Source organism: Chenopodium quinoa, unplaced genomic scaffold (genome assembly GCF_001683475.1).
Source record: "Chenopodium quinoa cultivar QQ74 unplaced genomic scaffold, ASM168347v1, whole genome shotgun sequence".
NCBI lineage: Eukaryota > Viridiplantae > Streptophyta > Magnoliopsida > Caryophyllales > Amaranthaceae > Chenopodium > Chenopodium quinoa.
In genome coordinates this window covers 2,534,722-2,606,810 of record NW_018743510.1, presented here as the reverse complement: position 1 = coordinate 2,606,810, position 72,089 = coordinate 2,534,722, and the positions used below count along the sequence as shown (strand labels likewise).

The 72,089-nt window shown below is 37.1% G+C and overlaps 3 protein-coding genes and 1 long non-coding RNA gene across 5 annotated transcripts; 2 read left to right on the top strand and 2 right to left on the bottom strand.

The window, feature by feature from the left end:
• The first annotated feature begins 24,119 nt into the window (after nucleotides 1-24,119).
• LOC110739601 lies at nucleotides 24,120-25,295 on the top strand. Its single transcript, XR_002514856.1, has 2 exons — nucleotides 24,120-24,673; nucleotides 25,073-25,295. It is a non-coding gene; the product is annotated as an uncharacterized LOC110739601 (long non-coding RNA).
• Nucleotides 25,296-40,449: 15,154 nt separating this feature from the next.
• On the top strand, nucleotides 40,450-59,726 carry LOC110739719 (TITAN-like protein). 2 transcript variants are annotated; one of them, XM_021920189.1, is made up of 8 exons: nucleotides 40,450-40,913; nucleotides 41,067-41,193; nucleotides 42,390-42,696; nucleotides 42,822-42,892; nucleotides 53,475-53,520; nucleotides 53,660-54,081; nucleotides 57,559-57,631; nucleotides 58,786-59,726. In XM_021920189.1, exons 1-7 carry the CDS (start codon nucleotides 40,618-40,620, stop codon nucleotides 57,613-57,615), a joined length of 1,326 nt encoding a protein of 441 aa, XP_021775881.1. In that variant the 5' UTR covers nucleotides 40,450-40,617; the 3' UTR covers nucleotides 57,616-57,631; nucleotides 58,786-59,726. The 2 variants fall into 2 exon arrangements, with proteins under 2 accessions (XP_021775881.1, XP_021775880.1); XM_021920188.1 differs by having other exon boundaries at nucleotides 40,451-40,913; nucleotides 58,773-59,726.
• LOC110739804 (glucuronoxylan 4-O-methyltransferase 1-like) lies at nucleotides 58,312-59,250 on the bottom strand. The gene has a single exon (XM_021920285.1). The coding sequence runs from the start codon at nucleotides 59,248-59,250 to the stop codon at nucleotides 58,312-58,314; it is 939 nt and encodes a 312-aa protein (XP_021775977.1).
• Nucleotides 59,727-60,129: 403 nt separating the features above from the next.
• LOC110739718 (acetolactate synthase 1, chloroplastic-like) lies at nucleotides 60,130-62,589 on the bottom strand. Its single transcript, XM_021920187.1, has one exon. It carries the CDS (start codon nucleotides 62,404-62,406, stop codon nucleotides 60,394-60,396), a length of 2,013 nt encoding a protein of 670 aa, XP_021775879.1. The 5' UTR covers nucleotides 62,407-62,589; the 3' UTR covers nucleotides 60,130-60,393.
• Nucleotides 62,590-72,089: the final 9,500 nt, after the last annotated feature.

The window sequence follows — 72,089 nt, the reverse complement described above, 5'->3', positions numbered from 1 at the left end:
ATTTTAATTAAGCAAAGTCATTTTAGTCTATGGGTTAGTATGTATAGACATATATACAAGAAACAAGTCAAAGCAAGGGGTTAGTTTAATCACAAACAAGGTATGCACAAGTAGTCAAGTAGTCACAACATGATGCAATGAGTTTGCAACCTAACCATAGCTTTAGTTCTCTAAAGTTAAAAATTTTAATGTCCAAGAGGATCCATGGTTAAGAGTCCGGATGCATCGCACTAAAGCCTTACCTTAGAAGGGTTGGTGCAATGGACGGGACCCCGCGAGTTAAACTCAACTTCATAGTTTAGTGAATTCAAGAAACTCGGATGAACCCTTTTTGCACGGAGTGTTTATTAGGATCGACGGAGTGTGAATTCCAAAGGGATAAAACCACATGTAAAACACATATGGGTTCAAAAAGGTCGGAAAAACTTAATCAGGAAGTAAAATCGTCGAGACAGTAATAGAATCAGGCAAAACGTGATGACAGAGGACTGGCGCAAAATCGCCAAATCTTGTCGCTAGACGGAAATGTTCATTGTCCGGCGAAAACCTTGTCGCGACGCTACAGGGCTATCGTCCGGCGTTGACCGCCGTCGCCTTGCGACAGTTTTGGCGCTCTACGACAGACTCAATCTTCGATATTTTTTCCGATTTTTACAGCGTTTTCCTGTTAGTTGTGAAAAATATTTTCGGCCTTTCCTGCGTATATTCCAATGCTTAGACGCATTACGAATGGTCTTTCCAATGCATACCTTTTTATGTTTATGCCATAATGTTAATTAAAGTTACACGCATGAACATCAAGAATATTTCAAGTCTCATCCACTCATTCTAATTAATTGCTAAACAAATTAGGAATTAATTAGAAATCCTCCCCAATGGAGTCACCAAAAACTGTAGGGAATTTCACCTCGCCTTACTGTGGGTCATGTGAAATGAATGGTGTCCTTCCAACAAGTGTATTATTCCGATAGAGGGTTCGGAATTCTTAGAAAGCTAATTAATCGGTGAGGTCAAGTGATCGGAATGCCTTGGTGGACACCGCTTCCGATCAGTAATATTAATGTATAATTAATATTACAGCTTAATCTTGACTAAACCCTTCGGGTCGTACCCCAATCGAATAACCGATCCGAGACGATGAATCAATCCGAAGGATTAGATGAGTCATTAGAGTATTACGAACAAAGACATTGGATATTGAGCTTAGAGCGGCGAAACCGAGCGTCGTAAGTCGAGTCAAATTCGGAATTCGACGAGACGTGAAATTAAGCAAGCGACAAGTGCAAGCTAAGTCGTAGCATCGCATTGGCATACCCATGCGAGTGTTAGGTTAGCATGGGCCACCAACTGCAACGCATGGCTATGCCGCAAGCCAAGCATGCATGTGCGTGCTAGGCTCGTTGGCCGAGCATGCTTACGAGGTTGGTGTGCCTAGTCACACGCATGATAGCGTGCCAATGTGCTGGCCCTCGCATAGGCGCAACTAGGCTGAGCATAGCACGAGCATCGCAAGCAACGTGCTATGCGTGCGTGTGTTGTGGATGTGCGTGCTAGCATAGCAGCACTAGCCACACGCAGCATCGCACAGCACAACTCGCAACATCGCAAGCAGCGTGCTATGCGTGCGTGTGTTGTGGATGTGTGTGCTAGCATAGCAGCACTAGCCACACGCAGCATCGCACAGCACAACTCGCAACATCGCAAGCAGCGTGCTATGCGTGCGTGTGCTGTGGTTGTGCGTGCTTGCTAGCATAGCAGCACCAGCCACAAGCAGCAGTTGGGCCTCGCTAGGACACGCAATGCAGCAGTAGTAACCCGCATTGCATGGCTTGCTTGCTGCGCTCTTGCGTATGCGGGCTAGCCTTCTAGCCCAGCCAAGGTGCCGGGCACCAGCTAGGAGCCTTGGCAGCCAAGGCAAGCTGGAAACCAGCTATGCGTGGGCAGCTCACGGGCTTTGGAGGGGACCGGTTTATGGGGGATTTCTTGGGGAGAAAGGGGATTTTGTTCCCCCCCCCCCCCCCCCGCGTAGTGTTCCTCACCTACCCTTGCTCACCATATGCCACTTAGCGCTTGTTGATTGATTTGCATTTTAATTTGTTTTTGAATTAAAATAAATTAAGCAAAATGCAGTTCTTCCACATTGAAGGGAGATGGGAAATCAAGACTCCCTTCCCTATAAATACCCATGTTTTGGGTTTGGGAAAAAGCACTTGAGTTGAACTCAATAAGGCATCTCCTTATAAGTGAGAAAACCTTTAAGTTCGTAATACTCTAGTATTTTGTTGGTCTAGCTTCGACTAACCTTTAAGGTAGAGACCGCTCGGGTCGGGTCGAGGGTGTGAGCCGTTGGAGGCTTACGCACTTGCGAACCTAGAGCTTTAAAGTTAGAGCTCATAAGCGAGCGAAGCACACGCGTCGAGGGTCAGATCGTCTTTTCTCTTTCTCTCCCTTTTGTTGTTTAATTATGTGATTGCATGTTTAGTTACATTAATTAGTGTGCGGGTCTTGGGCGGGTTTCATTCCGCGTAGTGTCGGACACTACGAAACCCAACAGCGGTATCGGAGCCGTGCTCATTTTAATTATTGTAACTAATAATTAATTGAGGTGATTTAAAATGGAGTTAAATTTATGGTTTTGCTTTCTAATTAGATTAGAAGCTCGTTTTAATTAGTTTTAATTTCGTATTTATACTAATTTTGGCTCCTGAACCAAGATTTCGACCCAAAAATGGTGAATTTTGGGTGTAATCGATGTTTTAAATCGTCTTTGACCCTTTTCAGAGTTGTCAAGAAGCCAAAATCCAACCCGAAACATGTTTTTCGAGGGGTTTTTCATTTTTGACGAAAAACTTTAAATCTTTAAACCTTGATTAATTATGGCATGTTTATGAAGTCATATTTGGTGATTAATTTGGTGAGCTTATTTTTCACATAAACTTGAAATTTCACATTTTTGCAAATCAATTGCTTCAAGTGTGAATGTTTATGGTGAATTTGTGATTTTGAAGTCCCTTAAAAAAATTAAAGATCCAATCTTTAATTGTTTATTTGGTTGGAACTTTACTTTCTAAATTCCATATTGAACTAATTTTTGGATTTAATCATTTTTTAGTTGATTAAAGTCCTAAAAGTTCAAAACTTGTAATTGAAACTTAATTAATCTTCATATTGGAAGAGGTAATTTTTCAAATTTACACAAGTTATTGTTGGAAATTTTTCATTGGATGAATATGTTCATTTTTCCAACCCATTTGATTTTTTTTTTCAAATCTCATTATTAATTTATGTTCGATTAAATTAATTATGAGTATAAGCCCTTCAATTTTGAAGCATTAAGATGAACCAAAAAATTATTTAAAGAACGATTCTTGAATTAATTTTGGTTTGTGCACTAAAATTGAATTTATTTAAGTTAGACTTCTTTTATTTTCATTTTTGCTCAATGTTAGTCCTAAAATTAATTTAGAATCAATTTTATGTCACACATATATCGGGATTAAATCCTGAGATAAAAGCACGCAAATTGAGGCAAAGATCGCCCAAGCACCACCTAAGGCTAACCAGGCTGCTCACACAGCCCACATGTGGCTGCCGAGGTGCTCATGCCTCGAAGTGTTGCTGCTATGTGGCATGTTGGGCTAGGTGCACGCTTGTTGCCTACACGCATAAGTGCAGTGTGTGCGTGCTTGGTGCATCTAGGATGCGCAGCTAGTGCACGCATGGTGCTACGATAAAAGGTGCGTTGGTGTTGCGATGTGTTTCTAGGCAACATAAGCTCGCATGATTTAGGACCTTTGAGGCCATGTCTTATGTGTGTGCAAGTGCGCTGATATGGTCGGTGTAACGCGAAAGTGACATTGTAAGTCACTCCCACGTGCTTGGGCCACAAGCGGTTGTGCGGGTGCGGCCACGCAAGGCACCTCAAGCCTTGGCGCTAAGCACTTGGGCGTCTTAAAGCATCGTTGGGCTATAAGTTTTGCAATTTTGCCGTTTTAATCATTTTATTATTTTAACGAGGCTAGGCCTCGGTTTTGCCGGCTCTTGCAAAATAATTTGGCAAAATTTGGGTTAACTGGCTTAATTAATTGGATTAATTAAGTTGGATGCAGAATGTAGTGGTAGCTTCGTTAATTACTTGAGCTAATTTTATTGCGTTTTAATCACATAATCAGTTAACAACTTTGACTAGTTTTAATTAGGCACGTTAATCGGATTAACCACCTAAGTTAGTTACTAGTTTGCGTGTGTTATGCATTGTTACTTGTTTTACGTTGTAAAATGCGTGGGCCATTCACAAATAGTGAATAGATGAATGGAATGAATATTGTTTTCACACGTTTTGTGAAAATGGCAACTAGTGGGGCCCGATTAGGATGGTAAATACGGACTGCGATCCGTTATGTATTTTTGTAAATCTAAATACGGTCTGCGTACCGTTGCGTAGTTTTGTACCTTAATATTTAGATTAGTCCTAAATTATAGCTAGTAGTTGCATATTTGGTGGAGATGTCTCATAGACAGCATTTCTAAGAAGACAAGCCAAGTGGATGCATCGAAAACCCTTGAAGACTCGAAGACTCAAGGGGTCATGCTAATTGCCAAATGCATCTTTTACTTATGTTTTATAAATATAATTATGTTTATATATGAATGAATGGTATGATAGATGCATGTTTAGGATTTCAAATGTTGCGATGATTAATTAAGTTCACTTAAATCAACCAACATAGAAACCCTAGGTCCCTATAAAATTGAGCCAAATTCGCCAGTCCAAGAACAACATTTACCGAACTAATGCGCGTAGTGATGGGCTATGCCAAAGAGAGGTATCACTACTTCCCTAGGAACGTAAGGTATACTAGGTATACAAGTTGATCTTGGTTAAGCTCAACGATATCAGTTAAGAGTCCTTAGATGTCGTGGCAATGGAGATAAAATGCCAAGGAAGCATTAGATGCGACGTTTTATCGAACCAAGAGTAGCTTAGAGCTATTAGCAATTGGATTGCTTACCCTAAAATATTAAGTGTTAAGACAAGCCAAAGCATGCTTAATCACTTTTTGATTTTTGGGATCTTGGAATCGTTTTATTCTCGCCTTAAAGGAACTATTATAAATGCGTGGATAAAACGCTCAATAAGATTGAAAATTTGCATGTATGCTTTGAATTTCAAACTTATTGGTTTTATGAATGGTTTTTCATTTCAAATTCTTTTAATTGTAGAAACATGTCTGCAAATAACTCAAACAACCAATTTTCATTACGCTCAATTCTCGACAAGGAGAAGTTGAGTGGGCAAAATTTTCTTGATTGGCAAAGGAACTTGGGTATTGTTCTCATGCAAGAGCAAAAGGAATACGTCCTTGATGAGGAAATGACCGACGCTCCCAATGAGGAGATCACTCAGGCTGCCCTTAGCCGATGGCAAACTGCCAATCGGGATGTCAAGTGCATCATGTTGGCCACTATGTCTCCGGACCTCCAAAAGACTTTCTTTAAAAAGGAGACGGCTTTTAAGATCATTTCTGAACTTCAGAACATGTTCCAAGAGCAGGCCTGAATTAAAAGGTTCGAAACCCACAGGCAGATCCTTGAGATCAAGCTCAAGAAAGGAGTGCCAGTCAGCCCATATGTACTTAAAATGATCGGGTTATTTAAGAACATGGAAAGGCTTGACGCTCGGTATTCAACCGAGATGACAATTGACATCATTCTTCATTCGCTTCACAAAGGCTATGATCAGTTCAAGATGAACTATAATATGCACAGCATGGAGAAAACCCTCACCGAGCTTCATGGGATGTTGAAGCACGCCGAGCAAACGCTCAAGGATGAGGAGAAGCATCACATGCTCATGATAAAAAAAAAAGGGGCAAGCCATTCAAGCGCTTGGGCAAGAAGAGAAGCTTTAAAGGGAAAAAAGAAGAAGAATATTCTGCCTAAGTCAAGCACTGCCAAGAGCGGCAAGGAAAAAAAGGTAGCCTCTTCTAAATCCGATTCCGAATGCTTCTACTGCAAGAAGAAAGGACATTGGAAGCGGGATTGCCTCAAATTCAAGGAAGATAAGAAGAACGGCATCGTTGCTTCTGTATCAGATATTTTTGTTATAGACTTAAACTTCGCTAGCAAAACATCATGGGTATTAGATACCGGATGTGGCTCACACCTTTGTTCCAATGCTCAGGGACTAACGATAAGTAAAAGGCTAGAGAAGAGAGAGGTCGAGCTTCGGGTCGACATTGGAGCCAGGATCTCAGCCGTATCCGTTGGAACTCTTTATTTGTCTTTGCCCTCTGGGCTTGTTTTAGAACTTGACAAAGTTATCATGTTCCAAGAGTTACCAAAAACATTATTTCAATTTCAGAGTTAGACGCCAAAGGATTTGAATTTCGGATAAAAGACAATAGTTGTTCGATTTATTTCGATAATGTTTTATATGGTAAGGCATATTCAGAAAATGGTCTTTATGTGCTTTCTCTAGACAAACAAGTTTATAATGTTAATGATACCACCAAAAGAACTAAGACCATTGAGTCGAATCAATCCTACTTGTGGCATTATCGTGTAGGCCACATTAACATCAAACGCATCAAGAAACTTCTTCATGAAGGCATTCTTGACTCATTCGACTTAGAATCGTTTCAAAATTGCAAAGGATGTCTATTAGGCAAGATGATAAAGCAACCATTCTCCAAGTTAGAAGAAAGGGCTAGTGACTTATTTGGTCTTGTACATACGGATGTATGTGGACCAATGAGTACACCCGCAAGGCAAGGTTATCGATATTTCATCACCTTCATCGACGACTATAGTAGATATGGTTATATCTACCTTATGTCGAACAAATCTGAATCTTTTGAGAAATTCAAAGAATTTTAGAGTGAAGGTGAAAATCAGCTTGGCAAGAAAATCAAAGCACTTCAATCGGATCGAGGTGGCGAGTATTTGAGCCACGAATTCGACAATCATATGAAAGAAAATGGCATTCTATCAGAATTAATACATCCCGGAACTCCAAAATGGAATGGAGTGTCCGAAAGGAGGAATCGAACCTTGTTAGACATGGTCCGATCAATGATGGGTCTTAGTGAACTTCCTATCTCTTTCTGGGGACACGCACTTCTAACCGCGGCACTAACACTTAACTGAGCTCCGTCAAAAGCTGTCAAAAAGACTCAATATGAATTATGGATGAAGAAACCTCCACGGTTGTCTTTTCTTAAGATTTGGGGTTGCGAAGCATATGTCAAGAGATTAATTTTTGACAAACTTCACCCAAAATCAGACAAGTGTTTCTTTGTGGGATACCCAAAAGAAATCGAAGGGTATTACTTTTACAACAAATCCGAGAACAAAGTGTTTGTTGCTCGTGATGGTATCTTTTTGGAAAAGGAACACCTTTCCAAAATGACAAGTGGGAGGAAAATCAAACTCGATGAAGTTCGAGAGGACGAGCAACAAAGTCAAACTGGAAAAACTGGCAATCAAATTGCTTTAGAAGCAGCTGTTGACATTGGTTAGAGTCAAACCTACAATGTGCAAAGTCAAACCGACAATGCAAATGCTCAACCTATTACCCTACGTAGGTCGCAACGGCCAAGATCTCAACTAGACAGATACCTCGGTGTTGCTTAACCAAAGATCAAGACATCCTAATAATGGATGGAGATGAGCCAGTGACATACAAACAAGCTATGACGAGCCCCGACTCTGCAAAATGGCAAGAGGCCATGAAATCCTAGATGGACTCCATGTTTGAAAATCAAGTATGGGACTTGGTTGATTTGCCCAAAGGTTACACACCTATTGGTTGCAAATTGATTTTCAAGTTGAAAACCGACAAAGATAGAAATGTATCTATATACAAAGCTAGATTGGTGGCGAAAGGTTACAGGCAAATTCACGGCGTTGATTATGATGAAACCTTTTCTCTAGTTGCCATGCTTAAGTCCGTCCGGATTATCCTAGCAATTGTCGCATATTATGATTATGAAATATAGCAAATGGATGTCAAAATTGCCTTCCTTAATGGGATTTTGGAAGAAACAGTGTATATGACACAGCCGGAAGGTTTTGTTGATCCAAGCAATGCCGGGAAGGTATGCAAGCTTAAGAAGTTCATTTATGGACTAAAGCAGGCAAGTAGAAGTTGGAATCTGCAATTCGATGAAGCCATTAGTAAGTTTGGTTTTATTAAGAATCCAGATGAGTCTTGTGTTTACAAGAAGGTCAGTGGGAGTGACATTGCATTCCTCGTCTTATATGTCGATGACATATTGCTCATAGGAAACAGCATTCCAATGTTGGAGTCTGTAAAGACTTGGCTTGGGAAGTGCTTTTCAATGAAGGACTTGGGAGAGGCTTAGTACATATTAGGCAACAAGATCTATCGGGATAGATCTAAATGGATGATTGGATTGAGCCAAAGTACTTATATTGATAAGGTACTGGCACGATTCAACATGGAAGGGGCCAAAAGAGGGCACCTACCCATGTCACATGGCATAACTCTCAGCAAGAAGCAATGACCGCAAACACCTGATGAGCGAGAAAGGATGAATCAGATTTCATATGCTTCGCTTATTGGATCGATCATGTATGCCATGATATGTACTAGGCCGGATGTATCGTATGCCTTGAGTGCTACGAGCCGATACCAATCAGACCAAGAGAGGCGCATTGGACTGCGGCCAAGAATATCCTAAAGTACCTGAAAAGGAACAAGGATAAATTTATGGTCTATGGTGGGAGTAATGTTTTGGTTGTTGAAGGTTATACCGACGCGAGCTTCCAAACTAATAGAGACGACTCTAAGTTGCAGTCAGGGTACATATTCTGCCTAAATGGAGGAGTGTTTAGTAGGAAGAGTGCTAAGCAAAGCACCACTACAGATTCTACAACTGAAGCCGAGTACTTGGCAGCTTCAGAAGCAGCTAAGGAGGCGGTTTGGATTCGTAAGTTCATTAGTGAACTTCATGTTGTACCCTCCATCAAGGGTCCGATAGACCTCTATTGTGATAATAATGAAGCTATTGCTCAGGCTAGGGAGCCAAGGGAACATCAGAAGGTCAAACATGTTAAGAGGCGATTTCAAATGATAAGGGAATGGAAGTTCGAGGGTGAAATCAGAATTTGTAAGATTGGAACGAACGACAATGTAGCCGATCCACTCACTAAACCTTTGCCTTAAGTGAAGCACAACAAGCACGTTGAGGCAATGGAAATCAGGCACGTTGGAGATTGGCTTTGATTTCCCTGTTATGTGATTTAATTAAATTTGAGATTTGAATGTAAAACGCTATGTTGAACCATTCGATTTTGGAGCAATTAAAATTTCTGCAAATTAATAATTACTCCATTTCTATTTAATTGTGGTTTAGAATTAAATAATGAGTCCATTCGATTTCTTAGAATATTCAAAGCAGGGTAGCAAGACCATGTCTTGGATAAAGAAACACCTGTTAAGTGAACATTGAATATTTTAATCAAAAATTATCCCTAATCAAGGTCATTTAAATGATGGTCGATTAATGACCACTTGAGATTAGTGTGTAGTATGATTTATAGCACCGTTTCTTGTGCTACGAGGACATGATTGTCGTAAATCATTTGCACAGGTATTGGTTTAGAACTATACCGAATCGACCTATGAGAGTACTTTAAGAGATTTAAAATCGTCATAAGTATATTTATCATTATAGCTACTAGAACATTTTTCCTCGACCATGAGTATTGTAAGTTCTCTTGTTTGAGTACTAGTCCGTTTTGATGTTGTCAAACGTCTGCCGTAAAAGGGGATTATAACGGAAACACTCGGGCGACTAGGTCCTCTTAGTAAGGGAAGCTAACAATACAAGACTGGGAATGTCCCCCTATTGACAATAGGGAACATGTCTTTGTTGTTTACAAGGCCTTTCGAAGAGCAAGACTGTGAAAATGCATGGTCGTGCTCAGATGGATTTTAGAAATCATCTGCTTATTGACAGTCGAACTCGGAAATCGAGAAACACTTATGGACATAATAAGGATGACGAAGAATCTTACCTTATAGTTCATGAAGAGATATTAAGTGACATAGGAAATGGGCTATACACTAACTGCACACTTGTCCGGAAGGACAAGTAGGAGATTGAAAGGAATAGTGTCCTTCCAACAAGTGTATTATTCCGATAGAGGGTTCGGAATTATTAGAAAACTAATTATTCAGTGAGGTCAAGTGATCGGAATGCCTAGGTAGAGGCCGCTTCCAATAAGTAATATTAATGTATAATTAATATTAAAGTTTAATCTTGATTGAACCCTTCGAGTCCCACCCCAATCGAATAACTGATCCGAGACGAAGAATCAATTCGAAGGATTAGATGATTCATTAGAGTATTACGAACAAATACGTCGAATATAGAGCTTAGAGCGTCAAAACCTAGCGTCGTATGTCGAGTCGAATTCGGAATTCTACGAGACGTGAAATCAAGCAAGAGACAAGTGCAAGATAAGTCGTAGCATCGCATTGGCATTACCCATACGAGTGCTGGGCTAGCATGGGCTACCAACCGCAACGCATGGCTATACCGCAAGCCAAGCATGCATATGCGTGCTAGGCTCGCTAGCCGAGCATGCTTGCGAGGTTGGTGTGCCTAGTCGCACGCATGCTAGCGTGCCAATGTGCTGGCCCTCGCATAGCCGCAGCTAGGTTGCGCATAGCACGAGCATCGCAAGCAGCATGCTATGCGTGTGTGTGTTGTTACTGGATATTCACAATCACAGAGATTGCTAACTCCATAGTGGTCTGGAACCATGACTGGATATTCAGGGATGATGGTACGAATTTGACTTTCAAAAGAGGTCAAATCCGCCCTAAAATAGGCCTCTACTTGATCCTTATTGATATTCATGTGTGCTTTTCGATCAACATACATACATCAAATTAATCCTAAACCTGCTTAATCTATATTGGTTGATTGTTAATGCACGATTAAATCTAATACTCACTTGAATTAAAATCATGTTAAGCGTAAATCCAATTATTATTTATCTTACTAGGCGTGATTTCAATTAAAAATTCTCTTAAACCTGCAAAAAGGGGCGTGATCAAGCAACGGCAACAAATCATTGATAATAAAGTAACATATAATTAACGTCATTATCATCATCATGAAAATATTGTTAGTAGTAAGATCCTAGGCATCATACTAAATAGATTAATAACAATCCTAGCATGTTACTAATAACAAAATCAACGTGTTATCCTAAACATGAATTCTACCAAAAAGTAATTAAATTACTTCCTTTGATGTCTCGACTTTCTTGCTACAAAATAATACACACGTTAATAAAGTTGAAGAAAGTAAAATCAATAAAGTAAATTAATGAATTAAATTAGGGGTAGAAATATGGATTTGGGTCCAAACCCTCAGAAATATCAACCTTCCACGTCGAGGTCGAAGACAAAATCGAGTATGGCTTGGAGTATTCGAATCACGCAAAGGAAAAAATATGGTGAATGATTAGGATGTATCTAGGATGTGTTTAGGCTAAGAGAATGAGTTTATAGGACTTTCGAGTTTATTCTATTCTCAATTAAATTCTTGTTGTGTGTCTGTGTCTATTCTGGAATCGAAGAAAACTACCTCTATTTATAGGGAAAAAAATAGAGTCACACGATTAGAAAAAAGATCAGAATAAAAGACTATGATAGAACTTTTATTGCGTCGCGACATGGTTGTCGCGTCACGATGGTTCATAAGATAGAAAAGGTTCGTACGGAGTTTGTTTCTGGTGGTTTAACTTTTCAAAATATATCCGAACGTCTTCTGAAAAATTATGGATCATCATAAAAGTTCTATTCAATCTCAAATTCTTGATCTTTATCTTTTCGGGAAGGATAAATTAGAAACTTCTAGAAGATTTTAGCTATTTTGGGTTAGGAATTGATCATATGAGGCCTAAATAAAGTATTTGGACTCCATATACAATAAGTCTTACCTGCACTCTGGTGCAGCTAGGATAGCTGCACCATGCCCTATAATATGAACATTTAGTAAAAAAATATGAATACGTAAAATAATGAACATTCAGTAATAAAAAAAATGAACACGTAAAAATAATGAACATTTAGTATTAAAAAGTGATCATGTTAAAAAAAATTGATTATTTAGTATATTAAAAGTGAACATGATTATCATATAATCATAAATTTGATGGACCTTGACCTTAAAAATGAACATTTGATAAAAAAAAAAAAAAAAAAAATAAAAAAAAAAAAAAAAAAAAATTGAACATGTAAAAATAAAATGATCACTTAGTAAAAAAATAAAAAAAAATAACACGTAAAAAATTAATATTTAGTAATAAAAAATGAACATGTCAAAAAAAAATATGAACTTTTAGTATAGAAGAAATGAACATTTATCATACAATCATAGAATAGCTAAACCATACCTAATAAAATGAACATTTCATAAAAATATTTGAATACATTATATAAAATGAACATTTAGTACAAAAATATAAACACATAAACAAATGAACACGTTTAAAAAAAATTATGAACGTTTAGTATATTAAAAATGAACATGATTTTCATATTTTCATATAGGTTCAACTTCATTGTATATAAATAATTAACAAAAAATAAAGATAAAATATATCGTTAAATTATGTTCATTTTTTATATACTAATGTTCATTTTTAGTGTACTAAATGTTCATTTTGTACAAAATTTTCAATTTTAAAGTACTGTATGTTCATATTTTTTTTATTTATAGAACACAAATTAAATTCTATTGTAATTATTTTAACTCAAAAAATTTGAATATCCACCTTAAATCTAATCTTGGTTCATCATAGAGGCAATAATAATCGATCTATAACATAATAGATTAGGAATCACAAATGCAAAATTGATAAAAATCAACAATTTTACAACATTCACATATTTATAATTTTAAAAAAAAAATCAAAATTACCTCAAGTTTCACCATCGTGACGAATATGATGATAATGATGATAGAAAATGCTACAATGGTGACGAATTGGACAATATCCGAATTGGACAAAGAAGTATAAAGACTGAAAGAAAGTAAGATAAGAAAGAAAATTAACTTATAAAAAAAGAGGAGAGAGAAAATTTCAGATTGAGAAGAAAACAGAGGAGAAAGAAAATTAATAGAGGTAAGAAAGAAGAAGAGAGATAGAGTTAAGATATAAAGAAGGGAAAAAAGAAACGTATGTTCATTTTTGAATTACTATATGTTCATATATGGGTGCAGTGGTGCAGCTAGGTTATATAAGCATTGGGTCGTACTAAAGGTGGGCCTAGGCTCGGTTTGGGCTCAGTTTAGTATTTTGGTCATATCTTATTCGTTTTAAGTCGGATTTGGGCTTATTATATATATTTAGAAAGCTCTTTTTAATCTCCATCCATCCAAACATTTATTGGACTGAGAAAATGGACCAAAATAATCTGGTTGGACGTTTTTATAGCCATAGGCACGAAAAGGATACTTTTTGGGCTAGAAGGCACAAAATGGATCTTTTTTGGTTTAAGGACACGAAATGGATCTTTTGGATGTAAATTCACTTTGATTAAGGTTATAAATGGTCAAGGCTTAGGGAAACTTTGTGCGACCCTTCGAGTCTTTGCCGAACTCGTCAATAAAAACGTGAAAGGCATTCATCACTGGGTTTGGTGTTTGGGGAGACATAATCAGGTGTCTACATATATGTTACATTAACGTTCAATCAATTGAGTAGAGGCCAATACAGGCCACTACTAGAAATAGGCCGTTTTCCGAGGGAATCGTTCCGACGGATCTTTCCTCCTTCTCCTTTCTTTCCTCCTTCTCCTGCGTCCCACTTTCCTCCTTCTCCTTTCTTTCCTCTTTCCTCCTTCTCCTTTCTTTCCTCTTTCCTCCTTCTCCTGCGTCCCCCTTTCCTCCTTCTCCTTCCCCTTCTTTCTCTCTCCTCCTTCTCCTCCTCCTTCCCCTTCGTTTTCCAAAGCCACAAACCACCGCATCTTGTTCCACGAACCACCGCCATTTGTAACCACGAACCACCGCCATTTGTAACCATGAACCACCGCCGCTACGCAACCACGAACCACAAACCAACAAAATACGGTTTTTCATGTCAAATTCGACCATGAAAACCCTAGATCTAGAGTTTTCATGGTCGAATTTGACCTTTAAAACCCAAATTCAAGCAAAATTAGGGGTTTTGATGGAATTCAAGGTAAGTTCTCTTATTCTCTTTCTCTTTTTTTCGGCATTTTTACCTTTTTTTTCTGATTTTTTCGTGTTTTAGTTTTGATTTTTCTTTATATTTGTGTTTTTGTTTTTTTTTTTTGCCATTTTTCGTTTTTTTATTCTGATTTTTCGTTTTCTTGAATTTTTTTGCGGCTTAATTCGTTTTTATTTTCTCTGTATTTTTTTTTTTTGATTTTTTTTATTTTGATTTTGAATTTTGAATTTGTTTATTTTTTGGAATGTGGTTGAGGTGGGTGGGCTGGTGTGGGTATTCGATGGTGGGTTGTGGGGCGTGGGGGTGGGCTGGTGGGTGGGGATCTGGGTTGTGGGGCGTGGGGGTAGGCTGGTGGTGGGGATCTGGGTTGTGGGGCGTGGGGTGGGCTGGTGCAGGGAGTGGGTGCAGGGGGTGGGCTGGTGGTGGGGGAGGTGGGGGCAGGGGGTGGGCTGGTGCAGGGGGTGGGAATCTGGGTTGTGGGGCGTGGGGGTGGGAGGTGGGTGGGGTTTTTTTTTTATTTTTTTCTTTTAAATTTTTCGACGGAATTTCCGTCGGAATTTTCCTGCGGATTTAAATTCCGTCGGAAATCTCCGACTGACTTTCCGGTACCGGAAAAACCTCTTCCGACGAAAAAATTTCGTCGGAATTCCGTCAAAATAGTGTTTTCCGACGGAATTTCCGATGAAAATGGCCGTTTTTCCGACTAAGTGATCTCCGACAACGTGTTCAGACGGAATTCCGTCGGAAATAGCCATTTCCGAAGGATTTACAGGGTGTACCAACGGAATTTTTCCGTCGTAAATCAGATGTTTTCTAGTAGTGGGCGAATGTGACTCCATGACTCACTTCGTACCATCATCCCCGATCCTCCTTTCGTGGTTCCAAACCATAAGGAGTTAGTAATCTCATGGATTTTAAATGGGGTGTAACCTTCACGGGTCAATCGTTGTTGCCTATCGTTGTCCCTTAATCGTGGTTGCCTTAAATGATCTGTGAATGGTTTACAAGTTCCTTAACAACTTGTCGGCGGCTCCCTACTTTGCTTTGTCCTTAATCGTATTATGTTAATTCCTACTTCCTATGATTGCCAAGCATATTCACACATGCTTAAGTAGGCGTGCTTCGAATGACGCCTATAATTTGCCGACTCCATTGGAGAGGATTCTTGATTATTTATCGATTTGATTGATTGGTATTTAATTGAGATGAATGGATGAAACTTGAAAGATTCTTGAATCGTAAACTTATGGTTAATTTGGCATTTTTGCATATGCATTGACGTTTTAACGTCGTATTTAGGTTTGTCTCATAGGAAAAATCGAATAACCTGATCGCGATCGAATAAATAGAGGCACTGCTCTGATCTAATTTTTTTATTACCGCGCAATGGCAGAATTGCCGCGGCACGGCACATAATACCGTGGTGCAGTATTTTGTACCATGGCATGGTAATTATTGCCGTGGCACGGCAGTCCAAATTACTCCAGTGGTTCTGCCTTTCTCTCGTTATTAACTTCCTTCGTGTTTTTTTTATGAAAAACCGTATGTGTTCTATATACGTTTTAGCCTCGGGGGATTTAAGCTCTATCGACCCAAAAACGTTCATGACAATAAGGGTTCATCCGAGTTTTTAAATCCACCCAAACCATGGAATCGAGTTCGATTTCATCACGAACTTGTGAAGCCGCCCGTTGGCATACACCCTTAAGGGAGGTTACCTTGCTAACACGTCCAAACTCTTAACCATGGTACCCTTTTGACACCCAAGTAAACTTGACCATAGTGGAACATAGAACTTGACCTTAGGTTGCGAATTTCATTGCATCATTATGACTACGTGCCCTACGTATGTCTTTGATTGTTTTTATCCTAACCTTAACGATCGTTCTTTGTCTATGATATTGGTTTACTTTGTTTGATTTATGACTAACGAATGTCAACGGACTATACTCACTTAGTAATTAGCGCAAACACTATAAGTGATGAAAAACTGGAAATAAACTCAAACAGACCTAGGAGCTAAGTACCATGCCACGACAGAAATGCCGCGTCACGACACTTAGTGTCGTGCCACGACAGTCTGTACCACACCACGATACGGATTGTTGTGCCATGACAGTTATTACCGTGCCACGGTACACAGGTTTTAGTAAGGGCAGTCCCGTTTTGGTCTTCCGTGCTATTTTGGTCCTCGAGTTAGTCGTTTTTTATACTGTTTACATGTCTAGCCATGCGATCATACCACGAGTCTTATACCATCACTTAATCACTCATTAGCCAAGTATAGCCCACACACTTTATTTTAGACTCGAGTCGTGCTCCATGTCGTTTATGATCGTATACTAGGTTCATGCATGCGTTCTCTTTTCCGTCACAATAAAAAAAAAGATTAAAAAAAAAAAAAAGTGGAGTTATTGCTCACCTATTTCCAAAATTCTGCCTTCCCCTTTTCTTTCCTATTTTAAGCAGTGAGTCAAACCATTAAGTGAATTTGTTTTATTTCACAGTACTTGGTCAAGGAACAAGGGCATATTAGTACAACTCGTTTCACAAGTACAACCACCTCTTAGACCTAAGAGGCATTCAAAGAAAACTCCACCATCTCTACATCAACTATCACCTTCGAATTACTTTCAATTTATTTCAATGGCCAGTAAAGAAGATATTGAGAACATTCAAAAGTCCATTGATGCACTCACAACCATGATGCAAGGCCTTTCCACGAAGGTTAAGGCCATGGAAGAAAACAATGTGTCTGTTGAATCAGTCCAGAAGCTGAGAGAGAAGGTGAGCAAGATAACGGAAGAATTCACCTACGTAGAACAAGCATCCACTACATTAACCGTGAAGGAGAAGCTTCCTAAAAAGTTCTCCACTTCTAACATACCAAAGTTCAAACTTACTGACAATTCAATGTTCCACTTGAAGGCTTTCTCTGCAACCATGGCTCTCAAAGGAATAGAGGTGGAACTCTTCCCTACAGTGTTTCCTCTCTCTTTGGAGCATGCTTGCCAACAATGGCTCTATTCTCTAGATGCCAAGTATACTGCAACTTGGGAGGATGTAACTGAAAGTTTCATGAATCGTTACAAATGCAATATTCAAACCAAGACTTCCAAACGTGAACTCTCTATCCTTAAGCAGAAAGAAAATGAATGGTTCACCGCCTATATAAGTAGGTAGAGATAAACAGCTGCGCAAATGGTTGAGCCACCAAAGGAAAAGGAGATGGTTCGTCTCTTTATCCAAAATTGACTCACAAGTACAAGCAACATCTCAAATTCCTGCCATTGAACACTTTCAAAGCTATATGCGATATTGACATTAATATTGAGGATGAGATAATAAAGACTGCTAGTAGTAGTAACAATAATAACACTTGGGAAAACAAGAAGAACGACCTTCCTCCTCCTTCGTCTTCTAAGCCCGAAAATACTACTAACAATATAAGGCAGTACGATTTCAATGAAGTGCTAGCTCTTGATGCTCCCTTGCCAAAGAAAAGGAGAACTTACACTCCTTTGGGAATGACTTATGATGCCGCCTTTGATCGCCTTTAAGGTCAAGGCTTGATTACACCTATTAGACCATTCCTAGAGTCGAAACCTGAAGAAAGGAGTGCCAAGTGGAATCCAATGCTCACTGTAAGTTCCATCAAGGAAGGGGTCATTCTACAAAACAGTGTTGAAATATGAAAGATGCTAGTCAAGATTTGGTTGATGCCAGCAAACTTCCTATCGCTCCAAGCGGCAAGAAGTAACGAAGACAAGGCGCACGACGAGTACTTCGTGCAAGATTTCATGATTTCTTTGAGTACTTCGTGCAAGATTTCATGATTTCTTTCTTTTTTTATTCATTTCCATTTCCCTTATCATGACTAGCATAGTTTCGTTTTTTTTTTCTTTCTTTCTAAGACCTTATGTGTTTTATCCACCTTTTCTTTCCATTAATAAAATGAGCATTTTTCCTTTTATATCTCGATCATGTCATTTCACATTCATTAAAAAAAATTGCCAAACCAATCACAAGGTATACTAATGATTTGAGGCACCTTTGCAACCCCTTTATCTCCCTCTGAATTATTCGAACACAAATTCCATTTCTTCATCAACCACTTTGAGCCTCGCCCAACGATTGGCCTTCATTTATTCAACCCACATTCACCAAACCTTGGGATGGGAAGATGCGTAACTCGTGTAATTTCAAAAGCAAGTTCAAAAGAAAAGAAAAAGTAAAAAAATAATAATAAAACGATGACTAAGGGCAAGTGTCCCAATGTCTTTGATATAAACACGTCTCGAATTGCGTCTCTCATCGAGTGCTCGGTACCGTGCCTCAAAAACATGAATGCCAAGTGAGTGATGGACAACATAATGTTGAGATTGCCCACATTGATTCAAAGGAATGAAAAGAGAATATATATATATATATATATATATATATATATATATATATATATATATATATTATATATATATATATATATATATATATATATATATGAAAAAATAAAAATTGCAAAGTTCAATTTTCAAATACACAATTGCGCATCTTGGGGGGCTTATCCGAGTCTTGAGCCTTTTACCCTTTCTTCTTCAACCATCAGCTTAACCACGTTACTACCCTTAAAAGACCTCTATGAGGTGTACATACACTTGTGCAAAGTTCGGTTAGAGCTACGTTTGGCCTGATTCCTAACGGATACGTAGGCAACCTCGCATTGAGGTGCAGCTACATTCACATCCATATTAGAGCTGTAAAAAACTGACCCGACCCAAGAACCTGGCCTGAACCGGCAATGATCTGTACCTAACCTGTACACGAACAATGGGGTGAAACTAGTGACTTGTAACCCGACCTGAACCCAACATGATGTTAACCGACACCCGATTTGATCCAATACTTTATGACCTGAACTCGAACTTACACCCGACCTGATAGTAACCGTCAACCGATTTAATCCAGCCCGACAACAATCCGAACCCGAACTAGTACCCAACCCAATTAGAACCTAAAACCGGTTATAACCCTGCACAACCTGTTATTAACCCGAGTCATGGGAGGTTTAATAAAAAATTTATATACCTTTTCTTCAGCTTATATATTGGTACAATTCAGTAAACCCTCAATCCTAACAACATATTGGTACAATTTGTTCACCTTATATACCATTTGTTCTCTATTACTTCGTACATAGGTTTAATAAAATCTTGATAATGTCTGATCAAATTATGGAAGGCGTAATTATTTAGGTTCAACTTGACCACATCGATATTTATTCGAATAGAACTTGAACCAAAACCAAAAAATGATCCAACTTTAAGATTATCCGGCCAAATAATTATCTGACTCAACCCTAACCCGAACCCGAATGTATCAGCTATTAACCCGCCCAAACTTGACTCAACACAACCCGAACTTGAAATTGAACCCGATCTGAATTTGACTCGATTCGAACCCGACCTACACTCGAAAGGGTGAACAACCTGGAATAACCTGAACCGAAATTGATTCGACCCAAATCTAAACCTGATTCTGAGGATAGATTGACCTGACATAACCTGATCTTGATTTGACCCGAGACCTAATTTCACCCTACCCAAACCCGACTTGAATACCCGAGTTGATAGCTCTAATCCACATCCATATTAATGCATGATCGTGTCAAATGATCTCCAATGCTCATCCCTATCCATTTAGAGCTAGCCTTGGGGGCTTAAACCCACATCATTAACCTACCTAGCCTAAAGAGTCACCATCTCAACTCTTCTTACATCTTTTTCCAACGATAGCCTTTGTAGCCTAACTTTAATATCACTGTCATACACTACATTCACATATACATGGCCATATCATCCTTCTCTTAGGAATCCCTTACCATGAAATCTTGTTTCATCAATGTGCATGCTTCATCATCTTGCAAGACAGTATTTAACGATCATCATTGTATATTTGCCTAGCTTCTTGACCTAAGCAACGTTCATACATTACATACTTGCTTAGCTTCTAGACCTAAGCAACGTTTATCAAGATTTTTGTATGATGCTTAGCTTCCTAATCTAAGCAACATACATTGACAGTTATGCTAAGCTTAGCCTCCTAGCCTAAGTACATTCATTAATTGATCGCGTCATATGATGTAACTGTCCTTATCCTCCTGGCCTAAGAACATTCATTATGCATACATTATTTTCAAGACGAGCGATTTAATTCGACAAGAAGAAAATCCATGCGATTCACCTCGCATCGCTCTATCATACTCAACGAGAAAGCTCAAAACTTTTTCCCATTTTTCATCATTTTTTTCTTTTGGGGAAGTTCAAAAAATTTTCTTCTTTTGGGAAAGTTCAAAAAACTTTTTCAAAATTTTATTGGGGGAAGTTCGAAAACTTCATTTTTCACGTCTTTCTTTTTCGGGAGAAAGTCGGTACCCACCACTCGTGACAAAAAAAATTTGCATGTGCCTGCAAGCACACACTCAATTTTTACACAAACACATACAATCACAAGTCATACACATGTCATGTCAAGTTAGTTTGTTCAGTCTTGAGTCAATCACTCTCTATACGAGTCCTTTGGCAAATTCCATTTTGCAGGTCTCAGGTACAACCTCTATTCGGGGACAATCAGACAATCATATCTTTAGCCTCTGTTTGGGGACAATCGAGCAATCATTTTATCAGCCTTTGTTTGGGGACAATCGAGCAAACAGCCTCTGTTTGAGGACAATCGAGCAACCATATTACCAGCCTCTATTTGGGGACAATCGAGCAAACAACCTCTGTTCGGGGACAATCGAACAACCATATTATCAGCCTCTGTTCGGGGACAATCGAGCAAATAACCTCTGTTCGGGACAATCGAACAATGTCGTACCCTCTTCTCCACCAATACCTATACAGTCAGATGCACATGGCTTGGAGGTATCGAGTAACACATATACAGTCAGATACACATGACTTGAAGGTGCAATCATCGACATTTCATCATCATCACCAACGCCCAAACAGTCAGATGCACATGACTTGAAGACGCTATTATCATCATCCACAGCTTCTGTTCGGAGATAATCGAACATCATTTCTCTTCGGAGCCAATCGAAGGCACATTTATCAACACTCAGTGATCATCCCGAGGCGCAGACGGTTACTATTCATACTCACATTACAAGCTTCTCGAGGCATAGAGGCTTGTAATCTTTCATCATCATACATGTTTTCCTGAGGCGTGGAAAATGGTCAATCGTTGCATACTTCTCGAGGTGCAGAAGTCTGTAATTGTGTCCCAAGGCGCGGAAACCCTTTTTTTTAGTGTAATTCCCAAGGCACGAAATTTCACTTGTGAGCTACTCGAGGCGTAGGAGTTCACGATAGGATTCCTGAGGCGCGAAATACTATCATTCATCATTCCTCCCGAGGCGCGGAAGATCATCATTTAGTTGACTACTCGAGGCACAAGAGTCTACGGCATGTTTCCCGAGGCGCAGAAGCTTGTCACCGTTTATTCAGTGAATCGCTTGAGGCGTAGTGGTTCATGATAGGATACCTGAGGCGCGGAAGCCTATCATTCGCAACCGGTAGATTTTTCGAGGCGCAGAAAACTACCAAACATATTTGGTACCGACGCAATTTGATCACTTTACTCTTTTATCTGTGGAACTAACACTTTTCTACAGGTATCGACATATATAGAGTGATTTAGGATCGCAGAATGTCTAAAATCATTCTCCGTCCCAATCGACTACTTTGACTATTGTTTTCGAAACTTACTTTTCTACAAACTCAATCAAAGTGGGGGCTTCTGTAGACATCTAAAAATGTCTCCCCAAAACCAAACCCGATGATGAACAACCTTTCACCGCCATTATTGGTCGGGTTGAGTATTTAATCTCGAGAGTGCTTAAAATCCTTTTTCAATCATACACAGTTTACAAATCAGTCCACATTTTCATTCCAAGTATTTAGTCAAGTGTTGACCAATTTTCATTTCAGCCCAAACCATTTTAATCCATTTCATTTATTTATTAATTGAGCCCAATTAAAAAATATTATAAAACCCTAAACCTAAAATGAGTCCGCAATAGCTGAAACAACGCCTAATTGTCATGTGCCTATAAAGAAAATAAGATAAAAATGAATTTAAAATAATTTTCCAGAAATACAATTTCCGCGCCACGACAGTTTTTTCGTGCCACGGCAATTACTTTGATCCGGTTTTATCTTTTTACGCGGTTTTGACTTTCAAAATGATAAGATTACTGCAGAGCTACGGCAGAAATGTCGTCACATGGCAGATTGTACCATGCCACGGCATAAATGTTGTGCCACGGTGATTTATTTTGTTGTCGCGCCTCATTTCTAGGGTTCCGAACGTCACCCCTCACATTTCTTCTATAGATACGAGGTTGATTTCACAGTTTCGGGGCACCAAATAATTCTCTCTTTCTCTCTTATTATCTAGCCTAAATACTTGTCTTCCCTATTCTCACAATTCATCCCTTAAGCACTACCCGAAGTCCGTACTTTTCCCGAAAATCTATTCTCTTAAACCAAGGCGTGAAAGGTAGAAATGTTTGAGGGTTTGGCCTCAAATCAACTTTACTTTCATTTGAATTAATTTCCATTGTATTATTTATTTTCCTTGAAGTTACTAACATGTTTATTATTTTATAGTTGCAAGCAAACACAATCAAAGTAAGGAATCATGTTCCTTCTGTTCCTGTTATATTTCTAACGATTTTTATTATGTTTGTCATATATTAATTGTTAGATTTATGGTTAAATTGCTTCCAATGTTTTTGTTATTCTATTGTTATCGATTGATCACCATATTGCATGTTAAAGGGAATATGTAATTTATTTTTAATAAGATAATTTGGACGACCGGTTTAGGTTCCTTTTTAATCTTGTTGTTAATTGAAGTGATCACGATATTTAGAATTATATGTTGAATTAACATTCAACCAATTTAGCCTAATATTAGTTTGGAGCAAATTGAACTTTTGTATTGTGTGCCTTTGAAATCACAGGAATACTTTTCACAATAAGAATCGAGTAGAGGCCAATACAGGTGAATGTGACTCCATGACTCACTTCGTACCATCATCCCCGATCCTTCTTTCGGGTTCCGAACCATACGGAGTACAGGTAGTAATCTCATGGATTATGAATGGGGTGTAACCTTCATGGGTTAATCGTTGTTGCCTATCGTTGTCCCTTAATCATGGTTGCCTTAAATAATTCGTGAACGGTTTACAAGTTCCTTAAAATCTTGTTGGCGGCTCCCTACTTTGCTTTGTCCTTAATCGTATTATGTCAATTCCCACTTCCTATGATTGCCAAGCATATTCACACATGCTTAAGTAGGCGTGCTTCGAGTGACGCCTACAAAGACGTTGTACTTTCCTTTTTTTATTATACGCAGGAATTCCGCCACCTTCGAGTGGTTCATTTTATACTAGTAGATTAGCTCCCGTGTTAATACCCCTTTAATGGGGCAGGTTTGGGGGAAACTCGTTCGATGCGTAATCAATTTAAATAAATTATTAGTTGTCTTGTGATTTGTGTTAATAGTTGTGTGTTGAACTCAGAGCTAAAGGTAAGTTATATGTTGCTAGGGTGAATGCATGTTAGTGTTTCGTTTACGCTTATGTACTCATCATTGTTGATTGTTGTGTTTGCTTGGCCTTGTCTTTATCTTGGCCCTATGACTGCTCATTTCTTATCACTGCCACAAAATAGAGAATACATAACACATAATATAGAGCTGTCAAGTTAGATGGGTGATCTCTAGCATTCTATAGAATGCCTATGTAAGATGAGCGCTTTGTAATTAAGACCTATAGAGCGCCTATCATGTTAACCGTTCTATATAATTTATATCAAAAAATATGACTATGGATATAGATCGCCTGACTTAGATAACCGGTCTATAAGATTTTAGTATAATTATAAAAAATAAAAATCTTACCCTATGTAATAAAAACCTACCCCTCAACCCGCACGCCGCTCTCCCTTCCCCTCTTTTTTCTCTCTCCACTTTCTCTTCTCATCTCCATTCCTCTTTCTCTCCTCTCCTCTCATCTCATCTTCTCAAACTAAAAATAAAAATCATAATTAGGCAAGTAAATCTATTTTTCGGTTTTAAATCAAGATCAACGCATGGTCATTTGTATCATTTCCCTCAAAGTTTCAAAAATTAAATTCGATTGCATTCAATCTAGATTTGAGAATTGCAGATCGAAGAAATGTGGAGGGTTTGGAGCCGGAAAATGAATTCAATGGATTTCATTCAAATCAGTTTCAATGAACTGGTAATGCTTCACTGCAACGCCGCCGTAGATCGAGCCGGATAAGCCGTCGTCGTTTAATTTGGATGCGTTGTAATGAGGTGTTGCTGCTATGAAACGGATTATAAAGTCTAAAGATGCATAAAGGTATATGAAGTGTAATCTCATTTGTGTTCGAATTTCAATGTTTAATTCCGTTTTTTGGTTGTTTTAAAGTGATTTATATGAGTTTTATGTTTTTTTTTTTAATCGATCTATAGTACATGATTTAATTCTAATTCAAAATTTTGATTTTCAATTTAAAATTCGTTTTACTTCTCAATTATTTTAGATCTTTTGGTGTTTGGTTTTGTGTTATAATTTCTGATTTTCATCTTTTGTCAATTGATATTCATGTTTTATGATTTCTAATTTTCATGCATAATTCTAATCTTCATCTCTTATCAATTGATTTTCATGTAATAATTTCTGATTTTTATCTTTTATCAATTGATTTATATGTTATAATTTGGATTAATTTCTGATTTTTCATCTTTTCATTTGCAGGTGTTTGGTGCGACTTCTTTAGAGGTTGGTGGAGGCTATGCGGTGGTTGAGATTGGTGGAAGCGCTGCTAGTGGTGTGGTTGGTGCAGAGGTTTCGACTTTCGATGGCAATTCAAGTCGATGCACTTCTAAAGTCGTTGTTAGCACATTGAAAATTAATTAGTTGTGTTAGAAAACTTGTATTGTAATTTTTTTTCCTTAAAGAATTTAGTTATTATCATTCATATACTTGTATTTTAATTTTTTTGAAAAATAAAATTTATTGTTATGGTTTTTTTATTTATAACGTGAATTATTATTATTATTATTATTATTATTATTATTAATTTTTTTTTAATTAAAAAGGTGAGGAATAAAGAACGCCTATCTATGATAGGCATTTGGTTTTTATAAATCTATAGAGCGTCTGTACTAAGATTGACAACTCTCTTTTCCTTGTTTTTTATTTACCTTTTATGTAAAATAAGAAGCGCCTATCTTGGATGGGCGATGTGTATTGTGTTAGATATAGAACGCCTTCTAGAGGCGTTTTATAAACTTTATAAGGCACCCCCTCAGAAGAGCGCCTTAGAGGCGATCTATATTGATTGTTTAGGCGATCTTTATTCCCTATTATGTGGTATTGTATGGCGAGTAGTGGGGATAGAATAAAGAGAAGCTTTTTAGGTGATGCAGCATATCCATGTTGGGGAAATGAGTGAAGAGCGAATCTTGTTTAGTCTTTATAAGAATATGACTTGCTTTACTTGTTTTGAATATTATTTATTTGCTTGTGGAGACTAACATATTGGTTTTGAATAAGGGTTCGGGTTTTGGAAGGGCTTACAATGACTCTAAGTTTAAGTTAAAGGTTTTACTTTGTTTGATTTTGGTTTAACTTTACTTTCGTTTGGTTTGACGGTTGGACTTTGTTTTATTTTGAATTGTTTTGAAAAGAGTCTTTTGCTGTGTGTCCTTGATAAATGTCTTAGCCATTATCACAGTGGCGATAATGTCTTAGTTATATCCTATTTCGTATTTTAAAGGGCAAAACAGGTATTTTGAAAAGGAGGAAATTTCTAGGGTGTTACAGTTGCAGTGCCTATAAACGTTACAACTGTCGTTGCGTCGGTGCAGGTACCGTGGAGCGGTGCATTTCAATTGCTTCAAAATAAGTGTGGCACACTCAGGTGTGTTGGGGCAGAGTTGGGGACTCGGGCAAGCTTTTTGGCCGCGGGCGCTGGGCTAGCACTTGCCCAAAATAGGAACTCGACTCCTTGGAACTAGGGCAAGTTTGCAAATCTTGCCCTAGGCACTTGCCCTGGGTGCTTTGCTTTGTCTTCTAACTTGGCTCACTTGTGCTCTAGCTTCTCGAACTTGATTTTATTAACTTCCATAGCTATTGTCGAACTTCCTCCTCGAATTTGAATCCCGAGAAACTCGACACACCTACAAAACAAGCCAAACAAACAGAGATGCGAGAGAATAGCCAAGAAATGCGTAATAAGGAAAATAAAACCATTTAAAATATGCATTTCTCTAAACTAACACAAAGCACGTAAAGCAAGCATTATTACCTAAAAACACCACAAAAGAAGCTAAATACGAGCATAAAACAAAGAAGACAACTACTTTATGAGTGCCATAAATTACACTCATCACAAGCCCAGTAACAACGCCCAAGGTAGAGCACAAGACCCAGGAGCCCGCTGGCCCATGCTTGTCTAGGGGTGCTATATGCGAGGCCTTGCCCCGTGGTTGAGCTATTTAGATGCACCTAATTGTGGGCTTGTATGCTGGCAGTCATGCGTGAGACTTGGAAGGCAAGTTGATCCTTGTGGACGATTTTCCTAACTTTACTAGGTTTACTTTGAAGGGGTGATTATTTATTAAAAATACAACATGTTCTTTAGATGAATATAACAATTATATTACATAATTAATACTGCCTCCTAAAAGTAAAACCAAAGATCTAATTACACAACCTTGAGAGAATTGTCTGGTATTCTAAATTGACACACTCAAAGTGGGTTTGATCGTGCAGGTGGACTATTCAGTAGAGGAATTGCATTGGTGGTTCTTAGGCCCCGTTCATACTAACAAGCACGCTTCAAAGGTATGATCTTTAAAGCAGATTTATACTTGGATTAATCTCTTGAATTGTACATGGATTTAATCAAAGGGTTGTTTCCGCACTCGAGTTAGATTAGAGTAAAACTAACTGACACCATTACAAGTAGCTTCCGCTAAACAAGGCCTATGTTATCGTAGAACGGGAGTCGTTCCAACCTCTAGTTGTGCAAATCAAGGGGTAATTCTTACCCAAGCACCGTGCAAAGGCTCCTATCCCTAGCACACAATATTTTCTCTTAAAAAATATGATAGTGGACCCACTTTCTTTGTATCCCCAAAATGTTATACTTAACAAAGTATTTGTATTGTTGTGTAACTAAAAAAAAAATAAAAAATATCTGATTCACTTTTCCCAAATCAGTAGAACTCTTGGGTTTAGTGTGAGGATTTTTGTGGGATGAAAAGTCGTCTTTTAATTAAGGACAAAGTTGCTATTGAATCCATCTCCCCATGAATGAAGTTTGTGATTGTGTCAATTTTGCTCTATTTTTCACGGTTTAAGAAGTTATAGTATTTGATACTACAATTTTCACTACACTGACATTATTTTTTAACAAAGTTTGTCATTTCATAGACTATACTTAATATTCACAAACAAATTTGGTGCAATCACTATCAAATTTAAATTTTCACTTACGAATTATTTTATAGACGATACTTAATTTTAAGAGACAAATATTGTTTTATCACTGATAGTTTAACGACAAACCCACCAGCTAACCTCATGTTATTGGCTTGAATACAGCCATGATAAGTAGCGATATAGTTTAGCGGCGAACCAACAAGCTAACCTTATGTTATGGCTTGAATACAGTCATGATAAGTAGAGTAGCATAAACATCGATATTAGTCACAAATGGGATGTTAAGGAAGTTGTATGTTGTCGAAATCTTCTACCTGCTACTGATTTGTGATCTCAAAAATTGGGATAGGATGGTGTAGAAGCTGTATGTGATCAATGTTGTACCCGTGACTGGTCATAGTAGAGTTTTTCCGGACCTGTATAACTCTTCTTACTTACATTGGCATGATGAAGTGGTTCCATTGTTATAGATGGCATAGTTGAACTTGAGAAATCAATCAATCAATAACATAATACTAAAATAGACACCAAAGAATGACTCGTGTCACTTCTTGATGTTGTTTTTTTTCCTCCAAAACTTTTTTTCTTTATATTTTTTTTATTCACTTCCTAAAAAAAAAAATTCACTTATTTATATAATTGTGATTCACTTTTTTAAAAAAAATATTCACCAATTCATATAATTGTGATTCACTTCCTAAAAAAATATTCACATATTTTCCATATTTTTATTGTATAAAATATTATTCTATATATTTTACTATTTTTTGGTGTTCTACCTAGTCCACCGTTTGGTCTAATCCGAATTCGAAGCTTAATTCTGGTATAAATTAAGTTTCAAACTTTTTCAATTTTACTTAAAAATATGAGGATTATTTTTTGGTAGATTTTAAATTAACATTTGTAAAAGTCGCATGCGTGGTACAAGACTTAATCTAATGTTTATTTAAAAGTGTGTGCACATCTGTTTTTAAATTCATATTCATGGCTTTTTGAAATTTGAGCTTTGTTGCTTAAGTCCTTGTCTTACTGCAACTTTCACAGTATTATTATCCGTCTTGACTTACCGATTTCTTATTCTCATCTGAACTTCTTATCATTACAATGCTTATCCAACATACTAAACGGCCCACTATGGTACAAGGTGATGAAATCAATTCCATATGCTCAATCAGTTTAGATTATTACAATAATCAATAAGTAATCATTCAATTGACCTTTTTGTAGAAAATAGCCATATTCGGTTCCTTAATTAAAGGAACAGAATATTTATCAAGATTATTCTGATTTTATTTAGGCTATATTTTTGGTAGTTGTTACCTTATTTTTGCTTAGCCTTTGTGTATAAAAATAACAATAATCACAGCAATACAATTAACACAAAAAAGGTATTCAATACCAAAACACGATTCCGCTTATTTTCTTCATGGTATCAGAGCGTAAGGTTCGTTTTTGGGAATTCGAAACCTTTTTTTCGATTCTCATCATCTACCATCACTTACCTACAATGACTGAACAGCCAGCGACCACCAACCAATTAATATCCATGGAACAGATGGAACATATGTTCCAGCTATTCCAGAAAATGAACAAACAACCCAACAACCCAGAAAACGGCACATCACAAGTGGTGCGTGTTGCCGAAAAACTGAATTTCACCAATTACACCAAATGGTGCAAACTGATGCAAATAGCTATTGGTGGTCGGGGTAGGCTCAATCATATCATAGCCAACCCCGTTCCACCAGATGATCCAGACTATCAACAATGGGCACAGAGGGACTCTATGGTCCTATCCTGGATCATTGAGAATATAGATAGCGATTTAGTAAATCAATTCCTGGACTATAAAACTACCTGGGATTTATGGAAGGGAATTGAAACCCTTCTTAGCAGCGGAAGGGACGAATTGCAGATCTACGATCAGAACTGTAAGGCAGCAACATTGAAACAAGGAACAGAAACAATAGAGGTGTATTTTAGTAAACTGAATACCCTCTGGAAAGAAATAGACAGAAGGATGCCAAATCCAATGAGGTGTGCAGAGGATATCACCCTGTTCAATACATTCATTCAACGACAAAGGCTTTACCAATTTCTGGCCGGAATTAGTGATACTTTGGACAAAGAAAAGAGGGATATCCTACATCTAGACCCCTTACCCACCATTGATGCCTCATATGCAACCATAAGACGAGAAATTACTCGTCGCGGTATAATGATCGGCGACTCATCATTGGGACAAGGTCCCTCAGAAATCGGTAGTGGGCTCCTCGCTCAACACCGGTTGGACACTTCATCCCGGCGAGAGGACAAGACTTACCTGAAGTGCAGCCACTGTGGGGGAACGAAACACACCAAAAAGGGGTGTTTTAAAATCATTGGTTACCCAGATTGGTGGGAGGATCTGAAGCAAAGGAAGGCTGCCTCCAAGGCCACGATTTCCCAGACCGGCAGCAAGGCCAACCTCGCTGTCAATAACAACCCAGGCGACGACGGCGAGGAGTCACCCACCATAGATCATTGTTCGAACAAGGCAGCAGGTATGAACAACGAAAAAGGGGCCACCGGAATTCATGGTGACTCGCTAGGTAAGGCAGAGGAGGTAAAATGGGAAAGGGGAGATGAATATGGTAAGATCCAAAAAGAGGATCTTTCCATCTCTTATGTGGCAGCCGAAACACAAGGAGGAACAAAAATCCCTAATTCAGAAAACATGTGCTTTCCCACCCAAAATAATCCCACTTCCAAAAAACAGACCACAAAAAATAACCAAACTCCCTTGGGCCTTGTTTGCAATAAAACCAATCCATGGATTTTTTTATTGTGGAGCCACTGACACAATGACCTACGATCTGTCGGATATTGTGTCCTTTCATACCACCCATCGTACCTAAATCCAAACCGCAAATGGGGAATATATTCCTATTACCCAGGGCGGAACTGTAGATATTACATCTGATATCTCTTTAAAAAATTGTCTCTTAATTCCCAGTCTTACTCATAAACTCTTATCTATTAGTCAGTTGACTAGGGAACTTAATTGTACTATTCTCATGACATCTATTGGTTGCATTGTGCAGGATGCTCGGACGGGACAAATCATTGGTTGTGGTACTGAACGAGGAGGTTTATACTATGTGGATGAGGCGACTCAACAGGGTAACGCTTTGCTCTCATGGATCACCGAAATATCAATTTCGGATGTGGCATCGTCGGTTAGGCCACCCCTCTGTAGGTTATCTTAAACGTTTATTTCCTTCTTTTAAGAACATGGATGTAGACTTAAATTGTGAAGCATGTGTTTTAGCTAAGAGTCATAAACACTCATATTATCCTAGTTTGACTCATACTACTGCACCTTTTGTCCTAATTCATTCCGATGTATGGGGCCTAGCGCCTGAATTTGCTTTTCATAATTATTCCTACTTTGTTCTGTTTGTGGATGATTGTACTCGTATGAGTTGGGTATATTTTCTAAAACATAAATCTGAAGTGTTTGATGTCTTTGTTAAATTCTACCACATGATTTGCACTCAGTTTAATGCTCATCCTCAAATTTTAAGGTCCGACAATGGGGGAATATATTACCTTGGATATGAAACAATTCATTGCTGATCATGGTCTCCTTCACCAAACCACCTGTCCTGATACTCCTCAACAAAATGGGGTAGCCAAACGAAAAAACCGAACACTTCTTGAAATCACTAGAGCCCTTATGATAGAGTCTCATGTCCCTGTTCATTTTTTTACTAGAGGTCATTGCTACATCTACCTATCTCACTAACCGTCTACCCACAAAACCACTTGATTACAAAACACCTCTTGATACTCTATCCTCCCATGTCACCATTCCATCATCACATTCCTTACCTCCTCGAGTCTTTGGGTGCATTGTTTATGTTCATCTTCCCAAACGGGCTCGTACTAAATTAGAACCAAGAGCAATTAAGTGTGTTTTTATTGGGTATGGGGGTACACCAAAAGGAATATCGTTGTTATGACCCTGTCCAAAGAAAAGTCTACACTACCTTAGATTGTGAGTTCTTTGAACATTCTTACTACTACACCCAGCTTAGTCCTCAGGGGGAGAATATGAGTGATGACCTTAGCTAGCTGACATATCCGGAAGTGATGGACCCAGATCCTACAACACAAGTAGGTAATACCACCGATGTTGCCTCAGAAGCACCAGTGTCACCTCCTCTTCGGCCTACACCGGTCTCGTCAGATGAGCATCCATCTGATGATCCCTCATCAGCAGAGGTAAACTCTGAGAATTATCCTATTTTTAGTGATGTCCCTGAAATTGACCCTATTCCCAGTGAAAATTTTTAAAACAGGTATGAGTTACCTCCTAGAAGTACAAGAGGTGTGCCACCTAAAAGATACGACCCAGAATATGAGGACCAACGGTCTAAATACCCTATAGAGAGAATCAACAATGAAAACTTGTCCAGCACAGCTGTAGCCTTTAATGCCTCTCTATACTCCACACACATTCCTAAAACTGTGGAGGAAGCTCTTAAGAGTGAAAAGTGGAAACAAGCTATGGAAGAGGAGTATAGAGCTCTACAGAAAAACCAGAGATGGGACAAATGTGTCTTACCAAAAAGAAAGAAAAAGGTGGGTTGTAGATGGGTATTCTCCATTAAATATCGGGCATATGGAACTATTGACGGATACAAGGCACGACTGGTAGCCAAGGGATACACTCAGACATATGGAATAGACTACTTAGAAACCTTCTCTCCTGTAGATAAGATTGATACGATATGAGTTTTGTTCTCTATTGTTGCAAACAAAGAATGGCCTTTGTATCAATTTGATGTTAAAAATGCCTTTCTTCACGGAAGTATTGAGGAGGAAGTGTATATGGAGGAAACTCCAGGATACTCTCAGGAATTTGGAAATGGAGAAGGATGTAAATTGAAGTAGGCGCTCTATGGTCTAAAATAGTCTCCAAGGGCATGGTTTGGAAGATTCACAAAGGCTATGAAGAAGTTTGGATACAACCAAAGTAATTCTGATCATACTCTATTTTTGAAGAGGGTAAAAGCAAAAATCACCTGTTTGATCATCTATGTGGATGATATGATTATTACAGGAAATGATGAGGAAGAGATTGCTGATTTAAAAGGGAAGTTGTTTCAAGAATTTGAGATGAAAGATTTAGGCACCCTGAAATACTTTCTTGGTATAGAGGTCCTTAGATCAAAGCAAGGGATTTTTATTCACCAAAGAAAGTATATTCTTGACCTTCTGGCAGAAACAGGAATGCTGGGTTGCAAACCAGCTGAGACTCTAATCGTGGCAAACCATGGTCTTCAGATTCTTGAAGGAGCAAAACTGGCTAATAAGGAGCAGTATCAGAAGATTGTAGGAAAACTCATTTATCTGGCTCACACAAGACCAAACATAGCCTATGCAGTAGGGGTTGTAAGCCGGTTCATGCATCTTCCCCAAGTTCAGCACATGACAGCAGTTATGAGAATATTGAGATACCTAAAGGGTACAAGTAGTACAGGAATCTACTTTGATAGGAATGATCACCTTGATCTAATTGCTTACACAGATGCAAATTGGGCAGGAGATCGTGATGGCAGAAAATCCACCTCCGGACACTTTACTCTAGTAGGTGGTAATTTGGTCACATGGAGGAGTAAAAAACAAAAGGTGGTAGCTTTATCAAGTGCAGAGGCAGAATTCAGGGGAATTGCAAAGGGAATAACTGAAATCCTATGGATCCGGAAGCTTATGAATGAAATCGGTTTTCCGCAGAAAATAGCCTGCAAACTCTTTTGTGACAACAAAGCAGCCATAAGTATCTTAGAGAACCCGATCCAACATGACAGAACAAAGCATGTTGAGATAGACCGACACTTTATCAAAGGCAAACTGGAAGATAAGATAATTAAACTTCTGTTTGTACGGTCAAAGGATCAATTAGCTGATATCCTGACAAAAGCAGTCAACACTGAAGCTTTCGATACGGCATTACGCAAGTTAGGCATTGGAGCACCGAATGCCCAACTTGAGGGGGAGTGTAGAAAATAGCCATATTCGGTTCCTTAATTAAAGGAACAAAATATTTATCAAGATTATTCTAATTTTATTTAGGCTATATTTTTGGTAGTTGTTACCTTATTTTTGCTTAGCCTTTGTGTATAAATGTAACAATAATCACAGCAATACAATTAACACAAAAAAGGTATTCAATACCAAAACACGATTCCGCTTATTTTCTTCACTTTTAAGATTGTTGTGAATCTCGTTCATGCTGAAAATTTTCTTTTTGGTTAGGAATGAAATGCTCCGAAGAATAAGTAGTGCTTGTAGTTATTGTTATACAAATTGTAATATTCTTGAATGTAATTCATTAATATTTAACTTATTTCTTTTTTGTATAACATAGGATCTAATTAAAGATAGGGGTATAACATAGGTGTTGTTTGGTTAGAGGTAAAATATATGGGAAATTCTATTTCCTAGGAAATGGATATGGCATGTGTTGTTTGGTTGACACAAAAGTATCAAATTGGGGGAAATAGAAAATCCAAGGGAAGTTTGAATTCCCATGAAACATGGGAAATCACTTACCAAGCCCCCCCTTGGTAAGTCACATTTTTCATATTATTGTGGGGCCTACTTGCATTATTAGCACTAATAATTTAATCTCTTTTTCCTTCTCTCTCCAAATTTGTTCACTTAATTAAAAAATAATCAAGCTAACTAATAAAACATAGGAAATCAATTCCTAGGAAATTTAAATTCCTACATCTTCAACCAAACAAACAAATGTCAATTCCTAGGAAATGGACAAGGGAAATTACTTCCCATGAAATATAATTTCCCATGGGAACTCATTTTCCATATCAACCAAACAACACCATAGCATCCCTACACTCCATAATGGTTGCCCCCCTCTTGCATGATCAGATTCCATATTGTACCTTCGTTGGGCCATTGTTTTGCTTCAACTATGTGGACGTCATCATCCACATGTTGTATCAAGACAATTCGAGGTGCTTGACAGATTGATCGAACCGATGTTGAATCTCGTCTAACTCTAGGGATGGCAATAAATCAGTTGATCCATAAACGTTTTTCACGGATATGGATCTTAAAATTTTGGATTCGACGGATCCGGATCCTATGCTATAAAACGGATCTAGATATGGGTCTAACTAAAATACCCGTATCTAGATCCGTTTACCCGTTTTTTTGGTTTAAATTTTTATTTTAAAACTATAGGCCTAGCCCACAACATGTTAAATGAGACTTTTAGTTTCATTATTGTTCAATGTTCACACTAATTCCAATACTGTAGTATATAATTCCAAAGAGTGGATCTCCCTTAGTGCTCACTGACTTACTGTTCACCAGTCCGCAAGTTATTTTGTTTTCGTTTTTTTTGTTTTTTTTGTCATTTTTACATGTAGTATCTTAATTTTAGTGTAATTATTTACTACAATTTGCGGTTTGTTGCTACTTTAACTTTGTCATATTATCTTAAAACACTTAGTTTGTTATTTAAAATAGGTGAAATGTGCAAGATCTGTTTTGGTCCCGGATTCATAGGATCCAACGGATGGATATGGATCCCCTTTTTCATATTTGACAGATCCGGATCGGATTTGGATCCAGGGTACAAAAATGGATCTGGATCTGGATCCACTCGAATTCGGTCTAGATCCGACCCATTGTCATCCTTATCTAACAATCTGACACTGATTGTTTTCAAGGATAATTAGGGCCTGCATCCCATAAACTTTAAAAAAAAACATTATGATAAGGTGTTGAGACAGTGGGGGGAGATTGGTAGTTGTTTGATTTACGTCGCTTGATTTATTTCAAGGAAGGTTCAATAGAAGACTCGTTTACGCCGATTGATTTATTTCAAGGGAGGTTCATTCTAAACCAAGCCTTATGTTATTATGATTATCATTTGGTTTAATTCTTAGTAATCCTTTTAACAAATGTATGGTTTTGCTCTTTGACAATGAAATGTTGGACGTTGAATTTGTCGATTAAATATTTGTTGAAATGATTGTTAGAAAGAAAGACTTATTAAATCCATATTTTATAAGTATGACTTTGCATATTTGGTTACCCCTATTTTTTTTTTAATTTTATATTATTTTAGGCACTAAGGGCACTAGTTCAAAGGCCAAGTGCCCTTTACATCAATTAAGGGCACCAGTTTGGACTTTGAACCGGTGCCAAGGATGTTTGGTATTTGACCGGTTTTTCCATTAAGGGGCAACTAGTTATCCTCGAAAACAGTAAGGACTTAGAGGCTTTTTGTCAGGAATTTTATATACCTACACAAAATCATAAACTAAGTCTAGTCGAATTAAAGACTATTTGCACTAATGAAGGTAGGGTACATGGTCAGAGGATCAAGACCATCCTCCTCATGATCGTGAACTGCGTAATCATTCCAGATGGACTTGAACAACATTGTTGGACATCTTACGTCCAATTTATTGAAAATTGGATGTGGTCGACTCCTATGCCTGGGAGCAACAATGTTGTCATACCTATATATATCAAGGTATGAAAGAGAGTAACAAAGGGAATTTAATTGATGGCTTCGTATGGCTTATATGGGAGCAACAATTTTTTTCTCATCTCTGTTTTTCTTTTCCTTATCTCTCTTTAGATAAGATTAACTAACTTTTTTTTTCATAGGGCTTTTCTATTATCATTTCAACTTGCGTAAAATCTTTGAAATTGAAGTTGATCAAGTGTAGATGCATGCCTCAAACGCCAATGTTGGCGTCTTTAGTGAAAGCTTTTTTCTCGAATTAGTGTAAATCACCACTGCAAGAAGGCTACTCACATGTTACAAACAATGAAGATGCCAATATTGGCATTTGAGGCATCTGCACTTGCTCAACTTCAATTTCAAAGATCTTATGCATGTTGAAGTGATAATAGAAAAAACCCTATGAAAAAAAAGTTAGTTAAAATCTTATCAAAAGAGAGATAAGGAAAAGAAAAACAGAGATGAGAAAAAAAAATAGCTTACCATTATCAGCCGTACGAAGCCATCAATTAACTTCCCTTTCTTACTCTCTTTCATACCTTGATATAGGTATGACAACATTGCCGCTCCAAGGCATAGGAGTCGACCACGTCCAATTTTTCGATAAATTGGACGTAAGATGTCCAACAACGTTGTTCAGATCCAACTAGAATGATTATGCAATTCATGATCATGAGGAGGATGGCCTTGATCCTCTGATCATGAGTCCTACCTTCATCAGTGCAAATAGTCTTTAGTTTGATTAGACTTAGTTTGTGCTTTTGTGTAGGTATATCAAATACATGACTAAAAGCCTCTAAGTCCTTACTGTTGTCGGGGATAACTAGTTGTCCCTTAATGGAAAAACTGGTTAAATGTTGAATGTCCTCTAAGGGCGCCAGTTAAAAAGCCAAATCGGTGCCCTTTACATTAGTTAAGGGCACCGGTTTGGCCTTTAAACTGGTGCCTTTAGTGCCTAAAAAAATTAAAAAAAAAATAGGGGTAACCAAATATGCAAAGTCATTCTTATAAAATATGGATTTAATAAATCTTACTTTCTAACAATCATTTCAACAAATATTTAATCGACAAATTCAACATCCAATGTTTCTTTCTCAAAGAGTAAAAACATATATTTTTTAAAAGGATTACTAGGAATTAAAACAAATGATAATCATAATAACATAAGGCTTGTTTAGAATAAACTTCCCTTGAAATAAATCAAGCAATGTAAATGAGTCTTCTATTGATAAGCCCCACCATTTTCATCATAAACTTAAGTTTAAAGATGACATCATAACTCACTTATTTGAGCAGATATCTACAATCCAACTGCTCAAAATGAAGTCTCATGTGTCTTGAACATGTTCCCAAAGTTTTAGCCAAAACCACCCATTGAATGACCTTTGACCGGGGGTCATTTTTGAAACTACTCCTAGAAAAAACGAGGACTGTTCTGTTACACTAAATAATGTTATGTTCAATAGTAATTTCATATCCATTGAAAATAATATTAACAAGAGTTATATCATTAGCAAATCATAAGGTGCATGCCAAAACTCGAAACTTGAATTAATAATGTCATTACCAACACAACATAACAGAAAGCATTACAAACTTTAGGTAAATCTGATATGTAGAAGAAAAATAAACAATGTGTGTTAGTAATAATAAAATCAAATGTGTCTTTTCAAATCATTGCCAAATACGAAATATAATCTTATACATAACAGAAAGCAGTTACTCAACCATTCAAGAAAACCAGTTATCAATAATATGTTATTATTGTGCTCCCCATGATTCAACTATTCAAGTTAACTCTCCAGAAAAAAAAAAAAAAAAAACCCTACAACATTTATTAAGTCACAACAACCAATTTATCAATATGAGGCACTTCTTGCTTTTTCTCAAAAAATAAAAAAGTCACAACAATCAGGGCTATAATTTAGATGATGGTTAAGCAGATATCATCTTCATCAGCATACACATACTAGACATTCACCACGTGCAAAGAAAAAGGAAAAATCAAAGTCTGTGAAAAGCATGAGTACATGATCACCAAAAACAAAAACAATCCACATTAGAGGTTACAATATCCTTATTAAGTGACTAAAGAATATCAAAATGGTAACCCCAATGTCCACAAAACAATAGCAATGTAAGTATAAAAGAAAATAAAACATTTTTTTTTTTTTCTTTTCTTACAAGACATTGTTAAGTAACTAACAAAAAGCTTGAAGGCAATTCTCCACCATAACTTTTACACAGGCCATCAATTAATAAAACGACACCACCGTGAGCAAGGTATATATTGTTATAAATGAAACTCGCAGGAACAAAAATAATAAGAACAATGTTACCGGGGATAAGACTGAGTCGCGGACTATGTCGCTCTCTTTAGAACATTCACGGTACTGCAAAAAATGTGTGCAAGCAGCTCGTAGGTAATCGGATGTCCCCCAAGATAAAACAGTCTCTCAAAACTATAAAGTACCGATGAATTTGCACTGAACCACCGGGCTAACAAAACACCAAAAACTGAAAATTGCTGAAATTCTGTATTTAAGGGGGAAGAAGAGAAGATTAGGAAAAATGAGTTTTTTTTTTTGTGTGTTTTGAAACACTGAAGAATGTCGTATATATAGGCCAGCTGATTTGAACGTTTCAAGCAAAAATAACACATCATTAAATTAGAAAACGGTCAAGCAAAATTAACTAAGTAAACGGCAGAATTCAAGAGCAAAACGGCTTCAAAACAGTCAAATTTTAATTAGCATAAAATCTGGAACAAAACTGTAATCCACCATGAATAACGGGATTTAAAACAATAAAGAATCAGTCAAAACGGTTAGCAAAAATCAAGGCACTAATTACGTAATGAAGCCTTGTTCAAAAACTGTATAAAAAATTAAGTTTGTATAATAAACCCGACCCGACCCGACCTGGCTCGGTTCGGTTCGGCTCGGTAGGTAAGTCTTCCCTCTCCACAAAATGTGGGTAGTCCTTGGGCCACACCCAAGTATACCACATGCTACATTATAAAGAAGGAAAAACTCCCATTTACCACCAATGTGGGACTTTGTTATTTTCACAAAATTCACACTAAAACATACTTTGTTTCAACATATATAATGAGAGAAAAACCGTTATTCATTCAAGCATACATACAACACGACCTATCATATTATTCTTATACACAACGTGAATTGCTCCAAATAAAAAAAGCATTCTAAATTCAACATATCAAGAATCAAATACTTGGAAAGTTGGAATCAATCAATTGTCTTTTAAATTATTGGTAAATAAGCAAATAAATACTTATCTTAAGGTTGTGTAGACCAAATTGACAATTGCCGTGTCGTGATGAACCACTAACCTAAATGACGATTTCGCGCTACCCCGGTGCAATAGACATCAAACAGGTGCACTCATAGACCCAACTGGAACCCAGAATACTTGCTCAAAAATTCGAAGGAATATTTTTAAGAGAAAGGAAAAGAGATTGCTTAATTTGTTGTATCTATTTAAAGATGGGAATGCAAAATTTATATAGGAATAGATGGAAGGAAACTGTAGCAACATCAAGGGGAAAACGACTAACAATTAAGAGGAATAACTTCCCTTTTAACGGGATGATTAAGAGGCCATAACAACCGGCAATTGATGAGCGTAACTTTCGAATTAATGGCATTCTAAACAAATTAACTCAAGCGGATAAACCTTGAATATTGTAACAAATACAATATTCCAATAACAATGAATCGTCAAAGAGAAAATGGGGTACCAAAATGATAATAGGTCCACAACCCACTTACCACTGTATTAAACTATTCAAAAATAAACAATGCAAAGATTTGGTATTTTGTCAATGTGAGACTATCTCTTTATCAGGACCGTCCCAACCTTTTTGAAGGCCCTGTGTAAATATGGAGTATAAAATTTGGCTCATGAATTTTTCTACTCACGGCTTATTTTTATACAAGAAACAAAATCGTTGTTTTTCCCCACCTTTAATAAAAGAACAAATATACTTCTTTCGTTCCAATAATATTGCAACAATTGGACTTTTGCATTATTCATCACTCTTGTTTGACCATGTAATATAATTTATACGTTAAGCAAAATATAGTCATGTGGGATAATTATTAGTTAAATTCGTCTCATAAAGTAAAAAGGCTTTTAGATCAGGGTTGACTCGGTGATGGGTTGTGATATGTGACAGAAGTTATTTGATCAGAGATTAGTTGATAGGTGAAGGGTTGCCCAGTTGAACCCGGCAAATCAAAGGAAAACATAACTCAAAAAGCATTTAATCAAAAAGATGAAAAGAGACAGAGACGAGAAGAAGATGAAGAAGAAAGTCGACGATAAACCATCAGAATACGAGTTCTGCAAATTATGCAGAATCAACCACAATCAAGGTCGTCGCCATAATTTCTTCCCACGCCACACCAATTCTCTCTCCTCACTCTTCACTCGCTTCCACCAGAAGCTCTCAATCGTCAAATCTTCACTCAGAAACCCTAGCTTCGTACTCTCTTCTTCGGATTCTCCTGATCATCTTTGGTGCATCTTTTGTGATTCCGACATTGTTGAATCTGATTCTGCATTTGTTTGGTAAATTTGAAATTTTGTGTGTTTTTTTTTTTTTTGAATTATTGTGATTTTTTTTGGTTGGAAGTATGATCGGAGTAAGTGTTATATTTTGTATTTTTGTTATTTCACAAAATTTGGTTGTTTTTTTTTTATTTTTTATTTTTATGTAATTAGTGGTAATTTAATTGAGCATTTGGCGAGTGAGGATCATCTGAAGAATTTGAAGCATTTTCTATGGAAGTATGGTGGTGGCATGAACAAAGTGGATTCTTTCAGAATTACGGAAGATGAGTTAGCTGAGGTAGTTAACTAACGTAACTTCATTATTTCACTGGCAATTCATTATTTCACTAACAATTATATGTATACTTGTATTTATTTGGTGCCTGTTACTCCATTTTTTGATATTTATTTTTTGATTGAATGATTTGGTGTTCTTTTGTATGCCTATTTACTTTGAACTTTAACATGTGTTCAGCTTGTTTAGTTTGCAAAATCAACCGGAAACAAAGGGAAATAACCTATTGTTAAGAGTTATATTTAAGGATACATCTATTTTTATTTAAGAAGTAAAATATGTCCTGGGACATTTCAGAATAGGATAATGCTAGAGTAATAATTCACATCAATTTGAGATGGAGGGTCTATCTATTGAGAGTATGCAGTTATGTATTGCAACTAAGTATTTGAAATCCCGAAGAAGATTTTGATGAAAATCTCATTTGTTGACCAAGAAAAAAATGTTTGGGTTATTGGCTAGTGTTTCCATGAGTGGTTTTACATCAAAAGGCTTCATAAAATAGAAGAGTCCATTGTTGACTTGGTAGCTTGGTTATATAGCTTTTGCTCCGTTTTTTTTCCTTGCAAACTTCATCATCTTTCTATGTTGCTAAAAACTAGCCATGGTGGCAATCACTTCATAATAATGTATGTTGTTACAAGGCATTCTGTATTATATCGTGAAATAAAAACTTTCGTTAAGTATATAAATTCTGAATGGGTTGGAGATATGATGGTTATATGCTATATCAACAAAATCAAGAGACCAAATGAATCAAACCCTAGAGAGATATATAGGTAGTCCCCCCTCCCCCCCTTCCGTGAGATGTAAAGAGTCATGGTTGGGTGTGGCATACGACAATGTGGCAATGTCTCTGATTCTAGAAAGGAAAGGAGGGGGTGTTGGCTTGTCACACTTAAAATATAGGACTGATCCTATCATATATTAGTAAATTACCATAAGTTGGAGCTTCCTTTCTTACCTCTATAGAGAAAGTAAGAAAATAGACAAACTGATGTTGCTCGGCTTGCTCCTATTTCTAAGGGCCTCTACTCCACTAAACACCAGCTAGAGATGTCTTTATTTATTTATTTTTTTTATGAATTCCATGATTTGTTTTGTGCTTAGAGTATAATTTATGTTATATGCACTTGACTTCTAGTTTCTAGCCTTCATCTACTGGCACTTTTTTATGCCATAATTTCATTGTTTTGCAGTGGAAGAAGAGGTGTGCAGTACTGAAGAAGGATGCTCCACCATCAAGATCTTCACATGGGCAGTCAAATGATATCCAAACAAATTATGAAATCATAAATACTTCTAACATAAATAATATTCCCTTTCTTGAATCACGTCTCTCAAAAGATGTTATGCCTTTACAATATGCCACAAATGAGAATTACCAGGTATATCATTCAGATATCTCACAAGCTGGTGAAGTTAGTTCTTCTGCGCATGATCTTGCCTCACATACGACTTGGACCCCAGAGCATCACATGGAAACTCAGAGTTTAACATGTATGAGTATGTTTACTTTCAAAAATTATACATAGTTCTTCTTATCCTCTCTCCTTTCTTTTTTCTTTAATAAGTATTATGTCATTCATGGAGATCTTTTTTTTTTCGGTTTGTGCTGTATGTCATGTCAGGTCAAAGTAGGCAACAACCCCTTGTGTCTAGCATGAAAGATTTCTTTGCTGATGCTCTTGTAAAAACACGGGTAAGTTTGTTTGTTGTTAATGGCTTAATGTCTTATCATATTGATCATTAATTGTTTAGTTTCTCTGTGAATATACTGGCTTAAATTTTCCCTAATTTGCTGGTTTGGTGATTTGGTATGTCAAAATGTGCTTAAAATGTACTTGTTCACCTTTCCCTCAAAAGAGGAAGAGAAATGAATTCAAAACATGAATTAAGGGATAAGGATGAAAAAGTTTGACAAGAAATGCAGAAATTGAATGTCATGTTGTCACTTTGATATTACTCCCTTTGTCCTTGATTAATCGCACCCGATTTGACGAGTGCATGATTATATTCAAAGCAATTAACTTTTTTTTTTTTCCTTTTTAATTTAATTTTTATTTTTTAATTTAATTTTTTTTATTGTTTTTAGCTAGTAGTAGGGTATTTGTTATTGTTATTGTTATTGAAAGTGGGCTATTATTTTTGAAGGGTGTTAGTGAAAAAATCTTTTGTGTGAGTTTTGTTAAGAGATTAGTAAATAAACTGGTTCTAAGTAAAATTTGTGGATCAATCCTTTTTATAGAACTATCACAAGTAACATAGGACAACTTTATCCGTAAATTGTTGTTATTAATCTAGGAAGTAGGGCGTAATATTTACACTATTTATAAATCAGGCTGCCTAATTTATTTGTGTGAATATCTCTTTCCATTCTTTTTTATGTTGCTAGGCTGCTAGAATCATTAGGGTTGCACAATAACCTAGACAAAGGAACAAGTATTGGATATGGGTACTAATTTGCATGTCCAATACAATAATTATATAATTTTAAGATACATCCCAAATTAGGAAACATATATAGGGATATGACATTTATTAAATATTTTCTTCTTTTACGTTTTTGAAAAAGATAAACATTTCTAGTATTTTATACGGGCTTGTCTCTCTTTGGTTTTAAAATGGAAAATAGAGCAAGATAAGGAGCTTGAACGAACATGCTCAAGTTGGCATAAGTTTCCTTGTAAATAATACTTCCTCCATTCTTTTTTTTATAACATTAATATCTTAAATTATAATTTAGTAATAATTAAAAAATATTCATATTTAAAAAATATATTTCGAGACGAATCTAACAAGATTCCTCATGACTATATCTTTTCCAACATATAAATCACAAAAGACAATCAAAGAGGTGTGTTTGAATAGTATATATTTTAAAATGTTTCGATTAAAAATTAATGAAATAAAATGTATGACAAAACCTAGGTAGATTACCTTGGATCAAAATTTAATATGCCATTTATCAAATCCTAGGAATTATGGAAATAGATTACGAAGGTGAGAGCAACAAAGAAAGAAGAAAAATCCATGTTGCCTAGTGAGAGAGGATATGGGTGAAAGGAAAGAGAAAGGGATAAAGAAAGGGAAATTGGCAAGTGAACAATTAAGAGACCAAAGTGAAAAAGAAAAAGATTAGAATAGTTATTGAAGAGAAATTTTAAATTTGTTGGAGAAGACAACCAACAAGAGCATAAACAAATGTGTTTAGCTCGCCGTAGCCCCGCAAGTTGAATCCCAATTTTTAGGGGATGTTTGTTGGGGATTTCAAGAAAGAAAAGGCAATTAATTCCCTTTTTCCTCGGTGTTTTATTAGTTCCCTCTTTTTTCATTCCCCTTCCACCGTTGTGTTACTTGAGTTCCAAGAGACAACTCTATATCAATTCCCCTCCCTACTTGGTGACTTGTATATTTGTTTTGTACCCTCTATATATTTTCTACTAATTTACGCACACTTCACCACCTTGTTATTTTCTTCTTCCATCTACATGACCATCTCAATTAAGGCTTTTCATTACCGAGTACCCGGCTTTTCGGGTACCCGCCTTTGCCCATGACCCGACCCGCGAAACTCGGGTACCTGGTTTACGTGTACCTGATTATAACCAATTTTAAATAAAAAACCAACACTAGATATATATATATATATATACGTGTAGCACTGTAGCAGTGAGGATCTTTTAGTGGGTTTCTCTCCTAAATGACTAGCAATCTCCCCCTCTTGAAGAGTTGAAGGATCTACAATCAACACTTACAAAATCTGAACTCCCTGATGCATTATTCTAATTCAATAATACATAATCTTTCGGAAGGAGGACAACCATAAGTAGAAGCATGAGGTGAAGAAGTTAACGCATGCTGAGAAGGAGATGGGGGATTAGAAGGAATTAGAAGGAATTGGGGGATGTTGAATGGAGGTTGTAGAGGGAATAGGGGCTGTGGAAAGAGAGAAATGAGAGGGGATAAGGTATTTAGGGCGGCAGATCCGTTAAAGGAGGAGTAAAATGGGATATGGAGTATGCAGAGGAGAGAGAGGGAATATGGAGGCTGCTAGAGTTTAGAAAGGAAATAAAAAAGCATCTTACTTTAACTTAGAATTTTTTTTTTTAGAAAAAAGGGGGGTAGCGGGTCAAGGGGTACCCGACTCACTCAACCCGACCCGACTGTTTTAGTGGGTACCCGACTTAAAAATTCAAAAAAATTCTCTAATTACCCGTCGGGTAGTTTGCGGGTCATTGGGTCGCTGGGTCAAGTCAAGCGGGTTAGATTTTTTTTTAACACCCCTAATCTCAATATCCTATCATTGCTATCTTTGGATACTTCCTTCGCCTTCAGAGTCGTCTAATTTGCAATCCAGTCATTTCCTTTGCCATCGCAATCATTGATTGGCCACCACCACTATCGAATAGCTTATCCAAACAAAGTTTCAAAAGTTGAATTAAAACCAATTGACACAATAGTTGTAACTTGGGAATTGATATGCAAATGTGCATATGGTTAGATACAATAATTCGTGGTCAATTTGGCAACTGAAACCCACTATTTAGCTTATTGGTGCTCAAATTTGACCATTAATGGCTTGATTTATTTGTCAATTAGCGACACAATGATGCTATTTTATACTTATACATTACTCATCGATATAACATCTAAACTCAAGGCAAATAGTTAGACATAGAGGGAAAATATGGTAGTATTGATTTGTTATACGAGGAAGATTTTTGGGTGGGGATGTTAAGAAATGAATTTTTTGGTGTAGGCTTGATGGTGGGGGAAGGAAGGAAGAAGCGTTTGTTTTTATAAATCCTATTTATGTGTAATTGAGAAGTAAAGTAGTCCGGAAAAAGATATGGATTCCATTGCCTATGCACCAAATGTTACTAGTACAAAATGCCATTTTTAGTTCATTTTCCCTTATCCCTCTTTCTTAATTCATTTCTTTTTTCCTTAACTATTAAAAAATTGACATTAAATTACGTGCCTAGATGGACGTATCCTGTTCACCCAATTCTTATATTGCTTACAGTTTACACACAATAATTGCATAACATGGAAGGAGGGCTTGAAATGCGACATAGAGAGGAAGAAGAGGGCAACAATTGCTAAAGCTAGAGAAAAAGAAATTGAGGGTGCATGAATTGGTTGTGGATAGTATTTTATGGTAAAGGTGAGGAAAAGGGGAGGTGATTATAGTGTTTGGCCGGGGTTCTAGTTCAAAACGGGAGGGGGGAATTTCATTGTGGCTGGAAAGCCCATGTAATGGTGACAGTGGTGGTCGGCAGTTAAGGAAAGATTAGAGAGTGGTTGGTGGAAACAGGGAAGGTTGGGTTCATGGTGAAGGATTCTGGGAAGGATAGTAGGGCTAGGTTTTGGTGTTTGGTGGGGGCAATGAGGAAGAAGAAGGTTTTTTAACCGTTTCAATAAGTTGTAAGTTTACAAGTTACGTGGACCAACCGACCAATTGCGAAAGATACATCCTGCACTTGGGATTGTATAGGAAAATAAATGAAAATAGGGATTACTAGGAGAAATTAACTTTTTTTTTTTTTTTTTTTTTTTTTTTTTTTTTTTTTATAACAAAAGCAGTAGCCATAATATAAGTTGCTTAAAGAGTCGAGCAAAACAGCATTACAAGCAAAAGGCAGGGGTCTCTTCGATCCAGACCCTCAACCCCTCAAACTCTTTACTACCATGGGCTAGACAATGGGCAACCCAATTCCCTTTTCTACCTACATGAGAGAAAGAAATTGAAGAGCAAAACATGGCGAGACAGCAAATGTCATTTACAATTAAGCCAAAGGAGGAATTCTCGCATTGGTTGTTCTTGAGATGCTGAACCAGCTTCAAGCAATCAGACTCCAGAATAATCTTATCAATGCCAGCTTCAAGAGTAATTTTGAGGCAAGCTCTAGCAGCCAAAGCTTCTGCAATATCAGCCGCATAACTTCCCCCCTACCTTGTGACAGATAGAAACCATAACATCACCTTCACAGTCCCTCACGACACCCCCAAAACCCGCACCACTAGCCTTGAAACAAGCAGCATCAATATTTAACTTTTACAAACCTGTCTCAGGTGGAAGCCACACCTGATTAACATGCTGTACTTCATTCGAACTCAAAGGGCGAGGATCATTCGCTTTCTCGTATTCACCAATAATGATAGCTCTGTTAATAACAGTCTCAACGTGAACAATTCGTTTCTCAAAACACCAAGCATTTCTCTTCAACCAAATTCCCCACAAGATACTCCAAAACATATCCCACCATTGCTTTTCCTTGTATATTTTTCCCAGAGCAAAGCACCAAAACAGAAAAGGCTGCCCAGAAAAATCACTAACCTTCAATCTGAGAGGCGAGAAATACCAGACTTCAGCAGCAACAGGACAGTATATCAGAGCATGAAGCAGCGTTTCCACCCTCTCTCCACAAGCAGGGCAAAACTCATCAATGTCACAACCCCTTCTTTTTAAATTGTGTCTGACAGGAACCCCATTGCAAAGAGCCTTCCAAGCAAATTGTCTCATCTTAGGGGGTAATTTTGCTGCCAAGACTTTACCCCAAACTACATTAAGCTCACTAGAGTCAGAGGCAGAGGCCTGCGGGTTTCTTTTGGCACACACCTCAGCTTAAACATGGGGTTTGAATTACCAAATTTTCCCTTAAAAATTTAAAATATTTTTACTATGTTACACTCCCTTTGGCTGAAAAAGAAATAATATAACAAAATATATCACTGCTATGACAAGACAAGGGACAAAACCAGTGGCTTCCTTGCTTGTATACATGAGAAGATATAAGGTGGAAATACTCCTAAAAAGGAAATTGATGGTGGTAATAAAAGATCCCTAAAAAAAGAAAAAATTAAATGTGCCAAATTAATTTCTTCCATTTTTTGTGACTACTGTCCTAAATGGTATGATCTGTTTGGTGTTGGAAGGTAGAAGCATTGAATATACTCGCGGTCTTAGTGTTGTGGAAGCGACACTAAAAAGAGGGCTATCGTGGACATTGCGACATGGATTGTTGCTTTAGGAAAACATAACGTTTATCATAGTGATACAAAATTTTTGGAAAATGTTATTTGGATTATTGCTTGAATTCTAATAATTACCATTTAGAACCTTATCTAGTTATTTTGTATAAAAATAAGAGTTTCTAATGGTTCACATTATAAATTAAAGGGAAAGAAGAATGCAAGAGTGGATGGTAATATTAGTTGCTTATTTCATTTTCACTAGGCCATGCCATAAATTTATACATGAGAATATAGTAACTCATAAGGATAGTGAAGAGTCCATTTATACAGGAGTTACAAAGGGAAGTAAAGTCATAGAGGGGTTATAAGGGAGTTATAGAGGGAATCATAAAAGATGAGAGAGTTACAAAGTAATAATGGAGATTTAAAATAATATTTTTCAACTCTGCCTTGTAGTTCTATTATCTAAAATAATATGATGTTAATGAGCATATATGCTGCCTCATTAAAATTTTAACTTAGAAAAAAAGCCATGGTTAAGAGAAAAAGAGTGCAGCGCGCATTTACTCCGTTACTCCTCATGGTTATATCACTGAAGATCTTTAAGATGATGCAATCCATTATGATCTACTTTCTTCTTAAATATTGAAGTTGTAAGTGCCTTAGAATTTTCACTTGTACGAATGTGCATAACATTGATATCTCCATTCTTCTAAAGATCACGAGTGAAGAAGGATTTGGGTGAGACTTGTTTTGTTCTATCACCTTTGATGTATCCTTCCTCGAGTTAAGGAATACATGCTGCAATATCCTCATATAGTTGTTGGTGCTTCTTATGTCTAATCCCATTCAAATGCCTTCGAGTTAAATATGAACTAAACTTTGCTAATAAATTAACCGAAAATGATATGTAGGGTTATTTATGACTTGCAGGGTATATTAGTGCTCCAATGGCACTTAAGTATGGCACTTCAGGATTATGATTTTCCTCATCATTTTCTTGTGGTCGGAAATTATCCTTCTCTATATCAAGTGATCTTACAACCAAGGGGATGTTTAATGGATGTGCTTTATCCATAGAATATCCTTTAGGTGCTCTATTTGTAACCCAAAGCAAAATTGTTTTTCCAAGGTCTTTCATTTCAAACTCTTTCTTTAAGCAATTAATTGTCGTCGAAATCTCTTCGGGAGTTCCAATGATATTTAAATCATCAACATACAATGCAATTATAACAAATCTTGGTCCAATTCTTTATACTCCTTCCGTTCGTTTAATATTGCATTACTTGCCTTTTAAGGGAGTTTCACAAATATTGCACCATTTTCATTTTAGGACAAAAAAATCTCTGTTCACACTGCAAATACCCAACATACCCTTATTTTTTCACACTTATTCTTTAGTTTATGTTTACATTGCATGGACAATTTTGTATTTTTATCTTTCTGTCTCTCTCTCTCTCTCTTCCTTTTTCCCATTACCAAAATTATTGTGCCCAACCTATATGGTGCAATAATAAAAATAAACACAAAGGAAGTATAAATACATGGGTTGATAGGATCGTTCTTATAACCTTCTTTTAACAAATACTCACTTAGATAGTTTTACCACATGCCCAGATTGCTTCAAGAGATTTATTTAATTTAATACAAAATTGTTCTTGAGAAGTCGAGAACTAGATTTTGGTGCTTGGGAGCATCATATAAATGTCATTATCTATTGGGCTATACAAGCATAAGCCAAATCCTTATCTTTTTGCCCGATTAAGAGAAATCTAAAAGTAGTTGCATCCACTGATCCATCATGGGAAGAGAGTATTTCTCATAATCATTTTCGGGCTTTTGTGAGAATCCTTGCGCAACTAATTGTGCCTTATGTCTTACACCTTCACCTTTTTCATATCTCTTTTGCACAAAGACCCATTTATATTCCGTTGGCTTTATACCTCCACATGTACGGACATCAGGTCAAAATACTTCTATTTTTCCAAGAGATTTCAATTCTGTTTCAATTGCTTACTTCTATTTTGGCCAATTATTTCTTTGTTTACATTCTTTAATGGATTTTGGTTCATGATCCTCATTATTATCCATAACATCTAATGCCGCATTGTATGGAAAAACATCATTAAAGTCGATATGATTTCGGTTCCATGTAATTCCTAATTTTAGATATGATATAACTGAGGTACAAGTACCTGTATATCTTTTAGTATCATGTCTTAAGTCTCTTATGGAGGCGGAAATTGTTTCCCCAATTTGACACTCCTTTCCTTAGGATTCTTATCTTTGGAACCTAATGGTCTTCCACACGTCTAACGTGGTTTAGACTCATTAACAATTTTATCTTGTCCTTCCGGGACATTAATCTTAAATGGAGCATTTACCGCTCGAATATGTGACTTGGTTACTTTTTTTTTTTGTCAGCAAACAATTAATTTGCTAAACTTTGTAAATGAATTATTTTTTGAACTTCCAACTTGTTTAGTTGGGAAAGGTGACTTAAAATGACAATCAGTTAAAAGAGCCGTAAATAAATCCCTTGTGGTAGGCTAAGATATTTAAATATTGATGGGGATTCAAATCCAACATATATTCCCGACCTCCTATAAGGACCCACCATCTTTGAGCATTGTGGTGGAGCTATTGGGACATAAACCGCTACATCAAAAAATTCTTAGATGAGAGATATTTGGTTCTTGACCATGAACCAATTGTGGTGGGGAACTTATGTTAACTTTGCATGCCATGTAGCATGTCCCAAACAGTGATTTGGAGCTTGGATTTCAGTTTTCATAAGTAATGGTCTGGCAATTATTTAAATGAGAGAGATTTGGTTCTTGACCATGAACCTATTTTGATGAGGCGGGGGAGGGGGGGGGGGTGGAAACTTATGAGAACTTGTTGATGTGATGCGAATTAGTGCAGTTGCATGTGATATAGCATGTCTCTAAGTAGTGAGCTTGGATTTCATATGGCAATTAAGTCTACCCTAACGATATGTGTATGAACATGTGTATAGGATGTTCAAAATTGATTCTAATAATCAAAAGTTTGAAAAGTAAATTCACTAGCGTTATCGAGACAAATAGTCTTAATAGGAGTATATGGTAAATGTGCTTGTAATTTAGTCAATTGAATAAGTAATCTCGCAAACACCAAAGTTGATAACAAGGACACATGTGACCATGTAGCCGATGCATCGATTATAACCATAAAATACCTAAATGGTCTACATGGGGATGTATGACCCACAAATATCTGCTTTTATACGTTTCAGAAAACTACTTGATTCAAAATATATTTTAGCAGACGATGGATGACAACTTGTCTTCTAAGGAAACAACACATGAAAATTATTATGAAAAATATGTTGGGTCTTCATTAAATGTCCACATGAAATTTCAATTATTTTTCGCATTATTATTGAACCGGAATGGCCTAATTGGTCATTCCAAACAACAAAGTTATCAATAAACTTATATGCTTCAATAGCATTGATTTTTGTGTAGTACAAACCAATGGATAATGTAGGCGGTTTTATAAAACACGTTTTGTGCCTTTGGTTTTATTCGTAATTATAAGGAATTCATTATTTTCTTCATTGATTGTCTCAGTATGATAATTATAGACAGTGAGGAGTATAATGCATCAGTTATTTCAATTTTTGTTCCCTAAAACAATTTTATGTTGGTTCTTTCGAAGCCTTAAATTATATTTGTACTACCCGATATTGTAATCACACTAATCTTTTTCATCATCAAATGAGAGAAATATTACTTAGTCTTAAGTTTAGTATAGCATATTTCTTCACCTTTTATTACAAGTTGAACTTGAGTAGTATCCATATTCTTCATGAAATAGATTACGAGTCAAAATATTAGACATAAAAATAGCGATGATTAAATACATAAATCAATAAAAAAAAATAAAATAATAATAATCTAAATATTATTTCCTTCGGGAGAGGTGAAGAAATCAGCAACTTCTAGATGAGTTGCATTGCCAAAATCAAAATCACCTTCACCATCCTTAAATGCAAAGTTTGCCTTAACTTTCTTTCCTTGTTTCAATAATTCTTGATAAAGTTCAATAGGGTATTTTGCACACACGACACCATTAACCTTTTTCTCCGCAACGGTATCGTATATTGGTTTCACTTTTCTCTTTCACAACTTTATCATCTCTACATTTCCACTAATGGTGGGAATGTGAATTTGTGAAATGACTTCCACAATCTCTACCATATCCCCCAAATCCACGTCTACGACCTCGACCACGCCATTGGCCATGACCGTGATCTCGACCTCGACCACAACTATTGGAATGATCTTTGTTTTTAGATTTTTTCTCGTCATGGGATGTCACATTCGCTTTAGGGAAGTGAATGGAGTAAAGCTATTAAGACGTGATTCACGAATTAAGAAGGTATGCTGAAGATAATTGATTTATATTCACTAACAGATTTAAAGTATTGCAATCTCAAATTCAATTAATTATAACGAGCTTTAGCTCAAGGTGCAATGAGGCGATGAAGAACCTGCTGCGCTTAGGGGTGCCTCGTTGAAGTGAGATGCACAATACAAAACAATTGAAGAAATTTGCCTATGTGCGCCTGTGGTGCACCTCTTTGAATGCGCCTCGCCTAGAGCCAAAAAGGCGCTCTACCCAAATCGCCTAGCGCCTCAATGTTAGCCACGCCTTTCTATACACTGATAACTCACAGACAATGCAGAGTGCATTTTTGTTGGAGTTACAAAGAAAAGTAAAGTCATAGGGGGTTACAAAGGGAGTCATAAAGGTTGAGACTTGAGAGAGTTACAAAGTAATAATGGACATTCAAAATAGTATTTTACAACAATTCTTACTTTTTAGTGTCAAAGTATTATAGGCTTATAGCATATGTAAATGATGTAACAATATGCAAAGTTGTTTGATCATCATTTAAATATGAAGGAGTTGAACGCTACATTTCAATCAATCCACGCTGCATTATCAAGCAGCTCAAAACATCAACTGAGCTAGCGTTGGTATGTGTCATACAATGACACTAAATTAGTTTAATCTTTTTTTTATCCATGGAGAAGGCCACAGACCGGGTATCCCACCCCTGGATCTGTCCTTGACCACTGGAGCTGTATTTGATTCTCCTCTTTTGCCTCTTCATTACTGTATTCTTCACGAATCTTGATGTTAGTTTCCTATTTGATGTGCCTGACACATGGTTTTTTCTTTACTTGTAAATGGATGCGCCAAAATTTTGCCAATGACATTGCTTTTGTGATGGCGTCTATATATCATGTCAGGTCTGTCAGAAACAAAGCATCGCCAGCAGAGAGCCTTTTACTGAAGGTAAACTGCCATTTTCTGGGCACTTAAATTTTCAACCTTAAATCTACAAATGCTGTTAGACTTGCTGTAAGGGGTTGTGACAAATGTTGATAGTGCCTGCTTGTCTCGTTATTTTATTATCTGGTTTTATTCTTTACAGGTTACCATAGTCTCAGTCGAATATCTTGTGAAGGTATGGACGTTAAGAATGAAAATGTTCATTCTGGAGCGCGGCCTCCTTGGCTTGAAGGATTTGAGGCATGTAATGAGCATGAGCAATCAAGAGGGCCCAAGGTGAATGTTACTGAAAAGAATAGTAAAAAGACCAACAAATTGAACCCAAAGAGAGTAGGGGCTGCATGGGCAGAAAAAAGGAAACTAGAACTGGAGATGGAGAAGAGAGGAGAGATAATTGCTAATAGCTCTGATGCTAACTGGCTTCCTAACTTCGGCGGGGTTTGGCAATCAGGCAGCCGAAAAGAATCAATGAAAGGATTTAAGAAGGAAAAGCTAAATGTACCCAAAGCTGAAAGTAAAGTTGAGTCTGAGACCAAATTACATCCTTATATCAGCAAACGGATGGTAAATTCTTTGCATAACCATCATATCTTTCATACTGGCTGCCTATTTTCATTGTGAAATATTTTTTTTTATTTTTTTTTTTGGTCTCGATAAACTAATTGTATGACTCCCTAGTTGAATCATCATTTCATTTTTGGCCCTTCATTTATCGTGGAAAATAATGCAACTCCTAATTAAATCTATTATGTTATATTGGAGAGGGGAAGATAACCTTTTGCATATTTTTGAACTAAATGTGCAGCTTTTATTTTTTATTTTTTACTCAAATACGATGTGCAAATTTTTTTTGCATAATATACATATTTTTCATTTTTCTAGACAACCGGAAGAAAATTCAGTTTAAATATCAAATTATGTACGTACAGTTTTAAAAAGTTGCACATCAATCCTTTTTACCCTTCTCATTTTATGAAACTTTTCATGGATATGAACGAGAGAAAGAAACAGATGTTAGGGAAAAGAATATCACATATTGAAGCAACTTTTATTACATGCTTTCATATGTTTGAATTCGAAATTATAACTTCATAGGTTTTTTTTTAAAATCATTTCAATCATGTTAAATAATGGTGTGTTTTGCAATAGTGATTAGGGTAATTGAGTGGGGTGGTGGTTGGGATGGAGTTAGAAAGGAAGGAAGAGGTTTTGGCCAAGGATGGGGGAGGAAGAGGAGGTGCGGTGGAGAGAGAGAAAGGAGGTGTAGTGGTGATGGCTATTGGGTCAGAGATGGGAGCATTGGGATGGGGTAGAGTTGTAGTATTAAGGCGAAAGAGAGTGGTAGTGTTAAGGCGAGAGAGAGTGGTAGTGTTAAGGCGAGAGTGGTAGTATAAAGGGTGTTCAAGTAAGGTTAATATTGGTATTTTGCCATATCTAACTTACTAAATATGTATTGGTTGACATTTCCTTTGGAGGAAAGACTTGCAAATAATAAATAGAAAAGAAGTATAAAAAAACAAAATAGCTTGATGCTATGTTTTCATATTATTACTGATCAAGTTTAAAGAATAATGGTTAGAGCTAGCAAGGAATATTTTTTTTGAAATAGTATTGAATTATCTCATTAATTTGGCTTTATGTCACTTACAAACATATAATTCATGTTTCTAAAATCTTATTTTTTTGTGTCCAAGTATTTGTTACCTTTTTATTATGAAATTAAAGATATTGATTGGAAAATATAGACAAAAAGATGTGGTTTGATCTTGCCCTGATTTTTATCATTTTTTGAATCAGTAAATTTTTGCTTAGAAATATTGAATTAAATGCACATAAAAAGTATGTGAAGTCATATTTGAATGATGTAGCATTAGTTTTGATATTTGGTTCATTTGATTTATTATTTACCTTCTAAAAAAATTATTGATATTTATTTCTTTGGGTTTTAGCTTTTATTTTTATTTTATTTTATTTTATTTTTTTTAAAAAAAATGGGTTTTAGCTCATACTTCCTTCGTTTTTTTTTAATTGCACCATTTGCTTTGGGCACAAGTTTTAAGAAAGGGATTAATAGGAGGGGATACCTAGAATGCCCATGACTTCAAACAATTGAGAGAGAGAAGAAGTGGGGTAAAAAAGGTTATTATCATATGTCCTTAAGGGTATAATAGGTTTTTGGTGTGTGAGCACAAATTAATAGTTTGTAAAAGCATATCTGTAAGGGAAAAAAATGCAACTAATTGGCAACTTCCCAAAAAGCAAAATGGTTCAATTAAAGAGGAAATATAATATTAATTGCAGTTTAGGTAAAAATTAAATCATCTTGTTTAGGAAAATTCGGGTAGTTGGATCAAGTCATGGGGGTATGAGTTACTTTTGCTAGTTCCAATAGAACCTTACATTGACATATGTGCTACCTAATGAGTACTTATTATCTGTGCTTGTTGCAACAAAACTGGAGCTTATCCAACATCAAAATTATATTTGCTTATAAATAATACATCCTCTATTTTTTATTAGTTGACCTATTGCAAATAGGCATAAATATCAAGGAAGAGGAGAAAAGAAAGTCTAAATACAATATTATCTGACCCTTCAGCTTGTTCCCTCCAGCAACATTACCACCAAGTTGGTACTTGGTAGGTGGTGCCACTCCACAATCACAGTCCAACTACACCATCGCCGCCACCACCACCACCACTGGCCACCTACACAATCAATGCACCCTTCACCACCGTTCAGACCAACACCATTTATCAATATTTTCCTCCAATTTGAAATAAGCAGAGGAGAGAAAAAAACCCACTGTCCTCCACCAACCACAATTAAATGTGAGCATTTGTTTTTACAAATTTGAGTGCTTGGAAGTCAAATTTGACTACGGTGGTTTCAGATGTGGAACCACCTAAATTCGACCACCAAGCCATGATTTTGGTAAAATTTATTGAGTAGTTGAGGACGCTTTATGGTGATGGTGGTGAAGATGGTGGCTGTCATGGATAAAGTGGAGGAGTGATGAAGGATGGTGGTGTGAGGTGATAGAGGATGAGGGATGAGTAATACTATATGGGTATAGTGTTATTAGGTAGAAAAGATGAGGGTAAATAAGGAAAAGTAGTCTAAAATTTGCCCAAAAAGGAAACAAAATCAAATATAAAGAAACTTCCTAAAAAGTAATACAGGTCGAGTAATAAAGACGGAGGAAGTATATCCATTAGACCCTTTGTCTAAAATATAGCAAAGCTATCTACTTCGTATTAATAAGAAGTGCAGATACTTGATAGTTTAATGAGCAATTTTGGTTTTTGTGTAACATACTCCCTCTTTTCTTAAATAAGTGCATCACTTGTATTCTTAAAAAGTTTTTGGCAAGTAAATTAAAGTGAATATTTTAGTGTGCTAGTGGGTGAAGTTGGAAATTTAAAACGTCCGAATAAGGCAAGTGATGCACTTGTTTAAAATTGGAGGAAGAAATTTAAAACCAGAAAATTCTGAAAAAGTGTGTATATGTAATAAATGGATATTCCTGTGTTGATTTACCCAGGCGTATTAGGAGTGTTTAGATAGAAATCATAATGGTGAAAGAGAGGAGAGAGAAGGTGAAGGGAGTGAAAGGAATCTTTTCAGTTCCCTCTCCTCCCCTTCCCCATGTCATATCCAGTAAAGTAATAATGAATCCCTCACTTTTGCTTTGCTTTTGCTTCTATCCTCAGCCCCCCCCCCCCCCCTCCCTCCCTCTCCCTCTCCCCCAAACACCAAAACCCCCTACCCTACATTGGTGGATAAAATTTTGCATAAATGGAAACTATAATGGAATTGTAGTAAAACTCTGAAATTAGTATTGCCACCCCACAGTTAAATCTTGTTCTAATTATGCCATATTAGATTTGTGGCGCTGCTTTTGCTTTTAATCAAAGAGTTCATTCTTTTTATTTTTATTTATTTATTTTTTCATTTTCTTTTTTCTTTTTCTTTCTTTTTTTTTTTTTTTTTTTTTTTTTTTTTTTTTTTTTTTTTTTTTTTTTTTTTGTTTCCCAACAGCGGCAAGGTACAAATGACAATTCCGAAGATGTTCAGAAGACTGGTGATTTATGCTAATATTGATCAACTCCTGGTAATGAGTTTGTGAACACTGTACAATTGAGGATTGCAATTATTTTGGTACATGGTGTTACTGGGTTGTGTATTAAGCTAAAGCTGCATGGTAATGTGTAAAGTCCATTTGTCCTCATGGTGATGTGAAGCTGCTAACAGAGGTTTCCATTTACTAATTTGGAATCATGTGTGGTATAATGATTTTTTTTGAACTGTCAAAAATCTGTACTGGATATGATTTTTTTTTATCACATAAGTTCTTATTGAATCTTCTAAGTATATTCTTTAGATGATAGATGTAAGCGTCTTTTTGTGTTAAGCGGAGTGTACATTCATGAATGTTTTGCTGCTATATATCGTATAAAAAGTTGTAAGTGTTTCAACACAGAAACGTGGAATACTACACTGCACATGCATTTAATAGCCTTACATGCCTCTAATTTTTATAATTTACTATCTCAGATGCACCTATCTTGTATACAGGTTTCATTCAGTCACTTGTGGTGGGTGCCACGGATGGATAAATCTTTTGCACTTCTGTTGACTATTTTGCATGTCATAACACCATATAGAGATTGTTTTCTTTGCTGCAAAGTGTAATTCATATGATGCACTTTCCTGCATGTAAACTCATTTGCAGCATGATCAAATCTGCACTGTATAAGATGATGGAATAGCCACTTATGTTTTTTGTGATCCTCAAGTACAAAAGCTGGTGGAATGCCATTGCTGACCACCTTTAATCTTGAAATTCCAGTATCTCCCTTTTGATGAAACTAAATTTTCTTCGCACAGGAACTCCCTGGAAAACCATTTTTCTATCATCCGATCTACATCGTGTAATACCACATTTGTTGTGATATTCCCAGCTCTTGCTATCATACTTGATGTGTAGATAGCCGTCATCCTTCCGGGTGCTTCTGGTCCATCACTACCTGGTCCATCAATAAGTATCACATCCCATTTGCTTGTATAGACCTCATTTGGCAAGTTTGTTAGTGCCAATTTGCAGTTTGATGTTGCTATAGGTCCTGAATTAGGTGCACAAGTAGTTCCGTCTCTTGCATGTTTTAGCAATCTGTATGCATCTTTGGCCTTCACGTCATAATTGACCTTGTAAATCCTGGTGCTGTTCAACCTTCTAACTCTTATTTTTTCAGGGGTGTCATCCAGAATAACAGTGGTTCCTGCAGAATTAATCTTTGCCAGGCGATGGTATTGGGGTTCCCATCCAAAGATTAGAAGGTTGCAGGGTGCCCTCTGAGTGATGATATGCGATAGAAATCGATATTCCTTTTTTGTGATCTGGTTTCTATTTGGAGGAAAAGTGGAAGCCCTTGTATGGGATGGAACTTCCTTGCAGCTTGATTCTGATGAATTGCAAGTCTTTACAAAACCTGCCCACCCAGAGCGTGGTGATGGAGAATAAGAGGTGATAGCAAACCTTAGAAGCCTGAAGATAGACATGGAAGCAAGGAAAAAAACAAGTATATGGATTAATCTCTTACTCGTGAGATTAATTTCCATTCTTTTCAGCTGCCTACGTTTGTTGGTATCCGAGGAATTTACTGTTGATCTGGGCAAGGCTGGGGGACAGATCTGGGGAGTGTGGCAAGCAGGTGAAGTCTCTGGAGGCATTATTTTCTTGTGATGTATTCTACTATTAACGAAATGCGATATAGCATCATATTTTCATGATGTGGAACTTATGAAGCTTTCAAAACTGATGGGTAGTTATGTTGATGGTGAGGCTTGGGTTATTTTTTTGACCAAATGAACATAAGTTGGCTTCCATTCCAAGGGTTCTTTTTCTGTTATGCTTCTTGCTTTCCACCTAATTTGCTGAAGGCGTTGCCATATTTGTGGGATTTAACCGCTACATTAAAACAAACTTGTATTCAACTTAGGAAATAAGATACTTGAGTGGTTTGGTATCACTTTGACATCAGACGGTTGTTGCTAGATTGTTTGACAATGAAGGTTTCTGGCAGACTTAAAAGCTCACTTTAGGTTGTTTAAGGCTCTATTTGGTTTGATGGAGAATATAAGAAACTATGGATTTTTTTACTTATAAACATAAAATGTTTACCATATCCTTAAAAGAGCTATTTTTACATATTGCTGCAGTTGTTCGTATAGATTACAAATTCCCGCATTAGTGCAGTGATATAAACAAGTGATAAACTTATACACAGCCAAACAGGGCAAAACACTCTAACTGTGCTTCGATTGATTGTGTCAAACAATTACCAGAAGTGAATACATTATGTATTTATGTTAATAAAGACCCTACTAAATTTTAAGCAGATTGTTATGTTTTCTCAACCCTTATATATACCATGATAACTTGGTATTACACACCTATCCCAAATGGTATTATGCTGTCCTTTTACGTTAATCTCCAACAATCATAACATACTATTAGTTCACGGTTTCGAAATAGAACAGTTTCTCAATCAATTAATGAGAAAGATGTAAAACATCATTTTGCGTGAAACATAACTTCTCAAAGCCAACTGATTGTCAACATCATCTTGTACTAACAAAAAAGAACGAAGTCTATTTCGCAAGATAACATACATAGCTCAAAGACCACTTTTGTGAAATCATTGAGCAATTTAAGATGATCATCCATAGTAATACCTCAAAAACAACAAAAAAGTTTATCATAGTAGTAGCAAGCAGCATGCCAACAACAAACTAACCTAAAGCAAAAACAGTCATAATCTCTCTAAACATATTATTATACATACAGATTAAGCATCATCATCGATAATGCGATCAATAAGATGTTCTTCCATCACCCTCGGTAATGGTATCCTTGAAGGCGGCACCACTAGGGATCATAGGCAGCACATGTTCTTGATGAGGTACAATCACATCCAGCAGGTATGGCCCCGGAGTATCCAACATTTTCTGCATGGCGGCCCTCAACTCGCTCACCTTGGTAACACGGGCAGCAGGAATATCACAGGCTTCAGCGAATTTGAGCATATCGGGGAAGATTTCAGCAGCTTTGGAAGGGTTTCCAAGGTATGTATGTGCTCTATTGGCTTTGTAGAATCTGTCTTCCCATTGAACCACCATACCTAAATGTTGATTGTTTAAGAGCATTATCTTAACTGGTAGATTTTCCACCCTAATGGTAGCTAATTCTTGCACATTCATGATGAAACTCCCATCCCCATCAATATCGACAACCACAGACTCTGGTCGAGCCACAGCTGCTCCAATAGCAGCTGGTAGCCCAAACCCCATGGCTCCTAAACCACCTGAGGTCAACCATTGTCGAGGGTTTCGATACTTGTAATGCTGGGCAGCCCACATTTGATGTTGCCCAACACCAGTACTTATAACAGCATTACCATCGGTTAGCTCATCGAGCATCTGAATGGCATACTGTGGAGGAATAGCCTCCCCAAACGTCTTAAAACTCAATGGAAATTTCTTCTTCTGCTCATCCAACTCCTCCCTCCAACTAGAGTAATCTAAATTCAACTTCCCTTTTCGAAACTCCAGGATCTTATTCATACCCTTCAACGCCAGTTTAACATCAGCACAAATCGACACATGAGGCTGCTTATTCTTCCCAATCTCAGCAGAATCAATATCAATGTGCACAATCTTAGCTCGACTAGCAAACGCCTCGAGCTTCCCTGTGACACGATCATCAAACCTAACCCCGAAAGCAAGCAGCAAATCCGCCTTATCAACAGCATAATTTGCGTACACTGTCCCGTGCATTCCCAACATATGAAGGGACAATTCATCATTACAAGGGTAAGCTCCTAATCCCATCAAAGTACTAGCCACCGGAATCCCTGTCAATTCGACGAATTTCCTCAATTCCTCACCAGAATTCAAACACCCACCTCCCACATACAACACAGGCTTCTTAGCCTCACTCATCAACCTCACAATCTGCTCAAGAAGTCCCTCCTCATTCGCCGAAAATTTCGATTTTGGCAGCCTAGAAACATACCCACCTAGCTTAATAGGCTGATCCCAATTAGGCACAAGCAATTGTTGCTGAATATCTTTAGGAATATCAATCAAAACAGGTCCAGGCCTACCAGAATTAGCTAAATAAAACGCTTCCTTAACAACTCTAGGAATATCCTCAACATCTAAAACCAAATAATTATGCTTAGTGATAGAACGAGTAACCTCAACAATAGGAGTCTCCTGAAAAGCATCCGTCCCAATCATTCGGCGAGGAACCTGACCAGTGATCGCAACCAGAGGAACAGAATCAAGCAGCGCATCGGCGAGCCCCGATACAAGATTAGTAGCACCAGGTCCAGAGGTCGCAATGCACACACCCACGCGCCCAGTAGCTCGAGCATAGCCTTCGGCGGCGAAAACCCCACCTTGCTCGTGCCGGGGAAGGACGTTCCGGATAGAACTAGAGCGCGTGAGAGCTTGATGGATCTCCATCGATGCACCACCAGGATAAGCAAACACATTGGTAACACCTTCACGCTCCAACGCTTCAACAAGGACATCACAGCCTTTTCTGGGTTCATCAGGGGCAAATCGGGAAACGAAGGATTGGGGGTTTTCATCGGTGAGAGGTGATGGAACAGCGGTTTGGGTAGCGGATGGCGGTTTTGGGTTAGCGGATTGAGAGGCGGAGATTTGGAGAGGGCGGCGGAGGAAGGAGGATGGCGTTTTGGGGTTAGAGGGAAAAGGGAGGGCGTAAATAGAGGATTGGGGTTTAGGGGTTTTGGAAGAGAGGGTTGGGAAAGGGGAGAATGAAGGGTTTGTGGAAGTAGCCGCCATTGTTGAAGGCATTGAAGGTTGAAGAGAGAGAAATTGAAGAAGAGAAGGGGTGATGATTGTGATCTGGTTTTGTTAATAGGGTTTATTTTTGTAACGAGTGGAGGCGCTCAACTTTTGTTTTCAGCCATGGAAATGAACTAAAGTAGCATTGCATTGGGAATTTGTCTAAAGAAAAAAATAATGATAAAAAAAAGCCTTTGGGGATAGAAATATTTTTGTCATGTCTTAAATATTTGATTCGAATCCATATTACTGTATCTCGTTTGAAAATCCAAGAAATTATTTGCAAATCTATGCAAATATATGGTTTGATTAATCATGTAGTATAAAAAATACTCCATGTAGTATTGTACAAAGTATATTATAAATAATACTCTGTATTATCCGTGGTCTATAGAGTTGTTCTCCTTTTCCTTAAACATATTTGTTAATGTATATTTTAAATCGATAACTAGTGATTTTTCATGACGATTCCCCATGTTTTATTTTCCTTAATTTTAATGTTTAGTGAGGAAAATTTAACAACATGACTGATTTAAGAAAATCCATGTTTCTAACGTTGATAAACATGGTATGTTTATTGATAAACATGGTATGTTTATCTAGGTGTAGCATAGTACTTTGAGTTGAGCTGTAAGGGGCATTTTTGTAAATTTACAAAATAGAAAAAGTATACACTGTTTACTTTGTTGAAATCGGATTAAGAAGAGATAGAGAAAATCCATTAAACTTTTTGCCAAGCTCGGCTTCAATGAAAAGGAAGGAAAAGCTCATCTACAATGGAGAAAACAGTGGGAGAGTGAAACACATATCCTCTAAGGTTAACCATACCCTTGATTTCTCTTTTTTCTTAAGGATTTCGTTTGTAATGGTAGTGTTTGAGAGTATTGAGACTACCATCTCGTTGTTTGAGTATCGAGTGGGTCTAATGGTGGAAGTTAATGAGAGAGAATTCTTGTGAAGTGGAGTTAATGGAGGGTGGTGGTTGAAAAGGATCCCTGTTTTTGATTCGTCCTCCATTGTTTAAAGGGAAAGGTGAGTCTTCTCTTTCTCTCTCTTCTGTTTGAAGGGAGAAGCTATACAAGGGAGTTAACGGACGTTAAAAGTAATAGTAAATGATAACTGGTGAAATTAGAGAAACATTATTATAATTTACAGCACATTATTCAAGGCAAAATATATATTAAAGTGCCATTTGATAAACAAGAAATATTTATCATTGTTAGAAACCTGGGTTCCCTCCATGATGAATAATAATTTGTTTGATATTTAAAAGAAAAAATTGGTCTAAATAATCTCACTTTTGACTGATTTTCTTTAAATAATCCCAAATTTGAGGTATGTTTTCTTTAACCGTCACAATCTAGTCGGTCAATAAAAAAAGTCAACAACCTATAATTCCATGTTTCTTTCGACGTGTCAAGCTGTTAATCATACTTCCCCACACTAGAAAACTCAAATCCCACCCCAATCCCTCCCTTTCCCTGCTAGAAAAGCGAGCCCCCCACCCCAAAACCTCCTTGAAATTTTATAAAATAACTTTGATGAGATTTAATTATGTAATCTTGACTATAAGGTCAATAATTATTTGATTATCGTTTTAATGCATAATATTTTACGAAAATAATTTGAAGCAAGTCGTCTTTTTTTTTTTTTATTATTATAAATAAAAGCAAGTTTTTAAATAAACCCAAGTTTTAAAAATATTTTTCCTACTTAGCCCAGAGAAAAAATAAAAATATTCGTAGCTAAGCCCAAAAGGTACCAAGACCCGATCTTAGATTAGAGAATTGATTAACTAAAAGCCCATCTTAGATTAGGGGAATTGATTAACTAAAAGCCCATCTTTATCTTTATAAAACTTAAAAACCCTCTTACTAGTTACTACTACTCCTATTCTACGCATTACACATCAACAACACAAAAAATAATAAAACTGAAGCAACTCTCTCACGCACGACTAAGAAGCTCGACGGCCGTACCAGTTGTCTGTACCGCTGGGAAGCCACATCGGTACGTCTCCTCCTTCCTCCTTTGTTCCTTCTTATTACTCCATGTTTCAAATTAAGGTTTAAAGTTTTGTTTGTTTTTAATTATGTTATAGATTTCAATGATGTTAAGCATGTTTAAATTTTATAAAACCAAGTGAAATAATCAAGATTATTAATTGTAATATATGGTTTAAATTTTTAGAATTCATTGTTTATAATATAGGATTTAAAAGTAGGTTAATATTTTTAAGGGTTTTGAATGTGTTCACTAATCTTATTACTAGTTTTATGATTATGATATGTTGAAACTGTAAATAATATTTTTATGATTTTAGGGTTTTATTTTTACTAGGTAACTATATTATTACATACTAGAATGTGCCGGGGTATAATTAAGGATAGGATTAAAAAAAAAATACAAAGTATATATACGTAGATAGCCTTTAATAAAACAAAAAAATAGTAACTAAAATAAAATAAAATATGATTTACAAATAAAAACCTAAGCCTTGATTCCCTTAAAAAAAGTGTTGAACTATTATGTTGAATAAATCTAAATCTTTAATTTGATTATTTGCGCATCTGTCGCTTCAAGTAATAGAATTCTTCCTCCCATCCTAGTTGTAACAAATGCAACTATATATGATATCATTCTATCTCGGGAATCTGTTGTATAAAATTAAAGGGAATGTATTCATCAAACGTTCACTCAATTAAATACTCGTTTAAAAAGTAGTCTCCAAATTCCTGGTCATACATAACATATTTAGTCATTATGCATGTGTGTATTTCTTTAATATAAGAATAAAGGGTATAGTTACATTATTTGTCATAGCTTGAATACTTGATATTAGACAACCGATAATCATTTCAGCATATTGGCCAAAAAGTATACTAAACAATGTATTTGTAGCGTCACCAATTTTTACATTGATTTTAAATTTGTTATTATTAATATGATATAGTTAAGTATAATGATGTGTAAAGTAGGTTAATTTTTTTTTTTGAAAAATAAAAAAGTAAAAATACCTTAACCTACTCAAGGAGGGTCACATTCCATGTACAAATCAGCTCTCTTTGAGTACCGAGTGCATGATTCATACCAAACATGCATAGAAGAATCAATGGATAACACTTTTGGTAGTACTCGAATTTATTTTACCTAAAAAAACACATCAAATATATAATACTTCATGTATAAAATAATATCAAATGAATTATGGTCGATATACATCATACATTATGCAAAGCTAAAAACTGATTTAACTTGATCCTTTTAGCATTAAACACCATTTTTGTTTGAAAGATACCATTGGCTAATATCTGACTCCAGCTGATATGTTTTTTGACATATCCATCATCCGCATACCTATATGAGTTATATAAAATACATAAGTATATGCAACATTATGATGTTTTTAGGCTTACCATCCATGTAGATCATCATTTTCATCAATATCAGGATCAATAAAGAGTCTAGTCGTCCAACAATAGAAAGATATGCACCTATTTTGGAAGGCCTGTAAAAGTATTCAAAGTAATGATAATAAAGTAAATGACACTATAGTCTTTCTATGTTTATCTAATTTAATTAAAAAAATAATGTTATCGTAATAGGAGCCAATTGATATCATGGATGCACCCAACACATGATCCTGATTAAGCTCATAGAATAAGAAATGAACTTAATCATGAGCAAACCTTTCCCATAAAGTTGGCCTCATTGTTTCCATGCATCAAATCAAAATATGTCATTTGATTAAAAAAAAAAAAAAAAAAAAAAAAAAAAAAAAAAAAAAAGAGGTTAACATTGGATAGTTTGTTATAATTATATAGGGATTTGTTAAACATCGCCTACAAATCTCTACATAAAGCCACAATTATTTTTACTTTGACGCTTTTGCCTTTTTTCTAATTTTTACCCAAAACGTAATTCTCTCTCATGAAAAATGTGGAGTGGGACTGGATCGCCAAGGGACACTGGAGAGTCGTCATCGTCGTCGGAAAGCGAGGTACTATGCGGTAAAAAATTACGAAATGCTGGCCGGCGTATGGCCGGGACGCCGCCACCATGGTAGTGGCATCTGGCTGGAACGCCACAGGGACGCCACTACCATGGTGGCGGCGTCCCAACCAGGTGCCACAGCCACGGTAGCGGCGTCCTGGCCAGACAACACCGCCACATTTCGTAATTTTTTTGAAAAAAATTATTTAAAGTTTTTGTTGGTTTTTTTTTTTTTTTTTTTTTGTGTTTTTTAAGTTTGATAAATTTGAAATTAAATATGTGTTAATAATTTCAAAAAAAATAAAATAAAATAATGTTTTAATTTTGTATGTGTAAATTTATGTTTTAAATATGTGTTAATAATTTCAAAAAAAAAAATATGTTTTAATTTGAAATTATGTTTTAAATATGTGTTAATAAAATTATGTTTTAATTTTGTATGTGTAAATTAAATATATGTTAATAATTTCAAAAAAAAATAAAATTATGTTTTAATTTGGTATGTGTATGAATACTTTTATACATAATTATGTGTTAATTTTGTGTTAATTATGTGTAAATTTAGAAATTAAATGTATTATGCGTTAAATATAGAAATGAAATTTACAAATAAAAAATTTAGAAATTACTTATGTGTTAATATTGTGTTAAATGTATTAATTTAATCTTTACATAATTATATGTATTTAAAAATAATATGTCATTGTTGTAGGATTATGGTGTAAACGGAAATGATTATAGTGGGATTTTTGTACATGATGGTCCCTTCGAAGATGCTCAACAAGCGATTGATTGGGCAAAACGGGTTGCAATTAAATCTGGTTTTTGTTTAGTAGTAGCAACTTATAAATCTCAACGGGATGGTAGAATGGATCGCATTTTGAGATGCGACCGTTATCGCAAAAGGGAGGAACGAGACTTCAGTACAGTGATTCAGTTTGATACAAAGCGGAAAGGTTGTAGGTGTGAGTTCAGAGTAAAGGTTCGACAACACCAAAGTCGTGATGGTTGGGAAGTGAAGGGTTACTCTAAATGGGGGTATCACACTCATGCGATGATAGTATATGAAGTGGGTCATCGACAATGAAGCGGCCTAAGTCTTGCTGCAAAACTAGTTGTCAAAGAAATGAGTGATGCTCAAGTGAAGCCTGCTAAAATATTAGCATCTGTTCTAGAGAAATTTCCTGAAGACCAGCCAAACCGAAGACACATCTACAACGTCATACAGAAACTGAGGTTTGAACGGTCAGAGGGAAGGAACCCTATACAACAACTTCTACACCAGGCACAAGCACGTGGTTACCTGTTCTGGTTTAATTCCGATGAAGAAACATTAGAGGTGACTCATTTATTCCTTGTGCATTCTAATTGTGCTGATATGATCAAGTCTTGGCCAACTGTGATTTTGATCAATTCAACATACAAGACAAACAAGTACAAGTTCCAACTAGTTGAGATGATTGGGATGGCTCCAACGAACCAGAACTTTCTGATTGGTTATGCAGTTATCAAGGATGAGACAGCTGCGAGTTATTATTGGGTATGGAGAAGTTGAGAAACTACATCGGCCCTAATATTCAGCCATCGTCAGTGATTGTGATTACAATAAATGTTGTCCGGCAGTGGTAAACTATGTGATGCAACAGTGGATACCTCACAGGGAAAAGTTTGTCAAATATTAAACAACCAAGTTCTTCATTTTGGAAACACTACAACATGTAGAGTTGAGAGCAATCAGAGAGCTTTGAAGGACTGTACTGATTCTTCCACCTCTACTCTGGATACACTGTTCAAGAGAATAAACAAGACTATTGATACTCAAAAGAACAGCATCAAGAACTCTCTCGAGGACTCTAGACGGCGTCATGGTATGATGTATTGCCATTTCATATTTAAGATTCTCCATGGTCGTGTGTCACACTACTGCTTGGAGTTGATTCTGAGCGAGCAAAACAAGATGAAGGAGTTGGGTGATGAAGTGGCTATTCGGTGCGGATGTGCTATATCAGTGACTCATAGACTACCTTGTGCATGCACTATTCACCGCGTAATTACCCAAGATAGGGCGTCGTTACATGTTGATCAGGTTCATCCATTTTAGCGGACGCTCGTTATTGGAGAGCATGCTGCTCCAGACGGTTGACCGTGAACAGGAGGAGTTGGAGCAGTTTCGTTCAATGTTTGACCGAGTGTCCTCCAGTCACCCTTCAATCATTCGTGATGTTACCCACGTACTTCATGACATGTTCAACACGTCATGCTTGGATCACGAGGAACCTGAAGGGGTCGAGTGACCTAGAGGTCGACAAGCACGGCGGAACAAGAGTGCATTTGAGTACATTCGTGATCGTGGTTGTGGCCATGGTCGTTCATCGTCATCCAGTCGTAGCCAATCTTCTTCGTCGGTGAATATGCTCGGAACCGGTACAATACTTTACTTTAATTTACTTTTTAGAATGTTTGTTTAGTTTACTGCTGACTTGTTAATTGTGTTTATTGATATGTGCAACAGGAAGAGTGGATATTGATCAGTTTCCATATAAGGATAGGATCCCTAACATTATCATGGAATACTTGGACGGGTGGAATGATGTGGTTGTAGATGGTAACTGCGGAATCTGGGTCAGATTTTAAAAACTTAAAATGATAATGTCAAATGTTACAAACTTAAACGATAATGTCAGATTTTACAAACTACTATGATAATGTACAAAATGTTCTATAAATAAACTGCCAACAGATTAGTAATCCTTCTTTGACGCCCACTGCCACTGTGCAAGGGCCCGTTCCATATCATCAATAACAGTTCTGCCAGATGCAGTCGTCATGTTGTCCCTCTCCTGAAAGAGTCTTTGTCCGATCTGCATCATCTTTTCCATCCACTACACACAACAAAAAAACATGAAGTACAATAACGATATATAACAATAATAAAAAAAAACACATAACAATAAATGTTTTATGAGACATACCGCATCCACGGCAGTGGGCAGTGGCACATCATCATCATCGGCGTCGTCGCCATGGTGGAGGTCTCTAATCAACCTCGAGTGCGAATACCGGCTGTACCATTCCATGTAGTGGTGGTCACACATGGGAGGCACCCCAGTTGGCGGCCTCTGCAGCTCCGCAGTCCATAGGCGGGCAACCATCGGAAACTGCTCCCACGTGGCGATCATGCTTTCCGGCCATTGGACGACGTACTCCTTCGACGACACAAATCGGACCGCCTTACTGGGCCATGCTGGTGGAGGAGGGACAACTTGGACAAATCCAAGCTGGCGAAGACAGCGCTGCATGTACACCTCTATGATCTCACGATACTGAATCAGTCCCGTGTAGAGGGTCCTGGGTACTCTATTACTAGGGTTCTGGCCGAAAGGCATCTAGTTCACCTGCACATTTTTTCAAATTAGTAAGATTCATATAATAAATGCATCACAATATAAAATTAGAAATAATTTATACACTTTACCTCTAAGGGGGACATCCTGTCAAGCAATAACCGTATCGATTGGAGGCGGTCAACGGACTTCTTCTCGAACCGCGGACTCCACGCACAGGCACGTGGCATCCCATCCCCAATAGGAACCGGGTCGCGGTGTGGTCGAAATGCAGGAAAATACTCGTACATCCAGGTCTGTAATAAAGTCAGACATCCAGTGATACCTGCCGCGTCAGCCCGACTTGAGAATCCTAATTGGCGATACAGAAACGCCAACGTAGCCGAACCCCAAGAAAACTGGCCTACTCTATCGGGCTCACACGCGTCAACTATGTCGCGTGGCCTGAGCTTGTTTCCGCTCTTATCCGAAAACAAAGTACACCCGAGGAGAAGATAAACATATGCAGCCAGTTGTGTGTCATGCGTCCTACGTGCAGTGGGGTGCAAACAACGCTACAAAACGGATGCGATCTTCACACCGCCGTGATCCCAAACACTAAGCGCCCCGGTGTACAGCGCAGCCCTGTCCACTGCCAACAGCTTCGCTAGTAAATATGTTTGATCCGCATTAGTCACAACAGAAAGTCGTTTTCCCTTTGCGCCAATCCCAAGGATGGCCTCGACGTCATGCAACATGATCGTCATCTCACCGAACGGAAGGTGGAAAGAGTTCGTATCCGGCTGTCATCGCTCAACGAAAGCCGTGATCAGCGTTGAGTCAATCTTATCGTGCATGGTGTCAGGAAGATGACCCACTATAGTGCCCTGCAATCGGCCGAACATCTCGTTCTCCTCCGGCCAAGCCTCACACTACTAGAAATAGGCCGATTTCCGACGGACTGTTTCCGACGAACACGTATTTCCGTCGGAAAATTCAGTAATTTCGACGGATTTTTATTCCGTCGGAAATTTCCGACGAATTTTAACAGTCCATCGAAAATTTTCCGACGGAATAAAAATCCGTCGAAATAAATGGAATTTCTCCGTCGGAAAATAACATTTCTGACGGAACTAAAATCCGTCGGAAATGTCCGACGGAATATTCCGTCGTAAATTCCTTATATTCCGACAGAATTAAAATATGTCGGATATTTCTGACGGAATATTCCGTCGGAAAATAATTATATATATAAAAAAAAACCGGCCCAGATCCATCCTCCATCATTTCTCTTTTCTCTCTCTCCGCCTTTCTTCTCTTTCTCTCTTCTCTTTTCTTTCCTCTTCTCTTTCTCTGTGAACTCCTCTCCTCCGTCATTTCACTTCTCCTTCTTACTTCTCTTCTCTTCTCCTTATCCTTCTTACACCACCACTACGTAGCCCATACTACTCCTCCTTTTTCCCCTTTCTCTTTCTCTCTCCTCTCAACAACAACATCAACAACCACGCACAGCCGCAACAACCAGCCACGCGTCACCTAGTCCGTATTCACCGGGAAGTCGCCGCGTCAAGCACTGTCGTCCACCGATTTTTTCCGTCGCGAGCCACCAGTCTCAAGGTTTTTGTGTTTTAGATTTTGTAATTTAGGTTTAGTGTAGATCTAGTTAATTTTGTATGGAATTGTAATGGTAGTTTATAATATTTATTAGACAATTCTATATTTATATATTTCTTTTAATTTTCTTTGGTAATTATCGTTTTTTTTTAAAATTTTTTAATGAAATTCTGATTAATATGTAGTTCTACTGGTTTTGATTTTTTTGTGTGGTATTTTTTGATTATGTTGTGTTAATTTTCATATTTTTGGGGTTAATTTTCGGTTTTTTGGGGTTGATTTTCCTTTTTTTGGGTCTTTTTGGGTTAATTTTGGTTTTGACGGAATTTCTGGAATGGTGGTGGTGTGTGGTGGTGTCGGTGGTTGTGGGGTGGGGGCTGGTGTGAGTTTGGTGCTGGGTGGTTTTGGTTTGGTGTGGGTGGGGTTTTGGTAGGGTTGGTTAGGGGGGTTTCGTGGGTGGGGATCTAGGTTGTGGGGGTTTTGTGGGTGGATTTGGGTTGTGGGGGTTTCGGTGGTTTGATGTGGGGATAATGGCGGTGGTGGTCTGAGCTTGAGGGTAGGGAGTGGGCTGGTAGGGGTATGGGTGGGTAGGGGGCAGGGGGTGGGCTGGTGGTGGGGGTGGTGGGTGGGGCTGTTTTTTTTTTAATTTTTTTATTAACTTTTCCGATGGAAATTTCCGCTGGAAGGTAGTAGATTTCGACGGAATTTTCCGTCGGAAGATGTATATTCCGATGGAATTTTTTACGTCGGAAAATTGCAACG

Excerpts from the sequence above, each read along its gene's own strand:
- LOC110739719 (XM_021920189.1), top strand. The coding sequence starts at position 40,618 with ATGAAAAGAGACAGAGACGAGAAGAAGATGAAGAAGAAAGTCGACGAT. Across the intron at positions 40,914-41,066 it reads TCTGATTCTGCATTTGTTTG|TGGTAATTTAATTGAGCATT; the intron begins GTAAATTTGAAA and ends TTATGTAATTAG. Across the intron at positions 41,194-42,389 it reads CGGAAGATGAGTTAGCTGAG|TGGAAGAAGAGGTGTGCAGT; the intron begins GTAGTTAACTAA and ends ATTGTTTTGCAG.
- LOC110739804 (XM_021920285.1), bottom strand. The coding sequence starts at position 59,250 with ATGCCTCCAGAGACTTCACCTGCTTGCCACACTCCCCAGATCTGTCCC.
- LOC110739718 (XM_021920187.1), bottom strand. The coding sequence starts at position 62,406 with ATGCCTTCAACAATGGCGGCTACTTCCACAAACCCTTCATTCTCCCCT.